General features: G+C 38.6%; 3 protein-coding genes across 4 annotated transcripts; all 3 read right to left on the bottom strand.

Moving 5' to 3' along the window:
- Window positions 1-17,598: 17,598 nt before the first annotated feature.
- Window positions 17,599-23,588, bottom strand: LOC145065740 (DEA(D/H)-box RNA helicase family protein). 2 transcript variants are annotated; one of them, XM_079012798.1, is made up of 17 exons: window positions 23,016-23,588; window positions 22,513-22,664; window positions 22,092-22,425; window positions 21,628-21,723; window positions 21,295-21,483; window positions 21,042-21,201; window positions 20,822-20,952; window positions 20,307-20,747; window positions 20,033-20,227; window positions 19,740-19,943; window positions 19,574-19,643; window positions 19,352-19,500; window positions 18,982-19,287; window positions 18,814-18,873; window positions 18,566-18,718; window positions 18,376-18,486; window positions 17,599-18,302 (listed from the first exon to the last, which is right to left on the bottom strand). In XM_079012798.1, the coding sequence occupies exons 1-17, from the start codon at window positions 23,340-23,342 to the stop codon at window positions 17,820-17,822; spliced, it is 3,561 nt and encodes a 1,186-aa protein (XP_078868924.1). In that variant the 5' UTR covers window positions 23,343-23,588; the 3' UTR covers window positions 17,599-17,819. The 2 variants fall into 2 exon arrangements, with proteins under 2 accessions (XP_078868924.1, XP_078868925.1); XM_079012799.1 differs by lacking the exons at window positions 22,513-22,664; window positions 23,016-23,588 and having other exon boundaries at window positions 21,628-21,713; window positions 22,092-22,231.
- A 22,238-nt stretch (window positions 23,589-45,826) lies between these two features.
- LOC145071304 (fructose-bisphosphate aldolase 3, chloroplastic-like) lies at window positions 45,827-48,446 on the bottom strand. Its single transcript, XM_079018208.1, has 6 exons — window positions 48,159-48,446; window positions 47,228-47,497; window positions 47,035-47,144; window positions 46,855-46,945; window positions 46,459-46,728; window positions 45,827-46,279 (listed from the first exon to the last, which is right to left on the bottom strand). Exons 1-6 carry the CDS (start codon window positions 48,315-48,317, stop codon window positions 46,001-46,003), a joined length of 1,179 nt encoding a protein of 392 aa, XP_078874334.1. The 5' UTR covers window positions 48,318-48,446; the 3' UTR covers window positions 45,827-46,000.
- Window positions 48,447-49,010: 564 nt separating this feature from the next.
- LOC145071305 (DNA replication complex GINS protein PSF3-like) lies at window positions 49,011-50,993 on the bottom strand. Its single transcript, XM_079018209.1, has 7 exons — window positions 50,742-50,993; window positions 50,152-50,288; window positions 49,995-50,063; window positions 49,808-49,908; window positions 49,619-49,711; window positions 49,396-49,535; window positions 49,011-49,307 (listed from the first exon to the last, which is right to left on the bottom strand). Exons 2-7 carry the CDS (start codon window positions 50,194-50,196, stop codon window positions 49,192-49,194), a joined length of 564 nt encoding a protein of 187 aa, XP_078874335.1. The 5' UTR covers window positions 50,197-50,288; window positions 50,742-50,993; the 3' UTR covers window positions 49,011-49,191.
- Window positions 50,994-72,089: the final 21,096 nt, after the last annotated feature.

Below are 72,089 nucleotides of genomic sequence, written 5' to 3'. Positions count from 1 at the left end.
TAGGTACAACAAGACACCTAGAAACAATAAAGAAGTACCCTCTCAGTCTACACTCTGAAACCCTAATTTGACCAAAAGTCAACCATGGTCAAAAGTCACCAGTCAGCTTTCATTCGACCTACGCTCAACATACGTGCTACTCTACGCATAGCGTAGAGCTCTAGATGAAAACCGGCCAAAACTAAACTACGCTCAGCGTAGTGGAATCTATGCTTAACGTAGCCATCTAATGTCCAAAAATCTCATTAAACTCTTAATACAGAAAGTTAGTTCCTAAAACTTAAAGATGAGAACCTAATGAATGCTCTAATGGATAAAGTCATTGACTTTATCCATTTGCATGCCAACAAAGTGGAATAAAATCAATCCCTAAGTCCATGAAGTACTCTAATGCTCAAGAACTCATGCATGGATGGATGAGAGTAACCAAGATCTCATTTTTATGACTCAACAACCCTGAAAACATCTGTAAATTGCCTTTAAATGGTCAGGAGTAAATCATACTCAAAAAGACCAATATTATGGGGAAAAAAGCGTATAAATTGTAACATCCCAAAATTCAAGACCAAAAATTTCATTTTTAATTAAGTAATTATAAAACCATTAGTCTGAAAACATCCATAATGTCATACCATATCAAAACCAATATGTCAATAATCAAATCAAGTCATAATAAAACAACATCAGAGTATAATTCCCAAAGATCTCATATGCGGAAATCATGGTGTGATGTGCCGCGATCATGCCGGCTCCTTTCCTTTTGAAGAAGAAGTACCTGAAACCAAAATTGGAAACCGTAAGCACGAAGCTTGGTGAGTTCCCCCGCCATAACACATGCCATACAATAAACATATTGCCCAACATATACGGTTGTCGGCCTCCATTTTGGTCTCTTTCAACTGGTAACCTCCTAGCATATCAGGGTGTTGGCCAACCCCTTCGGTCTCTTACAACCGGTAATCGTCTAACATATTTGGGTGCTGGCCTACCCCTTTTGTCTCTTTCAAATGGTTACGGGGACTATTTCACCCCTTAGCACTACCACATAACATCCTAGCATATACATATAAATCACATACTACCTAGCATATATGGGTGCTGGCCTACCCCTTCGATCCTTTCAACCGGTTTCAGGGACTATTTCACCCCTTACTACTACCACGTGATAACATAGCATACGAACACATAAATCTCAACCGATAGTGACATACCAAACAATTATCACAAGGACAATTCTCTCTACTGTAACAACTACTAGTGGTCCAGCATTGGTTCCTTCGACCCACTCATACCGGGAAGGTAACTCACCTCGACTATGTGCCGAAATGGTGCTCCTCGGATGGCTCGGGACTCTTTTCCCTAAAGCATGACAAGTCCCCTAATTAGTTATTGGGTCTAAGTATAATTCTCTTATGGCCCAACTTCTAATTCATGTCCCAAGGCAAGGTCCCCTGGTCCTTTCCCTAATGGGCCTTTTCCCCCAAGGCCCAATCCATAATCAATTTAAGGCCCAAGTCCATTAGTTGAAGTTTTAAAGCCCAATAAGGCCCAAAAGGCCCAACACCATAAATCTCAGTCCTAGGCCCAAAGGCCTTACTCTACAGTGGCCCATGAGGCCCAACAAATTCAAGCCTAATCTTCTAAGGCCCAAAAACTCATGTTAACCATTATGTATGCGTACACACGACGTACCTGGTACGTACGCCACGGCGTATGCTGGCCTTGACCAGAAGCAGGAAACTGACCCGGAACACGCAACATACTAGGGGGTACGCCCAGCGTTCCTGCCAGTCACCCTAAAATTCTTCTTTTGACTTAATCCATTAAGTCCCAATGTCCAGAACATAGATCTAGGCTCCTAACAACATCCTAAACCATAAATTTACACACTTTATGCCTTTGCATGCATGGATGGTGAATAAGACACACATTAAGTCCATAAGCTCATTTAGTGGCCATCTAGCACTTGCATGGTTGGGGCTAAACCATCAAGATCTGATTTTTATGGTTCTAAATTCTTCCAAGAGCTCAAAAGGACAGCTCTTATGGACATATTCTTCCAAAACACAAAGGACCTCAAGTATGGGACCAAAATGTGACATAAAACAACCCAAAATCAAATCTAAGCATGCATTAGCCATGTTGAATGCTTTATACCTCCAATGGGTCAGAAATGACGCCAAACTTATGGATCTACAAGCCCTTTCCAATCTCTTGCTCCTTCGTCAAACTCCTTCTTCTTCAAAACCACCAAAATTACACCAAAAACTTAAAGTAAGCTCCAAAATACAAACAAGAGGGTTAGGGTTCGATTTGGGCACTAAGAGGACAAGGGAAGCTGAGAGGATAAGGGTTTTAGAGGTTATAAGTTGTTTAAGTAGGGTGCAAACCCTAAAATTTAGGGTTTGCATCTGGTCACCCTACGCCCAGCATACGCATGAGTATGCCCAGCGTACGTATGGGGCTCCCCCGATTCGCGCCTCATATGCGTATGCCGTGCGTACGCCCTGTAAGCCCAGCGTACACTCCGCCCCAAAAATTCCAAGATTTATAATAATTATAACTTGAATAAAAACAATACAATACCTGATAAATCTCGGATGTTACAAATCTCCCCCACTTGAATTAGACTTCATCCTCGAATTCTAATGTGTTGCCGGGAATAACTCGGGATAATGCTTCTTCATCTCATCCTCTGGTTCCCACGTCCATTCCGAGCCCTTACGGTGCTGCCACTGCACCTTCACCAGTTCTACTTCCTTGTTTCTCAGAGCCTTCGTCCTCCTGTCGAGAATGGCCACAGGCCTCTCGATGTAGTTCAGGCGGTCATCCACCTGTATGTCCTCCAAAGGAACCACTGCGGAATCATCGGCTATGCACTTCCGTAGCTACGATACATGAAAAGTGTTGTGGATCTGTCTAAGCTCCTCCGGAAGGTCCAACCGATATGCTACCTTGCCCATCCGAGCTACCACCCTGAAAGGTCCAATATACATGGGGCCCAACTTACCCTGCTTTTTGAAGTGGATGACACCTTTCCAAGGTGAAACCTTCAGAAGGACCATATCCCCGACCTGGAACTCCAGGTTCGATTGGCGTCTGTCGGCATACCTCTTCTGCCAACTCTGAGCTGTCTGGAGTCTACTCTAGACCTGCTAGATCTTCATCGTCGTCTTGAGTACCACCTCGGTACTCCCCATGACTCTCTGACAGACCTCACCCCAACATATTGAGGTCCTGCACTTCCTCCCGTAAAGAATCTCAAAGGAAGGTCGATCGATACCGGTGTGGCAGCTATTATTGTAAGAAAACTCGTCTAAGGGAAGGTAGGTATACCAACTACCATCGAAGTCTAGAACACACGCTTGCAGCATATCCTCCAAGGTCTGGATGGTTCGCTCGCTCTTACCATCCGCCTGCAGTTGAAAAGTCGTACTAAAGTGCAGACGAGTACCAAACTCGTCATGAAATTTCTTCCAGAATTTGGAAATGAACCGCACATCCCTGTCAAAAATTACGGAAACTGGCACCCCGCGTCGAGCCACTACCTCCCTGATATAGATTTCTGTCAGCTTCTCAGCTGAAATACTCTCATGAATCGGTATGAAATGGTCGCTCTTGGTCAATAGATCCACGATGACCCATATCGCGCAACTCCGTTCGTTGTCCAAGGTAACTTCGTAATGAAGTCCATGGTAATATCCTCTCATTTCCACACAGTGATATCTAATGGCTACGTCATGCCGTGAGGCCTCTGGTATTCGGCCTTGACCTTCCTGCAGGTAAAGCACCTCTCGACGTACCAGGCTACATCCCACTTCATGCATGGCCACCAATAACTAGGACGGAAATCTCTATATGTCTTTTTCACCCCGGGATGGATGGAAAATATGGATCTATACGCCTCCTCCATCAAGACTTGGCGCACACCACCCATGTACGGAACCCATACTCTGCGATGGAGTGTCAATAGCCCACGGCTATCATAGTCGAAGGAGGAAATTTGTCCCATGATACGCTCACTCTTCCAGTGTTCCTCCTTCATAGCCTCCTGATGAGCCTCCCGAATCTGCTCCAAAAGCGGGGTCACTACTGTCATCCTCAGGCAAATGTATATGATTGGGGCCGCGAATGCCTTGAGGCTAAGTGCATCGGCCATAACATTGGCCTTACCCGAGTGGTAGAGGATCTCGCAATCGTAATTCTTCACCACGTCCAACCACCGTCGATGTCTCATGTTCGGATGGAGACCTCGGAACCTCCCATCTCATCATGGCCTCCACCTTGGCCGGATCAACCAGTATACCGTTCTAGTTGATGAGGTGCTCCAGAAACTACACCTCACGCAACCAAAACTCACACTTGGAGAACTTTGCAAAAATTCTCTCCCTCCTCATTGTCTCTAGCACCTCCCTCAAGTGCTCCTCGTGCTGCTCCTGCGTCTTGGAATAAACCAAGATATCATCAATAAAGACTATCACAGACCGATCCAGCATCAATCTACATACGCGGTTCATGAGATCCATGAACACGACAGGAGCATTGGTGAGCCCAAATGGCATCACCATGAACTCATAATGACCATAGTGAGTCTGAAAAGCAGTCTTTTGTACATCCTCATCTCTGACTCTCATCTGGTGATAGCCTAAGCACAAATCGATCTTGGAAAACCAAGATGCCCCCTGAAGCTGGTCGAAAAGATCTTCAATCCCTGGGAGTGGGTAACAGTTGTTCACCGTTACCTTATTCAGCTCCCAGTAGTCTATACACATCCCGGTGAGACCCGTCCTTCTTCACAAACAGAATCGAGGCTCCCCAAGGTGAACTGTTCGGCCTGATAAATCCCTTGTATAACAGCTCCTGAACCTGTGTAGACAACTCTTGCATCTCGGGAGGAGCCAACCAACGGTGCATTGGCTATCGGAACCGCACCCAGAACTAGGTTAATCCTGAACTCCACTTGTCTCTCCGGAGGTACCCCGGGCAAGTCCTCCGGGAACATGTCCGGATACTCCCGCACAACTGGAACATCATCCACGGTCATACATCCCTGATGAAGGTGGCATCTGGCTCTCGCTGTTGAACACACTACCGGTCCACATTGCGGTCTCTCACCCTGAATCACCAGCTCTCCCCCACTTGGGGTCCTGACCCGAACCAACTGTTGCTCACAGTCAATCACCACCCCGTTATGGCTCAACCAATCCATGCCTATGATGACCTTGTTCCCACGCAAAGGAATAGGAACCAAATCCACGAGGTAACGCTCATCATACATCCTCAGGACACAATCTCATAAACCTCTGATGCCCGAATGGATCGGTCGTCCGCAATCTCGACCTCTAAAGGACAATCTAACATGCCTGAAGACTCAGCAAACCTCTTGGTGAGTGCAAGAGAAACGAAAGACCGGGTACCTCCCGATTCAAATAACACCAACACTGGGATACCGTTCACATGGAACGATCCTAAAATAGAATACATGAAACATAAATATCAAAACTTAAACATAATAAAAGATAGGGAGAAGAAACATACCCGTCACCAAATCTGGTGCAACACGCACCTCCTCGGCGGTCAGCTAGAAGGCTCGGCTCCTCACCACAGGAGCATCTGGCTTGCCATATCGGCCATCTGTGATCCGCAGGGTCGCTGGAACTGGCACCGCCACTGACGCTCCTGATAACAATCTCGGGCAGTTGTCCTTCTTATGGCCTCGTTGGTTGTAGTGAAAATACAGCATGTCTGATGTCTGAATAGTGGGGGTAGGGTCAGTGCAATCCCTGCTAAATTGACCCAACTTGCCTCACTTGTAGCAGCCCGATCCCCCTAACCTGCAAAATCCCTCATGCGTCTTGCCGCATTTCCCACAGCGGCTCCGGCCCTACTGGCCCTTCGACCTAGAGTCGAATCCCTTGGGTTTCTTCACCGAAACCCCAATCGTCTGCCCAGTCTCCACCTTCCTCTTCCTAACGTGCTCTATATCGATCTCCGCTCTCGTTCCCTGGCAATCATATCATCCAAGGTCGGGTACACCGAGTAGCTGACGTATTTCTGAATGTCGGCTCTTAGCATATCGTGTTATCGGGTTTTCTTCATCTCCTCATCACCCGCGTACTGAGGCACCAACAAGGCCCTCTCCCTGAACTTGGCGGTAATCTCCGCCACCGTCTCAGTAGTCTGTCTTATATCCAAGAACTCTCTGGCCAGGTACCGAACCTCCACAGCCATCACAAACTCTGCCCAAAACCTGGACACAAAATCCGACCAAGCCATAGCCTCAATGGCTGGGGCTCCCAAAGTATCGTTGACGGCCTCCTAAAAGTCTTTGGCACACTCCCTCAAACAACCAGCAATGAACCTGACCTTCGACCCCTCAGGGCAGAAGCTCGTCACCTGTACAGACTCATATGATCCATCGCCTAGCTATAATGGGGTGTTTCACCCCCATATAATTTTGGTGCTCTGCATCCCCTGAAATCCATGAAGGAAAGCGTACGAGTCCCCGACTGGCCAGGTGCCATGTCACTCCTGATTTCCCTAAGTCGATCCTTCATCAGCTCAATGATACCTTCCTTGATCGACCCGAAAATCATCAGGGTCGACTCAAGGATGCTTCTCGTAATATTGGATGCAATGAACACGCGCAATCCACCATCAATCTGCTTGGAACTCGTACCCGAACCAGACCCAGACCCTGAACCTCCTGATCCTTGATGTGTCATCACCATTCTGAAAAAACCACACAATATTCAGAGTCATACATAATATCGAGAGACCTCATGCTCACTACAAGTTCCCTGGTTTAATCTCAGTTCTCCTTGACTTGAGTACAGATCATCTACTTTCAGTATTACTGGCCCATACTATCTTCCACATCTATCTGTAGTTTCCTAAAGGATTGCCTTGACCTCACCAAGTCCCTTTCCCTATTTCTGCTCTCCACACTAATCTCATTCTAGGCTTGCCCTAGGGTAATCTCCGACCCACTCTCCACCATCAGCTGCATAATAATTCCCTACTATCTCTCCTTAACTAGCTCGTGAATACCATTACATATTACTAATACCATATAACTCTTCGAATGTGAGGTCCTACCCTACAACGGTTGGACTCAGACAAGAGCTGCGAAATAAGGCTAGACCTAACCTTCTGAAATTATTTAGTCCTTGTAGTATGTAACTTAACGTATTCGTTTACTAGTTAATTAAAGATAACTAGAACTCCTATAAGCACAAATAAACCAGCATTTGAGCATTGAGTAACCAAAACCAAGCATATCCTAAACAGGCCATCATATCACTGACTAATCGGTACTATCATGCAACTCAATAAGCACATGCAGTACGCATACAAGGCATCCTTCCTCAATCCTTAACCCTAATCTAGCAAGCAGTTCACATATTCACACTTCATATCATAATATAACATGTATGGGTATCTAGGGGAAAACTTACTTGAGCTCGGCCGATTGCATGTATCACACTTCTTGTTCTTTATAAAAACCCTTAATATTAATTTTAGAAAATTATTTTCCTTTGAAAAATCTTTCAAACCCTCGATATGAGTCCAGACATCCCTGAAGGTGTGTCTGAATCCCTCAAACCAAGGCTCTGATGCCAACTTGTAACATCCCAAAATTCAAGACCAAAATTTTCATTTTTAATTAAGTAATTATAAAACCAAAAGTCTGAAAACATCCATAATGTCATCCCATATCAAAACCAATATGTCAATAATCAAATCAAGTCATAATAAAACAAAATCAGAGTATAATTCCCAAAGATCTCATGTGCGGAAATCATGGTGTGATGCGTTGCGATCATGCCGGCTCCTTTCCTTTCGAAGAAGAAGTACCTGAAACCAAAACTGAAAACCATAAGAACGAATCTTAGTGAGTTCCCCCACCATACCACATACCATACAATAAACATACTATCCAGCATATCCGGGTGCTGGCCTCCCCTTTGGACCCTTTCAACCGGTAACCGCCTAGCATATTAAGGTGCTGGCCTACCCCTTCGGTCTCTTTCAACCGGTAACTGCCTAGCATATATGGGTGATGGCCTACCCCTTCAGTATCTTTCAACCATTTATGGGGACTATTTCACCCCTACCACTACCACATAACATCAAATCACATACTACCTAGCATATATGGGTGATGGCCTACCCCTTCGATCCTCTCGACCGGTTTCAGGGACTATTTCACCCCCTACTACTACCATGTGATAACATAGCATACAGAACATAAATCTCAACCGATAGTGACATACCAGAAAATTATCACAAGGACAATTCTCTCTACTATAACAATTACTAGTGGGTCGGCATTGGTGCCTTCGATCCACTCATATCGGGAAGGTAACTCACCTCAATTGTGTGCTGAAATCGTGCTCCTCGGATGACAAGTCCCTTAATTAGTTATTGGGTCCAAGTATAACTCTCTTATGGCCCAATTTCTAATTCATGTCCCAAGGCAAGGTCCCCAAGTCCATGCCCTAATGGGCCTTTTCCCCCAGGGCCCAATCCATAATTAATTTAAGGCCCAAGTCCATTACTTTAAGTTTTAAAGCCCAATAAGGCCCAAAAGGCCCAACACCATAAATCTCAGTCCTAGGCCCAGAGGTCTTACTCCACGGTTGTGACATCCCCAAAATCTCGGCCAGAAAAAACCGGTTTCATTTATGTTTTTTAAACATTTTCAGAGTAAATTCTTTTGATTTAAAAGAGTTGCGGAATTTGTTCCCAAAAACAAAACATGATAAAATAGATTTTTATCAAAACATTTCATAAAGAAATATAATTTCATTTCATAATCAAAAATCGGGATGTCATGTTCTGATACAGACCATAAAGCATAAACGATAACATTACAAGTCATTCAACAAATATATACATATACATACTTGTAAACAAAACAACTTGATGATTCATCCATCTTATGCCCTTGCGCCACTTCCTGTAATACAAATAAACTGAGTGGGTCAGGCTTGGGAGCTTGGTGAGCATATAGGGTTTTCAAACCACAATAAATAATTATATTTACTTTTACCAACCAACAATAACCCGATTACCCATTCCCGTTATTCTCACTTTACGTCCCTAAAACAACATCTATCTCAAAGGACCTAATCTAGGATTTTCATCGGGACGGACATTACTGCAGAGGGGCTTCCTCAACAATAAGTGTCCTAAAGGCAACCATGTGGGGGATAGAGTACACCAGTGAACACATTGTTCACAACACCTACAGGTTATGAGCCTGCTAGCGTTCCACAGGACTGTCTAGAAAGAGTTTGTGGTAGTTATCCATACTCTGTTGAATAACTAGATCAACAACAACAACAAGGCCTCTCATCTGTTTATCACACATCAATTATCTACCCATGTTCTACCCAACATATTAGTAGATAAAAATATATATTTTTATGCATAGTTTAAAACCTGTATAGCATTCTCATTCAATACATATTCCAAACAACAGATGAGACACATACACATAACACGTATTTCATAGAGAATAAATCATATCTATGAGATAGAAGAAAATGAATATACATTCACACATATAACAACAAAATATACACACAACACATATTTCATATAAAATACTTCATAATTATGCATTAGAAGAAAGTGACTACACACTCACCTGATCAGAAGATGATCGGACAGCACTACGACTTGTGGAAGTAGTATTCTTCGGTAGATCTGGAAGATCTTTACAAAAACCGCTCCTCGCGGGCAGAGCTTCGGCTCGGGAATCTCACTTCTCGGGATCTTCGGGACTTCGTAACTTGCTTCGGGACTCGGGAATGATATCGGGGCTTCGGGATATAATTGGCACGCAAACCAAGGAAAAAACTAGAGAGAAAGAAAAAAATGGTTGATCTCGGTTTCTATTTAAAGGGTGCTGGGTCTGGGATTACGTTGGGCGTACTCAGTACACCGGGCGTAATCTTGGTTACATTGGGCGTACTTTGACGTCACTGCATGCGTCACTTAGTGGCACTCGAGTATTAGTCAAGCAACTTGCACTCATCCGAGTACAGGGCGTACTCAAATTACGCTCGGTGTAATTTGACTCGTCAAACTTCTAAATTGCGTAACTTTCGCATACGAGCTCTGTTTTCAACGTTCTTTATATCCACGAGTAGATCAGACCATACTCTATAACTTTCATTTAGACTCCGTCGGCTAATTTTGACTTTATTTTTATTATTTATTTTTAGTAGGCCGGGACAGAAAAACTTCGTTAGAAATTCATAACTTCTTTGTCTGACGTTTGTTTTCGTCTGTCTTTCTATCGTTGCACTACTATCGACGAGATCTTCGATTCTCATTTAGAAAGTTTTGGCTAAAACTCGCTCGATCTTAATTCGAACTTTTGGATTGTCTACTGCTAAGCTGAAACTTCAAAAAATCATAACTTCCTCATACGAAGTCAGATTAAGGCGTTCTTTTTATGCACGCTCTCGGTTCAACATTATCTACGTCTTTCGTGTTGATCACTAAGCCTAAATATCACTCCTTCATAAATTCACTATTTACGTCACGCTGTGCCACACCGATTTTGTCGCGAAACTTCGACAGATCATAATTTCTTCGTTATAACTCGAATTTCAGCATTCTTTATATTTTCGGAAACCTCGTCTCAACCACTACATCTTCGTGCATTGATATCGGGTTTATATAACATTTCATTTTTATGCTTATTTTTATTCTTGATTAAATCAAATCACATAATTAAGCATATAAGTATAAAGCACATAATTCGCAAATAATACATTCTTATTATTTCAAATGGGTTACAAAGGTTAACCTAGACTATTACATTGCTAAAAATGGCAAGCCCAGAAACACGGGCGTTACAACGGTGGACCATAAGGCCCAACATATTCAAGCCTAATCTTCTAAGGCCCAAAAACCCATGTTAACCATTTTGTATGCGTACATGCGACGTACCTGGCACATACGCCCGTCGTATGTTGGCCTTGACCAGAAGTAGGAAACTGACCTGGAACGCGCAGCATACTAGGGGGTACGCCCAGCGTTCATGCCAGTCACCCTAAAATTCTTCTTTTGACTTAATCCATTAAGTCCCAATGTCCAGAACATAGATCTAGGCTCCTAACAACATCCTAAACCATAAAGTTACAAACTTTATGCCTTTGCATGCATGGATCGGGATTAAGACACACATTAAGTCCATAAGCTCACTTAATGGCCATCTAGCACTTGCATGGTTGGAGCTAAACCATCAAGATTTGATTTTTATGGTTCTAAATGCTTCCAAGAGCTCAAAAGGATAGCTTTTATGGACATATTCTTCCAAAACTCAAAGGACCTCAAGTATAGGACCAAAATGTGACATAAAACAACCTAAAACCAAATCTAAGCATGCATTAGCCAAGTTGAAAGCTTTATACCTCCAATGGGACGAAAATGATGCCAAACTTATGGATCTACAAGCCCTTTCTAAGCTCTTGCTCCTTCTTCAAACTCCTTTTTCTTCAAAACCACCAAAATTACACCAAAAACTCAAAGTAAGCTCCAACATACAAACAAGAGGGTTAGGGTTCGATTTGGGCACTGAGAGGACAAGAGAGGCTGAGAGGATAAGGGTTTTGGAGGTTATGATTTGTTTAAATAGGGTGCAAACCCTAAAGTTTAGGTTTTGCATTTGGTCACTCTACGCCCAGCGTACGCATGGGGCTCCCCCGATTCACGCCTCATATGTGTACGCCCTGTACGCCCAGTGTACGCTCCGCCCCAAAATTCCAAGAGTCTAATAATTACAACTTGAATAAAAACAATACAATACCTTATAAAACCCAAACGTTACATAAATCCATGACCAAACTAGATCTAGCATGAAAGAACACCGAGATGGGAACTTTATACCTTCTGGAGGTGGACTATGAGGTGCAAAATTTGGATCTAAAAAGCTTGGAACTCCTAAATGCTTCTCCAATTATCTCCTCCTTCAAAGATACACACAAGAACACTCTAAGGCCTCAAAACTCTCACAAGGTGGCTTCGAGATGACTGAATAAGAGGATGGAGGTTGAGCATGGAGAGGCCCTCGAGGAATTAAAGCCTTTAAATACGGCTCACAACCCCAAGAATTAGGTTTTTGGTGTTGTGCACCTACGCTCAGTGTAAATCAACCTACGCTCAGCGTAGGTCATTATGGTTGTGTTTGGCGCGCTACAACTAGCTAATAACCTAGCTTATTTTTTGAGCTTTTTTAAGTTGTCATGTTTGGCAAGTCAAAAAGTAGCTTATAAGCTAGCTTTTTAAGAGCTTTTAAAAAAAATCAAATATACTCCTTAATTAATTATAGAAACACATTTTTTAAATGTTCTTTTATGTCATTTTATATGTTTCAGCTAGCTTTTCAGCTAGTTTTACGAAACACCATTTTTTATCATCTAGCTTTTTATTTAACAGCTAGGTTTTTAGCTAGTACGCCAAACATAACCTAATCCCCTGCATGAAATCTTCCACCTATGCTCAGTGTAGGGGACTATCCTATGCTCAACATAGGACAAAAAATGCAACAAAAGAAAACTTTAACCTTAGAGAATCATACCAGTGAATACAGATGTTACATCTATCCCTCTAGATCTCCATGCATGGTATCTGCTTTGTTGCACCTAGATCGTTTATCTCGAACTCACTTTTCAAGAAAGCTTTCAAGTCATTAATTTTTATCAATGTTTTTAGTTGGAAGTAGCATGTCATCCACATATAGAAACAAAGTAAGTTCATCAATAGTAACACATGACTTTCCTTGGAATCAAGGATCCTTCCGGTTAAGATATATAAATCTCCACTTATAAACTACCATGTAAGAATGCAATTTTTACATCAACCTACTCAAGCTCCAAATTAAATGCACTCACTATGGCCAATAGAACCCAAATCATTTTTTATTTCACAATAGGAGAGAAAACTTTATGATGGTAAATCTCTTTTCACCTTTGCCACCATCCTTGCATTGGCCCATGCTAATTCAACTCCAAAAATCCTTTTTTTTTTCTTTTTAAAGACCTATTTGCATCCCACTTGTTTTGATCCCTTTGGTATTGGTAATAGATCTCATGTTTCATTCTTCTTTAGTGATTTCATTTCCTCATACATTGTCACTAACCATTATGATGCTAAAAAACCTGTGAAAAACCCTACGCGTCCGACGATTTCGGAAGCTTCCCGGCAGGATCAAACGTCGGTCGACAGATCGTGAAATCTTTCTGGTTTGGCTCATTCTTTTTTGTTTCATTTTCCTGGTAGGGTTTCTCTATAGTCTTTTTCGATTCTTCATTCTGGATTGTTCGGATGAGTCATAAGGAAACGTGGGATTGGAAAATTGTCAATAAAAATAAGGGTGGGTGGAATGTCGATAAGGTTTCTACACCTTTCATTCTCACCAATTTTCCTCCTGGTTTGGATAATAAGCAACTTTGGTCCATTTGTGAAAAGTATGGGAGGGTTTTGGATGTTTATATTTCCCGAAAGTTGTCCTAGTTTGGGAAACAGTTTATGTTTGTTAGATTTCTTAAAGTGCAAGACGAGAAACGGCTTGAATTGACGCTTCATGATCTGTGGATTGACAGTCATCATGTTTTTGTTTCTTTGGCCAAGTTTGGAAAGGAGAACACTCGTGTGCATGGGGAGTCACAGTTACATGTACATACTGTTGGTGGGGGTAATAATAATTCTCAAAAGGTGACTTATGCTAATGCTATGAAGGGTTTATATGGAGTTTGAATCAGATATGGTGTGTACTGAGTTTGAGAAGTCTTCTTTTTTGTTCGTGTTGTGTTCTCTAATTGCGGGCCTATGGTTAATGGGTTTAAAGTCTTAGAGAGGGTTGTTTGGATTGAAATTCTTGTCTAACCATGTTGTGCATGGAACGATGGTGAAATGAATAAGGTGGCAGTAATTTGGGGTGAAGTCTGTTTCTTGGATGATGATAATCAAGCTCCATTGGCGATTAAAAGAGTTTGTATTAAAACAACTAAACCTTCATTAATTCATGATAAATTGTCTCTGGTGGTACAAGGAATTCTGTATGATGTGGTGTTTAGAGAATTGTCAAATTGGGAACCTGATATTTCATGTAATGAAGAAGCACTAGATTGTGATCTACCTTCTCTCTCGGGTGATTCGGAAAAAAGGTGTTAATGGTTTTGATGATGTTGTAGCTGAAGAAGAAGGGGAAATGACACATAAAGGTAAAGTTAAGTCTATTGATATGGAGAATGATAATTCATTTGGCATTGAGCAGGATTCTATTAGTAACAGGGGGGCAAGTTTTGTGGACCGCAAAGGCCGATTTTTTCAAACAGATTCGTTAAAATTTGATGCCAACAGGAGGGTGTTCAATTCGGTGCCAGTAGATGTTCCTATGGCTGGTCCAGTATATGTTGATGTTGAGGTTCTGGAATATTTCTGGCTGTTTCGATTGCTACAGTGGCAGGTCCTACGATGGAGGTTGTTCAAGGGTTGGGTGATGATAATGTCTTGGCTGAGTCTCTTTCACAGCCACCTGGTTTCAGACGTGATGCTGAGTTGGATCTTGGGACTAGTAAAATGAAGTCTAATTCTGCTAGTTCTCATGGTTCTTCGAGATTGTTGAAAAAATGAGTCTCGTCTAATATTGAAGATATTTTGGATATCATGAAATAGTATGTTGAAATGGGAAGGTTGCTTGGTTATGATATGGAGGGTAACAAAGATAAGGTGAAACAAATTTTGGCTAGTATTGGTGTGATTCAGGTTGTTTAATGAATTGCATGTCTTTGAATATATGTAGCACCCGTTCTTGTCATAAAAGGAATTGGGTGAAGTCTTTGTGTGTTCAAAATGGTGTGTCGTTTTTGGGGTTACAAGAAACTAGAATAACTCAGTTGGATCTCTTCAAAGTTAGAAGTATGTGGGGGAATTGTAATTTTGATTTTGCTTTTAGTAGTGCTCGTGGGAGATCGGTGGTATTTTATCGATTTGGGATCCTAAGGTGTTTAAAAAATAGCATTGTTTGTACCAACAATGTTGTTATTGTTCGAGGTATCTGGGTGCCATTTAATATGGAATGTTGTATGGTGAATGTTTATGCTCCTCAAGATGTTATAGAGAAACGATTGTTGTGGAATTATATTTCTTCTTTTATTAGCAGATATGGGGGTAATTATGTTATTTTTGGTGATTTTAATATGGTTAGAAGTGCTGAGGAGAGGTTTGGATCCATTTTATGTTCATCTTCTGCTGGTGATTTTTAATGGTTTTATAGATGTTGTGGGGGTTGTGGTGTGCTTATGATTGGGAAGAAATTTACTATGGTTGACTTTTCTAATGTCAAGCTTAGTAAATTAGATCGGGTTTTGGTGTCTGAGGGTATTTATGATCGGTTTCGGGGTTTACAGGTGGCAGTGTTAGATCGGTTGTGGTCTCGTCATTGTCCTATTTTGCTACATGAAGCTAAGGTTGCTTATGGTCCTCCTCCTTTTAGATTCTTTAATTCGTGGATGTTGTTGGATGGTTTTGATGAGGTGATTCGAGCAAGTGCTTCAGAGTTTGTGGTGAATCAAAGCTGGAGTAAATTTGTTGTGTTCAAAAATAAGCTTAAGTTTATTAAGAGTTGGATTCGAGAGTTGCATGTCCAGGCTAAGGAGATCCGTGAGCATCACAATGCTGATTTGAAGTCTCGGTTACATGATATTGGTAATTGTATTGATAGTGGCGATATCTCTGTTGATTTATGTAATGAAAGAAAACAGGTTCTTAGGTCTTTGGCTTCTATTGAAACACAGGACGTGTCGGATGTGGTCCAGAAAGCTAAGGTGAAATGGTTTATTGAAGATGATGAGAATACTAGCTTTTTACATGGTATGTTGAAAAAAAAATGTCAGATGTTAGTTCATGGGCTCTCGGTTAATGGGGAGTGGGTTACGGATCCGATGGCAGTAAAAAAAGAATTTTTTTTTATTTTTACTCTTCTAAGTTTCAAGCGTTTAAAGGTATTTGGATGGCGGAGAAAAGTAATCGATTTTCTACTATTATATCGAAGAATGCTTTGGGATTAGAGAGGCCTTTTACTGTATAAGAGATTATGGAGGCGATTTGGGATTCTGATGGGGATAGAGCCCCAAGTCCGGATGGCTTTTCCTTTCAGTTTCTTAAACACTATTGGGATATCTTGGGTGATGATGTGATTGCGTTTGTGCAGGAATTTTTTTATAAACCTATTATTCTGGTGGGTTGTAATTCCTCATTCATTACTCTTATCCCCAAGGTTGAGAACTCGTTACTTGTGAAGGATTTCCGACCTATTAGACTTATTGGGATGCAATCCAAGATTATTGCTAAACTTTTAGCAAAATGCTTGGCGGTGGTGCGTCCTGATGTTATTAGTGTGGAGCAGTCGGCTTTTCTTAAAGGTCGACAAATTTTACATGGGCCCCTTATTGTTAGTGAGATGGTTTCTTAGGGAAAAATAAAAATAAGAAATTTCTTATTTTTAAAGTTGATTTTGAGAAAGCTTATGATTCTGATAGTTGGGACTAATCAATATTTGTCAAACGTTGATAAAAGTTGACTTGTTTTTTTATTACTTCACTAGGTGTGAGACCCATGTCTTACATGGGTTTATTTAAAAAAAAATATATAAAATTTTAACAATTTGAAAGTTTAAATTTATAAGAAAAATAAGAAATTTTTTGAATTATTAAAATTAATGAGGCTTTAATGTATTAGATACATTACATATATAAACTCTTTCTAATAAATACGTTACATATATATTTACCTTACATATTAAATGTGGAATTTTAATTTAATAAAATGACAAGTGGAAAATAGAAAATTTAAAAATGTTAGAAAATGTCATGTGTCCAAATGAAGGAGAAGATGACATATGGCAAAAAAAAAAGGATATCAGAAAATCCCTTTTCAAAACACATATCCAAGCATCTTCAAATAAAAAGCAAAATAGTTAAAAAAGTGAAAAATGAAAAATGAAAGCATATGATAGACATGTGAAATTGATAATAATGAGTTGGGAGTTTCCAAATTCTTACATATAGGACCACAAAGTTCTTGCCATATTTACAATGGTCCCATCCCATTTGACCCCAATACGGCAATACCCATGTGGTCAAAAGGATCTTCAACACTTATTAATTTACTCTTTTTCTCCTCAAATTTTGTCCCCAAGATTAATAAAGACGACCAAAAGTACCACTATACATTTTTGTTTCACTCTATGCTCCTAATGCTACTATGTTAGTATGTGGGGATAAGTTTCAGAAAATGAGAGCTCATAGCTCTCATCTTTCATTAAAAGAGTGGTCCAAATTCACCCCATAATTGACAATTGAGATTTGAGTTTGTGTTTGTTTGTCATTTGGTCTCATAGATAAGAGGCATATTATCTTTCAATCATAAGTTTCAAACTTTATGGTTTTAATTGGTTTCCTATATTGTTTTAGCTATATACATAACTTAATCTGTTTGGTAACCTCTAAAATACAACCTTTCTGAATCAGTTATCGCATCTAAACAAATCAAAAACCTTTCTGAAACAGTTACGACTAATAAAACTAGTACAAGTCATTGATTATTAGGTAACCGGTTTACACATGGTCTCCTCAAAAATTCTTTACATTATATTATATACAACAATACATCATATTCCTAATCAAAAACTAACCAACCGATTCCAATATAATTTCAAGATGATCAAAAATCAATCAAACAAATCACAGCCGTCCAATTCCAAATCATCAATTTCAACAGCTCAAAAGTCAAAAACACTAGTTGTGGTTTGTCTTGCTTTTCTTAAGCATTGACGCGTGGGTCCCACCAATGAGATGATCTATAGCCTCGGCTGCAGCATCTTTTTCAGCTTGTTTCTTGTTGTGACAAGGGTGGCCTGTAATCTGCAAGCCATTGAATTCACAAACTGACCTAAACTGGTTGTTTGGCAGCTGGCTTGTTCGGTAGATTGGGGCAGGGTACCCTGCCCGGGTCAGCAGTGTCTGGAGCTGACTTTTCGAATTGTCGCCACCTGGACCACTTTCCACCCTGGACACTGGCGGCAGGTGTGGCGGTTGTGTTTGTGGTTGTTGTTGTGGTGGTGGTGGTGGAGGTACAGACGCGATGTATGGTTTTGAATTGTTGTATAAAACCTGGCGGTTGAATACGAATCTGCCAATGGATTGATCTTCTGGGAGGAGTAAGCGCACGGCGGATAAAAGCTCGTGGTGTGTGTGTAAATCCAATTTGGGATTCAATAGCTGACATAAAAATTTGTTGACAAAAGTCAATTGTTGGAGGACTAAAAGTGAAAAATAATGATTTATTACTTACTTTATACTGGAATAACTCATCGAGCTCTTTTCTTAAGTTGAGATACATTTCAGCCAATGAAGGTTCCATGAAGAACTCCAAGTATCCTCCCAACATTTTCAAGTGCCCATCCTGTTTCATATCATGGAATGGAATGGAATCGTAAAGGAATGGAATGGACAATGGAATGGAAAGGTAATGGTAAACTTACTATATCGCCTTTTGAGATGCTTCCACCGAACAGTAGCAGGACGGAATCGGAAACAGCAGTTGTATCTCGGAGAAAAACAGAGTTCACTTTGATCTTTTCATTAAAGACCAACCACGGGAATGGAATTCTCAAATCCCGGGAATTAACCGAGTTCTATAGCAATCAAAAAAAAAATATCAGATGAAAAAAAAAACAAAGATTAAAAAAAAAAAAAAAAAAATTATTAGAATTTAGATAAACGAACTTACCGAGTGTAAAAGCACCTGACCATCCTCCATGGTTTTCAGCGAGAACGATTTTTCATTATGCTGATGTCAGCAAAAGTGAAGTCAACATGAGTGTTATTACTTATAAGGAAATTAAATTTGTTGTTTAAAAAAAAAAAAAAAAAAAAAAAAAAAAAAAAAAAAACTTACGACAATGGAGGAAATTCCGGGATACAAGCCGTAGCAGATGATTGCGCGAATGAGATTTTCGTCATAACTCCAAGCATTGAAAATGACCATATTGCCATCGACAAGACCAGTATCTTTAAGCAAAGATAAAAACTCCCTTCTCAAAGAATCAATAGCTTTCATGGACTGAGCAGACAGAAAATTCTTCCAACAATATTCATACCCACCAAGTGCATGTTCAGCCACTTTCCAACCCTCATACGCCCTCACAAGGGCAAAATGGTCACTATGATCTCGCGAAAATTGCGCTTTCGCCGCCTCCGCCAGCTGTACAAAAACACCCGTTATTTTCATAAAATATAATAAATCATTATTATAAAAATTGACTTACTTCTTTTTTATCTAAAGGTGCTAAAAAAGGATCTCTGACACTAAGTCCAGCAACAACTGTGAGTATTGGATCAAGGCAATTAAGAATTGCTCCCAAAATCAACATTTTTCCAAGTTTCGGCTCCACAGGAAGCATTGTCAAATAACGACCTATAAAATGTAGGTTTCCAAAAGTTATTATAAAAGTTTTGGAATATAAAAAATAAAAAAAATAAACATATACCGAGCACAGTTAGATCTTCATTCTCATCTAAAGCACCAATAATCTTGAGATACTCAATGGCATTTTGAACCTATGAATGGAAAATAATAAGTATGGTGTATTTTTTTATAGCATTGTAATTATTATATATAGATAAATCCATTGAAAAATGAGGAAGAGAAATTACTGCTAATAACTCGGGTGATTGTAGAGCTTTAGATAAGAATTCAGAAATACTTCCAAGTTTTAAAGTTTTTATTTGAAGACAAAGTGACTGAAGAGGTGTTCTCAGTATTTCAGGCAACTGATATTCTGCAAAAGCATTGAAGACACATCGAGGGTATAAATGGTAACATTCTCCTGGCTGAACACGCCCTGCTCGACCTCGCCTCTGTTAAATCATATCAAGAACAATATAATAATCAGAAAAATAAAAAAATAAAAAAATTACCAAAATACCCTTTTTCCCAAGAAACTCACTTGTTTAGCAGAAACTTTTGATATCCAAGCAGGAAGGAGACAAGGGGTATTATTCAAAGCATCATATGATGTTTCTTTAGCTTTTCCACAATCAATAACAAAAACAACATCATCTATTGTGATACTTGTTTCAGCCATATTTGTAGCCAAAACTATCTTTCTCACCCCATTTTCTGGCTTTTCAAATATTTGTCTCTACATCAAGAAGATTAAAAATAAATAAATAAAGATTAAAAAAGTTTTTAGTTTTTTTTTTAATGATATTAGTTTCTACCTGTTCTGAGCTGGCCATAGAGCCATGACATGCAAGCAACAAAACTCGATTTGCATCCCCCAAAAGATGATTTGCTTGTAACTTTTCCTTCAAAGAGCTTATGTCATCCCACCCAGTCATAAATACCAAAACTGCCCCTGGCTTTTCACTCCCACATATACTCAATAGCAGAAACTCAATGAGATTGAATCCCATGCAATCAGGGTTCCAACATGACATAGAATCCCGTGTTTGTGGACTATAGCCTCTAAAGTCAGCATATCCAAGTGCCTCCTCAACAGCTGAAGCAATTTGACTTTTCCTTTTTCTTATAAATTGTTTATTTGATTTCCATGTTCTTTCTTGACCATAATCATCGATTTGATTCTCTGCTGTCAATCTGTATCCAGTTGTTTCCAGAACATCTTCAAGAAAATAGGAATGCACAGGGTGCGTAAAACCCTACAACATTTCAAAAAACTAATGAGATAAATAATTAAACATGGATAAAAATTAATAAAAAACAAAAACATTACCGGAATCTGAACCACTGGAACACCACCAAAGTAGGTTGAAAAAAGATTTGCATCCAATGTTGCACTCATCAAAACAAGCCTTAATTCTGGCCTTCTAGGAAGTAATTCTTTCAAAACAATAAGCAGAAAATCTGAAAACAAGAAAGAACTTTAATTATTTTTTACATATATATTTAACCATAATAGTACTATTATGGTTAAATATATAAACATTAATTACCTTCATTCATGCCACGTTCATGAATCTCATCTACAATAACATGAGTAACATCTTTCAAGTTTCTATCAACAAGTAATCTTCTCAACAAGATTCCTGTAGTGCAAAACAGAAGTCGGGTGTCTCTTCCTTTTATACCCTCTAACCGAACTTTATATCCAACCTTTAAGAAGAAAGAAAAAGGTTTAAATTTAATAAAGCTATGAGAAAGTCAATGGAAGTCAAAGATTCTTGGGGTAAATAAAGTATTGCTTACAGTTCCACCCAATTTTTCGCCTCTCTCTGTGGCAATTCTTTCTGAAACAGACATGGTGGAAATACGTCTAGGTTGAGTGCATATGATACTACATGTGGCCCCACGAAAAGAATCAATCTCTGATTCTAGAATAAACTGAGGAATCTGTGTTGTTTTCCCACAACCGGTTTCACCTGAGATGATAACAACCTATAAAGAAAAATGTATATTATTTGAATATGCATAAAAGCTTGACTTTACAATGAAGTTAAAGTTAGAAGCTTCAAGAACAACTTTGATGATAAAAATGGATGTGAAAACATCAAAAACTATGAAAGAAAGTGTATGAAATACCTGATTCTGTGAAATGGCATTTAATATTGTATTTCTCTCTTTGTAAGCAGGGAGATTTTTACGAAGCTGTTGCATCCTCCAACCATCTGAAGATTCCTATAATAAATGAACATTTGTCATAATAGTATTTGTACTATTATTTTACTTACATATTCAATTCTTTAGATTTACAAAATAACAAAGTGCATAAGCATAACATTACCAAATGCTATCAACAAATAACTATGAATGATAATAACTGGAGAAACAATGTAGAAGATAAATAGAACTTTGAATCGTTAATTATTAACATTTAACATTAGTCAACTGACAAAGGATTTACACAGTTAGAGGTTTGCAATATCTTCTTTCCCATTTTATATGTTTCTTATGCTATGAATTCCCACATAATAATAATAATAATAATAATAATATACTACATAACAGGTTTAAAATCAGTTCTTGATTAGTTTTAAGAATTGAACCTGCCAAGCTTGTTGTTCAGCCTGCAGTTGCACACTCCTCCTCCAAAGGAGTTTCTCAATGGCAGCCTTGCCTTGTGATGACAACTCTGGTAGCTCAAAGAAACCTTCATCACTACCAATGTTACCATTGCTATTTGTCTTTGAAATCAAATCATCTTGAGACCCTTTCATACTTTCAGCCTTAAAAGAAAGATATTCTTTCAAATGAGCATCAACTCTCTTTTGCAACCCCTCAGGCAAGGCCACCTCCCTCTGAGGGCGTTTATCATCAAGATCAAATCGGTAGTTTGGCAATGGAACCTTGCTAATGACAAGCACTTTGGCATACAAATGGCTGTCAAGATTTAGAGGAAAAAGGTTATTTTGGTCAATAATATATATAAGTAGGCATGTGTGCTAACTCTTGAAATGATGATAGTACCTGTGCAAACCCATGCTAGTTGCGAGGGCTGATATTTGTTCATAGTCACGCCTGTCTTTTTTTTCCCTTGAAACCAGTTCTTGTTTATCCTTGCTGTTTATTAGTGTTGTTAGCTTCCACTTCCAAGATTCTATATCAGATGTGTAAGCACCCTGGAAATGTATAAAGAATATTAAAATACAACAGCAAGTTTTATGATTGATTCCTGACAAAAAAAAGAGACCATGTTGATATTTTCTATGATTTCTTGCAAGTTTTATCATTGATTCTTCCTATGATTACTTAAAAATGCACGCAGTGGTGCTTGTCCTGACAATTTTACGAACCATAGCGCTGAGTATCACTTATAAGAAAACAATGATCGAAGTGAACTGAGGAGGAAGCATGTTACTAAACACTTACGTTATTCTTGTCATGAACTTGGTTAAATAACTTCAATTATATTCTTTACTACAAAAACTAAAATTCCTAATTTACAAGGAATGTAGTTAAATAAAACTCACAGGATGGAAAGAGAAATCGAATTCGCGACGGGGGCCTTCTTGAGAGACGGCAACGGCCTGAGATTTTATAATTTGGTGAGGAGGCAAGTAAGGATAAGGGACTGTAAACCTATTGTTAATATTGCTCTGAGATGAACTAACAAAAGAGGTTTTGTTGTCAAGAACAGCATGGGGAGTAGATGAGATATCGGGTAGAGGGGCAGGGACAGGGACAGGGACAGGGGCAGGGGCAGGGGCAGGGGCAGAGGTAGTGACGACGGAGCGAAGGCGATGGTGCGGAGGCACGTACACGGAGCCGGACGAAGACGGACGCGGTATGTCCTTCATCGCCGTAAACGGTGGTGGTGTGAGGTTTTATCAAGGGCTTTAGGGCACGAAAGATAGTGGTGAAAAGCGATTTACATACACAAGAAGGCTAATTAGCCACCGCACCAGGATGGTGGTATGTTGTCAGTAAAACGGCGGCGGTGGCGACGGGGACGGTGAAAATGGTGGTGGATTGCTAGAAAGGGTTTGGTTTGTACCAAATAAATTTCAGATGCAGTCCTGAGCATATACCAATAATAACATATTATTATTTGAGAACTGAAAGAAAGAGTTGTTCTTTTTTTTATCATTAAAAGGACATGATTATTGTTAAAGTATTTTATAGAATAAAATCATAAAATGCTTTCGAATGTAATAATATATTGTTGTTAGGGTTATCTGAAGGAAAAAAAAAATAATACAATAAAAGTCCTAAATTTGGTCGAAAATATCAATTTTACCCTATCATAGATTTTTGATTTGATTATGTTGCAAACTTATTATTTTTTTGTCGGTTTTGTTATTTTTACTTGTAATATTAGATTTCAGGTTACCATAAAATATTATTTATAAAAAAAACACTTAAGATTATAAACATATAAAATATAAATAAATATTCAAATTTTAATAAAACTAAATAGTTTTTTATAATTTAAATATCAAAAATTTGTATCAAATGTGGATTGACATCTATTGTATGGACGTGTGGATAATGTTATTCTGTGAGAATTACAAAGAAAATATGTTATTTAATAATATGAAAACGTTCAATCTTATATAATTATTTTAATATCTAAGCATTTTCACTTATTAAAACGTCTATAAGGTTATTATACACTTTTTTTAATTATTCTCATTTTGTCATAATGTTATCAGGATGTTTATTGAGTAGTATTCTGTAAGAATTAAAATAAATAAAAAACAATGAATAAGAACAAAAATGAATTAGAATTGATGAGAATCCATTAAAATAACAATAGTTATGTGAGATTAAATGTATTCACATTACTAAACAACATATTATCTTAGTAATTTTCATAAAATAGCATTATCTACACGTTCACACAATAGTTGTCCACCCACATTATAACCTAGCCCTATATATATATATATATATATATATATATATATATATATATATATATATAGAGAGAGAGAGACAGAGACAAAGATAGAGAGTTAGGTTCAAGTATTCTAACTAATTATTGTGCGGATGTGTGGACAATGTTATTCTATGAGAATTACTAAGAGAATAAGTTGTTTAGCAATGCGAATACGTTCAACATTATAAAAATATGGTCATTTTCATGCATTCTCGCTAATTATTATTTATTTTTGTTCTCACACATCGTTTTTCACTCATTTTCATTGTTACAGAATACGACTCAATAAACATTCTGACAGAAATGAGAATAATAATAATAAGTGTATAATAACCTTATAGACAATTTAATTAGTGAGAATGTTTGTTAATGACAATATTTATGTAAGATTGAACGTATTTATATCATCAAACAACATATTTTATTTATCACTCTCAAAGAGTAGCATTGTTGATACGTCCGCACAATAATTAGTTAGAACAAAATAACCTAAACTTTTATATATATATATATATATATATATATATATATATATATATATATATATATATATATATTAAAGAAATCAAACCTTATGAATAGCGAACGTAATGCCTTTTTAACGTATTTGGTCTACATCTTTAACTATTTTCATATGTTGTCCTTTCTTTTTAGAGTTTTCACAATTGGCCCATTTCTTTTTTCCAAATACATTATGTTCCCTCTAATATCATAAGTTGTTCAATTTGACTGGTCAAAGGTTGGATACGTGTCTTGGACACGCGTTTTTTCCTGTGCTCTTGTGGTTTATCCTTTAACCTGTTTTTCTCTCCCTATTCCACCTGTTTCCCACCACCTGTTGGTCGATCGCTTTACGAACACTACGACTCCTAATTGCATGGAAATAATGTCACCACATAGTGACTATGATCACCTCTAAAATTGTTTTATGAGTCATGGATACATACAACGAATCCAAAAAACCACGTATCACGGATAAAAATAAGATTAGACAAACATATATCACACCAACGACTTATATTGAGAAGAATTTGGGACGTCACTTAACACTCGATAAGCACATGTCGAATATCTTTTTATAGAGTTGTTATAAATCGGGCATAAGGTACGAGGAATGTCAATACCACAGCTAGACAAGTTTGTTTTGGTAGGAAAACGGTCCAAGACAGCAGCTCACTATCGAAATATATTAACCTTACTAAGTTTATTTCATTTGGTCTTTATATGAAGTGATGTCACTTTGAGAATCCTTAATAACATATTCCAAACCATTATTAAGATTTATAATCTTAAGGGTTTCTTTGAGAAATATTTGTAAACTTAAGGGTTTTTTTGCAAATAATATTTCATGGTAACCTGAAAACTTATTATAACAGGTAAAAAGGGAAAACCTGACAAAAAATGGCAAGTTTGCGGTATAAACGAAGCAAAAATCCGCTAGACGGTAAATCCAACATCCGCCAAACTTAAGGTTTTTGATGGCATTATCCCAAAAAAATTGACCATATCATATCGGATTTGACTAACTATTTTGTTACTCAAATAAATGAGCAATGAGTCTAGAAACGTAATGTTCCGGACTATACTAAAATCATGTTGGATAATTTAGGTTTTGATATGATATGAATCTTTTTTTTACATGTATTAGACTTAAATTGTCCATTCGTTATTTCAAATATATCAAAAAAAATAATTAGTTTGATGTTGAAATCATAAGTATATATAACAACTAATCATAAATACATGTAAGTTAGAAATTTTTGTGTTGTAAGCAATTAGTTTTTAGTTAGAAAGACTTTTAAGTTGATTCAAGTAACCAAGTTGATTTAAGTGAAGAAGTTGAGATTTGAGGGGATCACGTTCGCTACACCCAAGGCTCAAGTGGAAGAGGCAAGTGGTGAAATAGAAGTTGATTCAAGTAAAGAATTTGAGATAATTGATGAAGATATGAGCTGGGAATTAGAGAAACCAACAATGGTCAAGATGGAGCGAGATGAGAAGAATAGTACAAGGGTGAAAAAGCAATGCAAAGGAGTTACGTGTAAAGATGAAGAAATGCTAATCAAAAGAAGAAAGAAAATTCGAAAAAAGCATACATTCGAAGAGTTCAATCATACAAGCGTAAGTGGAAAGAGCAAAATATGAAAAGGGAGATCTCACTCCCAACCGCAACAACCTTTCTCTGGAGGCAACCTGATGTTTAAGAGTTTGCATTTTATTTTCCTTTTTTACTTCTTTTTAGTTTATATTTTTAGTTTAACCGAATAATCATGTGTTTCTCTAATCTTTTGATTTTCTTTTTGTAGTTTTGAAAGGAAGAAGTGAAGGAGCTTAATTGATAAAGAAGCCGAGAGATTTTTGGAAGAATAAAATTAAAGACCAAGTTTTTAAATAAGTGTGAGTTTCCTCTTGAGGAAAATATTAGTTTTGAAAAAAGTTTTACAGAAAGAAAAAGTCGAGAATGATCCTAAGCCATTAAGATAGAACGATGCATTAGTTTGGCTTTTTAAGGCATTATGAGAAAACACCACGACGTAGCCATCATCTACACGTATTGGCATTTGATATTATCATGACTGCATCTAGCCTGTCACCACGACTTGGCATCACTAGACCACATCGTGGTGATCTTATATTTTGTGACCATTACGACTTCAAACTCGACACCATGACGTAGCGTTTCTTTACCACATCGTGGCTGATGTTCAACACACTTTTTGAAGAATGGTTCTTTAGTTCATTTTGATCCGGCTCATTTATATTCACAAGAAGAGAGCTCAAAAGTACTGTTTCCCGCCATAATTCAAGATATCCAAACATTTCCGCTCACTTTCAAGAATTTGATTTCGCCACTACTATTCCAGGGAGTCTATTCTAATTTCTCCTCTTTAATATTATGTTATTTAATTGTTTAAATATGCAATGTGGACACTACATCATTTAAGTGTGGGGTAGGGGTTGAATATAGTAATGCAAGCATACTCATAAAAAATAGAAAAAATGACTAGGATTTAAAAACTATTAAAAAGATTTGAAAAAAATAATCTAAAAATTGAATCTTGTTAAAAATTGTTATGTTGAGACCTAGTTTGCTAGCGTTATGTGGGACGATTTGATGCGAGTTTCGATTTTTATTTGAGTCAAAATATGTTCTAATGTATTTGTGGTTTCCCTGTACTAGTGAAATCATGGAATGAAAACACAACATTGATTAGTTTGAGGGTCATAATATTTTTAGCATTGTGTACCAGAAATGTATCCAAGAGAGCTTATGTAGTTATTACCCCTTAGATTTAATACCTCTAACCAATAAGGTTGAAGTTAAGTTCCAATGCTTAAGCATATGTTTTTATAGGATTTTTAGTTTTGAGTGAAAAATGTGAGAAAAAAAAAACAAAAAAAGTAAAAAAAAAAAAAGTTGCAAAAGTTTGAGATTCTACAAGGTTACGAAGATCAATAAATATCATGAAGAAAAGTTTAAAAGTTTCAAAAGTTGAAGACTCAAGAATAAGACAATTTTCCAAGTTATTATTGTATTTTTTTTTTATTTTCTAGGTTATTTTTCCATATGTATGCCTGGGAACTTAACCAAAAATTACCTTGAGGTTAAGAAAGATTTATGAGGATATATTCACAAGGATGCATTAAATGAGTGTTGTTCAAAAGAAGTAAGAAACTATTTATGAAGATTGTGAGTATTCAGGATTGGGGAAGTTCTTAGGAAAAAATAGACACAAATACATGCATTGTGGTCTTGATGTAATGGAGAGGCTCAAAATGGATTGTCTTGTGCAATGTTGGTGGCTAGGGTTTTGATATAATAATAATAAAACCAGTTTTGCTTGAGGACAAGCAAAGTCAAGTGTTGGGTATTTTGATATGTGCATATTTAGTCATATAATTCATGTATATTTCTTAATATTTTTAGTTATAATTATGCTTAATTTGTAACAAAAGGTGTTTACTATGTTTGAAATCTATTTTGTAATAGCAAAGATATGCTTAGGACGAAAAGGAAGCAAACAAGGAGTTGGAAGCAGGAATGAAGAAAAAGAAGACTTGAAGATAGAAGACCACGACATGGTGATCGTCCACCACGACGTGGCGAATAGAAGATTCCTGATCATTAATGATGACTTGGAGAATACAAGATTTCGACGAAGACCATGACGTGGTGGCGGTTGACCATGTCGCGGTGACCAATTTTATGGAAACTATAAGTATTCGATTATTAGGTCAAATGTAGAGACTTCCAACCGGTTTTCTGAGGAAAATTGCGACTAAAAACATCTGGAAACCCAAGAAAAGATCGAGAAACAAGTTGAGCTCAAGGATTCAAGAAGATTAAAAGAATTATACATAGATTTAATTGGTTTACTCATGTCTAGTCTTAATTACATAACTTTTTATGTGTTTTTTGCTATCATGAGAGGCTAAAAACCTTTTACTTATGTTTGGTAAATATGAACCTAATCCTTATGTGTTGATTTTGATTATTAGATGTTTTTATATTGATTTTACTTGTGTTTGATATTTAAACCCTAACATGTTTTAGTTCTAGTTAATATTGCTTATTAATCAGGTTCTGTGTGATAGTTGATCATTCCAATTGCATAAATTTGTCACCTAATTATTTATGATCATTAAATAATTAGAGCTAGGATTTTTCACATCTTAGATTAAGTAATTAAAGCCAATAACTTTAACTGTGTTAAAGAGCATAATTAATCTTAATTTGTGATTGGTTGCTTAACTTGATCATAGTAAAGTGATTATTATCACTTATAGTCCAATTTGTGTTCATTGTCGATTTGGTGTTTAACTTGCGCTTGATCATTGCATGGTAATTCATATGTTGATAAGTCTAGATATTTGATCATAATATCTAGTTAAAAAATTGGTAATCAATATGTTTTATCCACTAGAAATCAACCATAGGAGAAGGTGAAAATCGGATCTAAGGATAAGTACTCGTTAATTCTTGAAGTTAATTCGTGTTTCTTTCCTTGTTAGTTGATATTAGTTGAATTAAGTTCTTCTGATCTTTAAAAATCAGTAAAAACCCTCAATCAAAGTTTGTTTCTTAGTTTAATTAGAAGTAATTATTTTATTTAATTAAACTTCATTCCTTGTGTTCAACACCCGACTTACCCAAGCTATTTTATAATCCGACTAGGTACACTGCCTATAAGTGCATAGATAGTTAAGTTTTGTTAGGTTATAAGTTTAAAGCTAGTAGGTACTTTTGTGCACATCATTACTAATCCATCATGGTGGGGATCCTGAATGTCTTCCCTATCTGCTTCATCAAATGTGATTTCCTTATTATTCGTGACCGAAGTATTTTTTTCAGGGTCTTTCTTCTTATTTCTATTTTAGACCCTTTGGTATGCCTTTTTGCTGCAAAATAAGAAGTTTTACAAATGTTGGTGTAACGACCCCAAAATCACGACTAAAAATTTCTTTTTAAAACGTTACTAAAACCATATTCATAAAAACATATCATAACCATAACATAATTAAGAGTATTAATTTCCAAAACGTACGATCATTATCAGAGTAAAACATCCCAGACCGACTAATCAATGGTGTGTGTGTCATGCAATCACCCCGAGCTCTTCCCTCCGCTACCGGAAGTACCTGAAACCAAAACTAAAAACCGTAAGCACGAAGCTTAGTGAGTTCCCCAACCTACCACACACCATACACATACACATACTGCAATTATTGGGCCTCGCCCACTACTTCGGGCCTTGCCCGCTACAACAGGCCCCATCTGCCCCAGGCCTCGCCTGGCTTCGAGCCCCGCTCGGTGTACATATATGTTTCCCTTAGGCCTCGCCTGTCTCTGGGCCCCGCCCGCTAACATATACTAACATACACTAATATCATAACACATAAACTGGACATACGCTACTGGATTCCTGTTCTAAGGCCTCGCTATCTTGGGCCCCGCCCCTGTCCTGTTACTAATGAGTCATGGAATCCCGTCCACACTCCTACTGGTAGTGAGATACGGGCCCAGCCCACACTCACTCCCTTCCTACCTTGGGCCTCGCCCCTGCTCGGCTGCTAATGAGATGTGGAACACCATCCACACTCTGCAATTGGTGAGATACGGGACCTCGCCCACACTCACCTCCCTACCAGGCACATACATGTATCACACAGACAACAAGTATAAACTATTATGCAAAATCATTCCTTGGGCACCCGCCCGACATCGGACCTTAGTCCTGAATATCATACTAGCAAACAGTGCCTAGGGCTAACCCCCGGGTCTTCCTACTCATAACTACATGGGCCAGCATTATGGCCATAGACCCATTCACATAAAGGGAAACTCACATGCACTGCTGAACTTTGCTGATAACCCTCCGATTGCTGACTGGAGTTTCCCGATTGATGCTTCTTCGGCTCCCCGAGCTACCGAGATCACAATATCACTTAGCCCAATATCATAATCACTCTTAGGGTAAAATTACCATTTTACCCTTACCCCATAATGGTCCACAACTAGGGCCCAAAACATACTATAAAACGTCCAACATTAAGTAGGCTTCCCAAGCCCACTATTGACCCATAAATGGCCCAATTTTCCTGGGCCCAATCCCATTATTGGGCCTTACCTTAAGCCCAATACATATACTTGGCCCATAAACACTGACTCTTGATGGCCCACCAAGGCCCAGAGACCTATAGTCCAAAACACAGCTCACACCGAGGCCCAAAAGCTCAATGCCCAAATCTGACAACGTACGCGGGGCGTACTCCTAGGTACGCTGAGCGTACTGGCTGATGGCTTGTACGCCGTGCGTACCTCCTTGTACGCCCAACGTATAGCCTCATTAAGTCAACTTTCTAATAAGTGCTTAATACCCTGATTCATAAGCTACAAACTCAGATCCAAGCCTTATTCCATGTATTAAGCCATAAAGTTACTGACTTGGGGACTTTATATGGCCCAAACCAACCCAAACTCCCAAGACACTCTTCTACTTCCATAAAGGGGACTATATCTCATGCATGGACTTAATAGGACCATAAAGGTTGGAACTTTACTGCTTCTGAGACTCATATGACTCTAAGGGAGGCAACCCTGGTCTTAGAAACGTGCTTAGGGCTCAAAGACCAAATCTTGGGACCAAAAAGTCCATAAACTTGAACTAAAGGAGATCTAAGAGATTAATCATCAAGATCAAAAGTTTTTACCTTTAAGAGGTCCGAAATGAAGCACTTATCCCAGATCCACAAGCTCTTGTTTCCAAGGTTTCTCCTTGCCAACCTTCTTCTTTTCTCTTCTAAGCTTTAAACCACAAAAATAGGTTCTCCAAGGTCAAGATCTCACCAAATGAGGGTATGAACGTTCTAGGGTTTCTTCTGAGGTTGGGGAGGCTCATATGGGGGCTAAGGTTGAGACCATTATGTCCTTTATATAGTGCTCAATCCCAAAAATTAGGGTTTCATAACTTTTAGCGTACGCTGGGCGTACGCCTTGATCATCTGCGACCAAGTTGCCCCAGTACGTTGGGCGTACCCACGCGTGTTCCAAGCATGAATGCATGGCCTTCCATGCAAACTTTCTCCATAAGGGCCATTATGACAATATCTTCAAAGATAACAACTCCTTCAATCTAGATCTGTTTCTGATGAACTTTATATCCACGGAAAGGTGGCGAGAAGCCCTACGCTTCTAGCAGCACAAATCAGCCCACAACCTTCTTAAAATAAACTCCCATCCCAAAAATAACCAAAACACCCCTAGCTTTGGTTTCTAAAATCCACGAACGAATACTTTTAGAACAGGGCATTACAGTTGGAACCCCCCAGAGTTAACATTGGTTATCTTGGTGTCTACAGGAGGGGATCCTGGTTTTTCTATGATCTTAGGAGGATCCTGATCTTTCTCTTTGGATTTTTTGTTCCTTCTTCTTAGGATGTCTGTAGTATCATTTTCTTAGGAGGTAGCTGATATCCTTTCTGAGGGATAGACAATTCTCTGTAATGTGGCTGAAGTCTTCGTGGTATGCACACCACTTAGATTTATCCTTCCAGCCGTTAGACTTTTCTCATTTCTTTGGCTACCTTGCTTTGTCGTCGAGATCTTGCATAACATATATTATACCTAAAACATCAACAGAAAAACAATAATCAATGATAATGGGAAATTCATCTTCATCTTCTTCACCCTCAAGGGCATTAGCCTTATGATGATCATGTTTGGAATAAGGCTTCGACTTATAGGATCATTGGACCGAGGAGCCGGACTTCCTGTTGGGGTTATTATATGAGTTTGAAGGGTTGCTCCTCTTCTAGATCTCTTTGTCCTCTTCCAGCCTAATGAACCTTAATTCTCTGCTTCTAACTTCGTCCATTCTTTTTCAAGGAGTCATTACAAGGTCTTCATAAAAAGGAGAGTCCTTCTTCAGACCCATTTTGAAGGCTTCTATGGTAGTTGTCATATCAATGTTAGGGATAGTTAATGTTTCTCTGCTAAATCTATTCACAAAGTCTGTAAGGGATTCCTTAGGATCCTAGGTTACCCGATAAAGATCATTAGTGATCTTTTTAAAAGTTCTGCTACAAGAAATTGATTGTTAAAAAGATTAACTAAATAAGCAAATGAGGTAATAGAGTAAGGAGGAACATTAAGTAGTCACTTTAAGGCTGATCCTATGAGGGTTAAACCAAAACCCTTACATAGGCAAGATTCCTCAAGTGTGAGGGAACGGGGATGATCTCCATTCTTTCCCTATATTGCGCCACATGTTCCTCGGGATTCGTAGTCACATCATAAGTTTTTATTCTAGAAGTTTGGAAGCGCTTTGGGACTTCAATATCAGCTATCACAGGAGAAAATTTTGAGATCATATGACCAGTGGGAGATACTTTGGGAATAAGCTGGACTATCCCTGGTACAGTCGAGATCATTTGCCTTAGTTGTTGAAGTTCTTTGGTTGTGACCAGACTTATTCCTGCATTGAGATCCATGAAGTTATTACTAAAGGTGTTATTATTCATGAAGTTACCATGATCTTGGTTAGTAGGCTTAATGAAGGTTTTGTCGGGATCCTGGATTATAGGAGTTTGGATGTTTGGGATTGTTCTCTATATTGGGGTAGCGACGGATGTTGGAACTATCGATTCTGGGCGTTTCCCCATGGATCCTAGGTTATCGAAATTTAGGATCCTCGGTTGTAAGATTGAAGGTGTCGGCTCCTGAGGTTTACGGATTTCTGCCCTCGCCCTTTCTGCTTCCTTGAGTAGCGTTTTGTTGTCTTCCAGTTGTGTAACGTCCCAAAATTCAAGACTAAAAATTTCTTTTGATAAAATATTACGTCAAGTAAAATCATCATTTCAAAACATAAACAGAGTATTAGTTTTCAAAACACATGTTCATTATTAGAGTAAAACATTCCCAGGCTGACTAATCTATGGTGTGTGCCATGCGATCATCCCGAGCTCCATTATCCGCTACCGGAACTACCTGAAACCAAAACTGAAAACAGTAAGCACGAAGCTTAGTGAGTTCCCCAGATACCACATACCATACAAACCATTCATAGCCAAGAACCATACATAACCGACTTATCCATAATCAAGTAAGGTGCTATGTGCCAAACATAGTCTTGCCATTATTGTTGGATTAGTGTCTAAGTCCATAACTATTTTGGTATGTACTTGACCCGATTATGAGCATGGTCCTTTTGGGTTGCCTTCACCATAGCAATATGTAGGATGATTTAAGGAGAGAAAGGTTTAAATATGATTTATTAATATATTATGAGAATAATATATTAAAGGAGAAATCATATTGTTTAATTAATATTAGTCAAGAATTAATTGTTAATTAATTTTGTGGCTAAAAGAGATTAATTAAACTTAGGGGACTGAAGTTGTAATTATAAGATAATTATAATTGGGCTATGGATCACCTAATAATATATAGGTTGGACGAATTCTATGGGAAGCCCATTAGAAATCCTCCAAGGGATATGTTTAAGGAGTCCATGGGCTGCTTAGGGCCTAAGTAGTCAAATTAGGGTTTCCTAGTTGTAAACCCTAATAGCCTACATGTATATTAAGGGCCCCTATGCCCCAAAAACGTGAAAAAAAAGTCTTCCATTAGGGTTTCCAGCCGTTTTTGGTGCCTCCTTTTCTTCTCCTCTTCATCCAAGTTGCATATGGTGTTTGTGACTCCATTAGAGGTACTACACTTGTGGTACTTGCTTTCAAGAGCTAAGGAAATTCAAGGAACTAGTTGTTATTGCTATATAACAACAAAAGGTATGTATTCTAGTTTTATATATGAATTTTGAAAATTATAGTAGCATGCCAGGTTTCTTTTTGTGTTCATAAAGTTGTATAACTAATAGTGAAAACATAGATCCAATACTAGGGTTGCATGCACACATAGGATTGTTTGTATTAAACCCATCAGTGGTATCAGAGCCATTGGTTTTTGTTTTCAATTAGCTTTTATTCAAATTTATGAACTTGACATATTAGGGTTTATGGCTAATGAACCCTAAAGGCTAGGTATTTTTCGCAATTAGGGTTGCTAAACCCTAGATGGCGATTTTTGCTAGGGTTTCCCAAATCCTTTCCTTAGCCTCCAAGATTTTGAAATCTAGGGTTTTCCAACCCTTGGATTTCGAAATTACCTCCTTCCCCAAGGTTAGATCCTAAATTTTAGGGATTTGGATAATCCCATATCTTGTAATTATCTTTTAATTGTTAAATATGGTAATTAAGGATCTTGAATTATCCCATCCCTTATTTTCGAGATTTAGAGAGGGATTCAAGGGATTTGGATATCTTAGATGTATAATTGGTAATTATCCTCATGATCTAGATAATCCCTTGTGATTTAATAATTTAAATTAATTGTTTAATTTATGGTAATTATTAAATCAACAATTTTAATATTTAAAATTTTAATTTAAATGTCTCAAATTCAAAAATTTTAAGTGAGATTAAAACCTAATTGTTTTGAAGAGTTCCAAAACTTGCCCTCAAGTTTTGGAATTAAAATTGTTGATTAAAAGTTAATTTTGAAAGTCTAAAATCCAAAACCCTGATTTTGAAAAGTTCAAATTAAACCCTTATGGTTTTATTAAATTAATTAAGTGTATAATTAAAAGAGAGTTAATAAATCCATAATGATTTTGGTTAATTAAAAGTATAATATAAACCACCTAGTATTTTAAAAGTGTAAAATACACCCTATACTATATATGACATTAAAAGTCTAATATTATATATGTATGAGTAAACAGTCAGTCTTACCGTTAGTAGGCCTCATTCACGAAGCTGGTTTATAAGGGGTGTTTAAGGAAATTGCCTATAAAATGGCGATTGAATGGGTATCCACTCTTACCCACCGCACTCTTGACTAGTGGAGGGTCGTTAGCCGAACGGGTAGGATAGGACAGAAACCTTCCATTATAAGTATAATGAAGTACAAAGTAACTAAATGCTTTTTTTCGAATTCCCAAATCATAGTTACTTTAGGCAAAATGTGAAATTGTATGCTAACCCATGGAATTACACTTTGTACCCTTGTCAAACGTTAGTGGAGCGTGTGTGGTTAACCGGCACACTAATTTGGGGATGACATTGGTAGCGAAGGGTGACTCGATGTTTGTCATAGATCAATGGAGCGTGTGTGGCTAACCGGCACATTGATTAGGTGATTGTAGCATTGGGTGCACCACGTGATTCGTATGGTTATTCACACCTTGTTTGTGATCCTCGGCATCCCAGTCACGAATAGTAGGGCATAATCGAGATTAAACATGCCATTGAAGAGTTCAATGAGTCTCAAAAGATCTAGGAGTTTCAATTCATTTAAAACTTAATCTTCCTTTTCGTTTTTCATGGTGGAAATTGGTAAATCGTCATTTACCTACCTTCAGATATTCTGCAACTAGATTACGACATCCCTCTTCTAGGTTGTAGAGTATTGTGTTGGATCCTAGCCTGATGTTTCATTTGGGTGTTGCATCAAGAATTCTAATCAACTTAACTTGAATTTTCTCCCGTTTTGTAGATGTCTACGTCTTACAGTGGTCTTCCCAAATCCTTTGGAACGAGCTTTCCAAATGAAGATGACGTTCCGAGATACGATCAAGGAAATGAGAGTCATGCTTCACTTCCTCCACCTCCTCCAATTATTCTCCCTGACCCACAAGTTCAAAGGCTTGAAAAGTTCAAGCTCACTCAAGCCCTTTTGGCAAGTAAACACGAAGATGGGAAACCTGTGTGTGAGCACGTCTTAGAGATGAAGTCATACATTGATAGGTTAAACATGTTGGGTGTCGAGATTTCAAGTGGGTTGGATATTGACTAGGTTCTTCAGTCACTTCCTGAATCATATAGTGAGTTCGTTAGAGAGTACTATATGATGGACCACGACGTGACCCTAATTGATCTCACCTACTTGCTTATAGCTGCTGAATCAACAATGATTTGGCGTACTGGTCAAGCAAATTTGTCTAGTGAATCAAACTCCCAAACTTCAATGGATACTGGCAACATTGGAAGTCCAGAAAGAACTAAATCTATGATTGTCCGATGTGTTGTGCCAAAGGAGTCTATTTGCTTTTATTGCCAAGAGAAGGGGCATTGGAAACGAAGCTGCCCTAATTATCTGAGAGATCTAAGAGATGGGAGAGTCAAGACGTATGACTCTGCTTCAGGTAAAATCCATTAACTAACTCTTTTAAGTTCCTATTCTAGATTCTTAATACATGATGTGATAAGATTACATTTTGATGTTTTGTAGGATCGAAGAAAAGAGAGGAAGCTTGAGAAAAGAAGTGAGCTGAATCTGATCATGAAGAAATGGATTTCGATCGCATTACTTGAAGAATGGATTCTTGAGCTACTACTTGGAGTTAGAATAGATTGTTAAGAAATATGTAATAACATAGTTTTTCAATTGAGTTGAATTGTAAGGACAAAATTTTTTCCGCAATAAAATGAATTTTGACTTTATCTTATTTATTTATCCTTGCAATGGCATGTATGAAGGAATTGATGTTTGAATGTTTCTATTATTAGCAATAATGGATTTGATTCTTAATTGTGTTATTTGTGGAAATGTCAAAATTTTACCAAATAGGGAGAGTTTCTCATCACCCAAGTTTCAATTGGACAGAAACTTGGAATCATGCAATGTGCATTGTATGATGAATGAAAAACTTTCACTTTTGGGAACCTTAGACTAATTCTTTGACAAAGTGTCAATTGAAGGACTAGGAGATCGAGTACACTAGGTCGTACGTTGATCAAGTCTACCACAAGAGTGACAAAGATATTCGTCATGATTTACTAAAGTTTAGTAAATATGGTTATACTTATAAGATTAAGTATAATTCTAAGTTGATTGAAAGAGTTTCAATGAATAGTAGAACGAATAAAGAAGAATCAAGTAGGCAGAAAGATAAAAGTTTCTCTATTCTAAGAAGAAGGGAGAGTACCTTTTATTGTGTTTTATGATAAGTCTTTATGATTAAGAACCATGTCTCAATTGATCCTCTAAGTGAGTCTTAGTGCGATTGCATGTCTAAGAAGAGGAATTGAGAATTGTAGAAATGGTTAAATCAAAGAGTCAATCATACTTCGTTCCAATATCAAGTCTTAGAGTCAAGATTGTGACATTGAGTGAAAAGTCTTAAGTAGGTTTATAACACTCATCAAATGTGGAATTTGGAAAAGTTTTCTTATTCTTGCACATTTGAAATTGGTAAGTTGTGCTGTCTTGGATAAGACAAAGACCAACTAGGACCAATTGTGTGAAGTGTTTTGTCTTGATAAATGCTTCACTAACTATTGAATATTTGTTTGTCAAGAAATGTTTCTTGACAAGAGAATCTTATATGTCAAGAAGTCAGTGGGAGTCTTAATGGTCTTGAAAAGGTTTCAAGAACAAATCAAGAATAAACCTTATCGATCATCACTAGCACACGACTTGAGGTTTACAACCTATCGTGCTGACATTGTTTTGTTTCTGTGCCATTCCAATTGAGTTAATTGTGTATATGAGTTCTATGAGTTCTCATTTGAATACACACTAAAGCCTTAGTCGATGGAAAGTAAATTGATATGTAAGGACAAGTTACTAAACTACTTGGAAGGCGTGGTGGGCACTCGTGTTACCATAGGGCAAGAAATCAAGATTAAGAAAGTTCAGTCCATATGAGTTTGGATTTGTCGCAAACCTTGGTTTTGGCAAATTCACATGGATAGGAACTCATACACCATAAAATCTAAGTGTCATAAGATTCCCTCCTTCATGAAAATGACTGTGAGGAAATGCTTTCACTAAGAGAGATTTTAAGAAGATAGCAATTGTGAAAATTGTATTCTCAAATTCGATTATGGTTACGGCATCCCTTTCCATAGTTCAAATTGTGAGATTTGGCAATTAGTTTCAACATTTGGAACTTAGTAACATAAGTTATGAATTGTTTAAACACACATATGAGCTATCTAAGGCAAAGGTGTATAAGGTTAAGAAGCTTAGATAAAGGCTTATCGAAGCATCTGGTATTAGAAATATGGATTTCAAAGATTCAATAGGCATTGTTTTCTGAAAGTTCATTTGTTTTCTAAATACATGTCAAAGCTAGTGGGAGCATAAATGTTATGCTTATATGATAATCATCATGATAGTGGGAGCATAAGTGTTATGCTTGTATGATTGTTATGGCGAGTATTGCAAGTTAGCAATATTAATTATAGAAAAACAAAGATTCCATTTGCAAAGTTGCATGGGTTGAAAAGTTGTTTTGCTATAATTAAGGGAGAGAATATTATACTTCGTTTCAAAATCTAAAGCTTAGATTAAGAAATTTTAATATCTTCAGTCAAAGGATACATTGTGTGTTCTTAAAATTCGATTATGATTACGGCATCCCTCTTCATAGTTCGAATTGTGAGAACATGACACATAAAATATTATGGCAAAAGATTGGTAAAGTATCATATCTTTATGTAAGACATTATGCATCGTGTCCCATACGCTTCGGGTATAGGATCGATTGTAAATGCTATAGTATTTTATCATTCTAAAATTTTCCAAATGTCTAGCGCATTAAGAGGGAAAAAGGAATAGAATTGGTTTTGACTGAAAGAATTTAACAACTATCAAAGGATGATCCAAAGTTCGCTGAGGATTGATCGCTTGTAAGTAGTTGAAAGTATGGTATTGGATGGACCATATCGACATTATTACGAATAGATAAGATTCTATTAAGAATGAGTTGTCATATGGCAAATGTGGAAATGTTTCCATATTGGGAGTTGGATATTGAGAGTCTATGCCTAGATTAGAAACTTTTATGCAAGAAGGATGTTCAAAGGAATGTACTTTGAATGTGAGACTTCACATCTATGGAATTGTCTTGTAACAATTTCTAAGAAAGCACTTTGTAATTTCATTAGCCAAGTCTTGGTGATTTTTGTGCTATGACTTTACGAAAGGATCGTTGCGTAAAATGTTAGAATCTAGCATATTCTAGTAGTGGCAAGAACCTTGTGTTCCTACACTAATAATTAGGATTAAGGAATTGTGAAATGAGCATCATTGGAAAAGTTTTCAGGTGATCTATTTCACAAAGCATGGACCATAGGAAGCAAAGTGTGCATGTTTAGAGCATGGGACAATTGTTGGTATGATTCAAGTAATGAGTTGATTATCCGAAACATTAAATGATAAATAATGAGTAATCAATATGGTGGATAAATAGAAGGGTTTTATTTACTCTCACAAGTTTGGGGCCATATAGGATTAAGTATTGTTGTCATGTTTCAATTTGCATGTTTTGACTTCCAGAATAACTAGGTTATTCAAACATCCACAGTTGGTCATACGTTGGGAGTAGGTATGAATAAAGACTGTCATGAATCTGTCTGTAGATTGTCTGAAGTGTTTAGACATGGCACAAGTTTGCTGCAGAGTTCGTGAATGCTTTGATAAGATTAAAGTATTGGATTAAACCCACGCTCACTTGGATCACTTCACGGTTTTATCACGAGTGATTAGTGAGACGATAATATTGTATATTCTTGAAACCGAGACGTGTGAGTTGTTATTTGTTGGTCAGTTACACATTGATAATAAGTAAACGCACCAGTAACTTGGTGTTATAAAACTTATTGTTGTGTGTGATTCGATCAGTAAATGCAAGCGAGCATTTGAGTCGAAGTTTATCCATTCCTTTTACCCAAAGTGGGATAAAAGCGATATATGTGGGCCTCTCGATGATTTAGTGATGACATCTAAGCGCTTGGCCAAGCCGGGACTAAGTTGATGTGTTCAATTGTAGTCTGTTATCAGTCGTCATGAATCGGAAGTCGGGAAAAAGTATAGAGAGAATGATTGAAATTCATGTCTTTTGTCTATACGATATCTTGAGAATGGAGGAATATATAATCCCTTATCTAGAGGACACGCTATCTGATAAGATCAGAGTTGACAGCGGCTTTTGAAAGCTACGATTGCTGATTAGGTTCTGAAGTCATACGGAAAATAGTTATTAGACTTATCCAAGTGGGAGACTGTTGGATTAGTGTCTAAGTCCATAACTATTTTGGTATGTACTTGACCCGATTATGAGCATGGTCCTTTTGGGTTGCCTTCACCATAGCAATATGTAGGATGATTTAAGGAGAGAAAGGTTTAAATATGATTTATTAATATATTATGAGAATAATATATTAAAGGAGAAATCATATTGTTTAATTAATATTAGTCAAGAATTAATTGTTAATTAATTTTGTGGCTAAAAGAGATTAATTAAACTTAGGGGACTGAAGTTGTAATTATAAGATAATTATAATTGGGCTATGGATCACCTAATAATATATAGGTTGGACGAATTCTATGGGAAGCCCATTAGAAATCGTCCAAGGGATATGTTTAAGGAGTCCATGGGCTGCTTAGGGCCTAAGCAGTCAAATTAGGGTTTCCTAGTTGTAAACCCTAATAGCCTACATGTATATTAAGGGCCCCTATGCCCCAAAAACGTGAAAAAAGTCTTCCATTAGGGTTTCCAGCCGTTTTTGGTGCCTCCTTTTCTTCTCCTCTTCATCCAAGTTGCATATGGTGTTTGTGACTCCATTAGAGGTACTACACTTGTGGTACTTGCTTTCAAGAGCTAAGGAAATTCAAGGAACTAGTTGTTATTGCTATATAACAACAAAAGGTATGTATTCTAGTTTTATATATGAATTTTGAAAATTATAGTAGCATGCCAGGTTTCTTTTTGTGTTCATAAAGTTGTATAACTAATAGTGAAAACATAGATCCAATACTAGGGTTGCATGCACACATAGGATTGTTTGTATTAAACCCATCAATTATGCCACGGGCCGCGCGTGGTCTTCCTGGTCAAGCCTGGGCCGCTCCCTGGGTCTTACAGACAAGTGCCAAGGGCCACCCGCTGGTCTTACAGACATGTGCCAAGGGCCACCCCCTGGTCTTTTATGCAAGTATCACAAAAACAACCGTACATACTACTCTACTTAGCTAAACAGCATACAGTGTGCCAGAAGCCGCCTCCTGGTCTTTCATACATATTGCCTAGGGCTAACCCCCGGGTCTTCCTGTCATCCATAATAACATACTGTGTGCCAGGAGCCGCCCCCTGGTCTTTCATGCATATTGCCTAGGGCTAACCCCTAGGTCTTCCTATCATCCATAATAACATACAGTGTGCCAGGATCCACCCCCTGGTCTTTCATGCATATTCTAAATGGGACGGCATTGGTGCCTTAGACCCATACAAATAGTGAGGAGACTCACCTCGCACTGCTGAACTCTACTGATAATCCCTCTAGCTGCTGACCGACAACTCTCTGAACCCTTGCTCCACTCGCTCCCCGAGCTACCAATGTCAAGGCAACACTGAGTCTAACTGACCCCCGAAAGACAACCAAGTCAACTCAGGTCAAAGTCAAAGTCCTGGTCAAAGTCAACCTTCCAGGTCAACCCTACTCGTCGAGTCACCCTACTGACTCGCCGAGTTCATAAGTCCAGAGTCCTGACTTGTCCAACTCACCGAGTCTCTAATCGACTCACTGATTCGAGTCTAAACTCGAAGGGTTTGGGGTTTCGCGACCTGACTCGTCGAGTCCAAGAACAGACTCGCCGAGTACAAGGCAATCTTCATCCAACTCACCGAGTTGTTCTTCCAACTCGCCGAGTTCATGTCCAACTTCATCCGACTCGACGAGTTGTTCATCCCACTCGTCGAGTTCCTCCTCATCTTCAAGCTACTCGCCGAGTCCACTCAAAGGACTCGCCGAGTCCATCCGGTCCTTCATACATGCAGAGGACTTTTGAGTCATGCAGGGACTCAAATCTGTAGATCTACCCTTCCCAAGCCTATTCCTCACGTAAAGTTGCAAACTTTACGTGTAGAGAAGGAGATCTAAGCAAAATACACCATAAACTAGGGTTTAAGGCAAGGAGGCTCCATAATCAACTCAAGGGCTGCTACTTTATGCTTCTCAAGACCATAATATGCTTAGATCTGAAGTAGCAACTTCAGATCTGGCTTCTAACTCAAAATAATAACATTATGGCTAAAAGCCCCAACAACCACACATAGATCTAGGTGCAAAAAGGGTCCAGGAACTAGTTTATTACCTCCAAATGCTCAGAATGAACTCACAATCCCAGATCTATAGTCCCTTCTTGCTCCTCCAAGTTCCTTCTTCCTTCTCCAAGCTTTAATGCACCTTCCAAGGCAACAAATGGCTCAATCAAAGGATATGACGGCTAGGGTTTGGTATCCAGGGCTAAAGAGGCAGTAAGGAACCCTAGGAAGAAGATTAAGACGTTTATATAGGCTCCAAGTCCCGAATTTAGGGTTTTCCACGCACAGACCAGACTCACCGAGTCACCTTGGCCGACTCGCCGAGTCAGTCACTTACTCCTCAACCCGGATCCCGCTCGGACTCGCCGAGTTCCTCCTTGGACTCGCCAAGTCACCCCTAACAATTAGGATTTTATTTCCTTTCTTGGCCTCCAAAACTTTGGGTGTTACATGTTGCTAAGTCACCTGTTGTGTCAATGTTTTCATCATGGTGAAGAGTTTGTTATTGGAGACTGTGGCAGGAGGATCTTGGGATCCCGGAGCAGCCGGAGGAGTATTCTTCCTCTGTATATCGAAAGTTTTCCTCTGACCAGGTAGCCCGCTCGGAGGAGGTGGAAGATTTTTTAGAGGAATCGAGGGAGCAAAGGAAGAAGAAAGAGTTGGTTGTGTAGACATGATTTTTGAGGATTACAAACACCACGGCCCCACGGTGGCGCCAAATTGTTTTGGTCAAAAAATTAATCAAATATAAATTAACCAATTTGTATAAGAGGTTGTGATGTTGTAATCGAAACAATTGGACAAATCAGGAGTAAGTGACACAATTGGCTTACAAGGAAAGCCCTTAATCCTTGATAGGATCTCCGGCATAAAACCTTGGGAGGTGATAATAATCACATGCCTTGTTATTTTTATTGAAAATAAACTATTGAGTACAAAGGAGTAGTATAATGCAAATACAAATGTTGTAGATGAGCTAGTTGTGTTTGTAGTGTGCATATTACAGGTGTATTCACATGTTGTTTGACTTGGTATTCTCGGGTCTTAAGCCTGGTTGAAGTGATTCTTTGTTGAGAATATGTCTTATTTGACTAATTCTGCACATGTGAGAAATAGACTAGAAATATATCTGTTATAAATGTTAAGAAATAAATATAATAATGGTCAGCATCTTGAGATATGTCTGGGATCCTGAAAGTATGTTATATTTGTTTTATATATATATATATATATATATATATATATATATATATATATATATATATATCAAGTACCATCTTATATCTTCAAATTGGTATGGGTCGGTATCGATTTCAATACAATGTCGGTACATGATCGAGATTTGGTACTAACTGTTCGTCCTTACAAGACAAGATCTATTAAGAGAATGATTTATTCTCGAAAATATCTAAATAATTATCGAGAATTCCCTGGTCATTTTCTCTTTGTTATTCCTACATTTTTTAGTGCTTTGGTATTTCGGTTGCCTTTTAGTTGAGTGGAATAGTCTATTTTGGGCGCATATTACTATTGTAACTTATTATTTAATCTCAATGCAATATAACAAAAAAGAAACAAAATATGATATTCTTACATTGTATTTTTAAAATACAAGTTATTTCAAATATAGATTGGGGAATCATACTCACATAATGTAAAATAACACTGCTAAGATACAAAAATTTACCAATGGTGAATTACATAAATATAAGAGTATAACACGTTGTTTCAGGTAAACCCGATGAATTTAAACATTTTCAAGATAGGACGTTGAGTGATTTTTCTTTAGTAGAGACAGTTGGAAAGAAAACATACTTTTTATAGTGCCCGGGACCTGAAATGGTCCGTTTGGACTCAGAATAGTTGTTCATTTCGATAAACGGCAAAGGGTTGGTCAAATCCTCTTATTTTATGCTATGGCGTGGTCAATTTTATAAAAAATTTATGACTATTCCTATTGACGGTCTTGGCCAGCATATGTCGCTGGTGGAGTATCTTGCCATCCTCAAGTATCGTGTTATGATCCTTTTATTTCCGGTTGACGATACTTGCCCTGTTTGTCGTAAGGCGTGTTTGGACTCGTTTGGGGAGCATGCAGTTCATTGTAAAGAGCTCCCGGGTTTCAAGTACCGATACGATCTGGTTAAGGATGTTATTTTTGACATATTTAGAGGCGATGGGGTTTCTGCCAAGAAAGAGGCACATGTGAACTTTCTGACTGACCCATTGGAAGGAAGATCAACACTTAGACCAGCTGGTCTTTTAGTATTTGGATGGGCTGGAGGAAAACATGCATGCGTGGATCTAACAGGGGTTTCCCCTCTTGTGGGCTTGGGGAGTGGAGTTTTCACGGTGGGGCAAACTGCTTTAAAAGTTGTATCAAGCAAAGTGGCAAAACATGAGAAAGCGTGTATGGGAAATCAACACACGTTTATACCCTTTGCATTTGATACTTTCGGTTTCCTTGCGCCAGAAGCTATGGAGCTACTCAATAGAGTCCAACAAGTTATGCATTGTAATGTTATGACTCCAAGATCTATAGATGTTTTTAAAAGAATTAGTTTTGTCATCCAAAAAGGGGTTGCGACACAGTTTGTTGCTCGTTTAGCCGCTACGTCTATGTAAATATTTCTTAATCAATTAAAATTGAATTACTATGAGTTACTCATTAAGCGTATCGCCACAAATCACATTTTTGTTTATTTAAAATAAAATAACAATTAGAAATACGAAAATATGTCAGCAACCACTACAAGAAAAATAGTCATACGTGCCTAAAATGTTAAAAGAGTGATTAACCGGTCATTTCAAGGGCCATTTCATAAACTTTCATCTTCATGAGTGATCGATTATTCAAGCAAATCTATGGGTTACATGTGAAGAAACAACAAAGGTTTTGGATCATTAAATTCTCAAAATCGATCAAGTCTTTCTCAATTTCAATAACTAAAAATCACATACAAAAACCTTAATAGGTATACCCTTTAACAAACATTCCCTTCTTGGCGTCATCACTTTCACCCTCTGCAGAGTACTTTCCAAGTTGGGCCAAGGAATTTGCTTTTGCACGGGCCAAAAGGGCTTTTTGGCCCGCTTCTATGTTCTCAGGCTGCCCTTTCCATGCCTTGAGCACAGAGTTTTGTAGGGCACGTGCATATGAGAAGGACACGTGCCATGGGTTTGGGCTTTGGTTCATTGCATGAAGATTCAAAGTAGCTTCCATTTCAGATTGCCCTCCAGATAAAAACTAAAAAAAATAATAATAATTCTTTTAGTGTCATCTAGCAAAATGGAAGGTAAGTGGGACCCACAAAACCAAAGACAGTGAAATGACCAAAATGACCTTTTTCAAAGTCAACATATGAAGGGATTTTTTTATATTAAACTTAATGCATAAACTAAAGAAAGAAAATAATGAATGTGTACCATGATCCCTGGAACAGCAGGTGGGACCCGCCTATTGAGCATGGTGAGGGTATATTTGGCAATTGTCTCTGGGGAGGCTTTTTCTTTATGGTCAGCCCCTGGGGTAACCATACTAGGTTTAAGCAAGATTCCTTCAAACATAACATTGTTTTCTGCTAAATAATGGAACACTTCAGCCCAAACTTGTTCAGCAACTTCAAGTGTCCTTTCAATTGGGTGGTCCCCATCAAGAAGAATTTCCGGCTCCACTATAGGCACCAAACCATTATCCTACACCACCAAATACCAATCTACTTTCATATATTTGTTTTATTACATTATTTCCCCATATTAAAACATTATTATTTTATTTCTTGCATTTAGCCTTGTAATAATTAAGAACACACACAAACAAACCTGAGAAATAGCAGCATAACGTGCAAGTCCCCAAGCAGCTTCTTTCACAGCCAAAGCAGAAGGGCCACAAGGAATGCTCACAACAGTTCTCCTACAAACAAGATAAGTTACAAATTACAAATTTATCCCTCAACTGGAAAGTAAACAAAGGATGCAAAAACAACAATATGTCTCTCTCACCATTTAGCAAAGCGAGCTCCTTGACTGTAATACTCAGCAGATCTAGATGCCAATCCATCTAACCCTTGACACCAAGATTCATTGTTGGATCCTGGTAAGGGTACTAAACCCTTTTAAGAATCAGAAATCAAACAGTTAAAAGAAGTTACAGATATGTTTTTATACAAAAAAGAATGGATTTTTTTTGTCATACCTTATCGACTTTGATGCCAGGGACAATGTTTTGTTCACGTAAGCAGTCAACCATCTTCTTGCCATCTGTTGTTGACTGATATAGAGTTTCCTCAAATAGGATTGCACCAGAGATGTATTGACCTAATCCAGGAGTTGTAAGTAATAGCTGTCTGTAAGCTTGTCTGTTGACTTCGGTGTTGTCTAATCCAATGGAATCCAATCTCTTCCCACAAGTTGCATTTGATTCATCAATGGCAAGGATACCACGCCCAGGTGATGCGATTGTTTTCTACTCAAGAACTAATTCGATTATAATCTTTTACTAAGCTTATAGCTTTAATTGATTCTTTGAGTAAGCTTATAGTGCATACTTTAATGTGGTTATCATCGATTTTCTTCAATTTTGGTACAATTCATCTAAACCTAAACATGATCTACCTAATGATGAGCCAAAAAGATGATGCGTTTGAACATAAATGCCAAAGTGAGCTAATTTTGTAGCTGATGGAGCCACACACTATGTCGATTCAGTTATCACCAGAGTTTAATTCGTTATCATGATAGCATATCAGCATTACGCATCAACTCACCTTCCCATGCAAAAATCCAAGAGTAAACTAAAAAGCCAACCATGTCAGGTGCGGTTATAGAAGTTAACTTATGTTGTGCTTACGATTTACGAAATGAGAACAAAAATTTGCGCACGCGAATGTGTAAGTAGCAGGTATATGTGAGATGGCTGTTCATGATACTAAGAGGTCAACAGAACAATGATTAAACGAATTTAATTCGGTTGCGATGAAATGAAACCCTAAATCAACTAATACCAACAGCAACATTCTATGATCAGATCCTCCGATAATAACGTAAACAAAGCATCGAAATTCAAAATTCTCGAAAAAAAAATACGGAAACCAATCGAAAATAAAATCTGAAGTAGAAAAACTCACGGCGGTCTTGACAAGTTCCTCGGAGTACGATCCAGCACGAACGACTGAAACACGACGGACGGGCAATCGTGAAGAAGATGCGGGACGTTGATTGAAGGATTGCTGACCGATCCACTGTGAAGAAGATGCATTTAACTTGGTGAAACTAGCACACGCCATCGAGATCGATTCGAGAGTTTTCTCCTTTGATCTCTGTGTGTGAAAATGGAGGATTGCTCTTTACACCAGAGAGATTTCGGGGGTTGCAAGAAGAAGGCGTTGCTTATAACAAGGAAAACGAGGAAATAAGCGATGCTAATATGAGTTTTCTTGGGGGGTCCGATGGTAACAACAATATGACAAGTGCACCAAACAGCCAAATTGACTATTTTGCCCTCGTTTTAAATGCATTGCGAAATAGATTAATAGAGGCTTCTTCTTTTTTTAATATTTTGATCATTTTCTTATTAAAAAACAAAAAGGAAAAATCAATTTTACTAAACATCATACAATTTGGCCATTTTTTTTTTCAAAAAGAAACAAAGGGGCTTTTTGGTAAATTGAGATTGAGGGGTTGGTGATAGTTGGGGACTTGACCTAACAATTGACAACTTTCCCTTTGTGTTCTCCTCCCTTTTTATCAAAGATAGTTATGTACATTAACCACCCTCAAGGTTTAAGTATAATTACAAAAACTACACAAAAGTCTGATTTATTGCATAGGTTATCTCTATAAGTTTGCATTTTTTAAACATCAGAACTTACAACCATCCATTTTTCATTTTCTTTTCAAAATAATTTTGAGTTTTAGCACATTTGGAGTTATTATAAATAACCTATTTTATCTCCCTTAAATCTCTTTCTCAATAATCATATAACAACTATGTATAATACTAAATTATGAAGAACAAGTTGTATGTATCACATGTAAAAGGTGTTCAATAATTAAATAAACAAAAAAGAATACATAGAAATTACACAAACAAAGCTACAACAATTAATTTGGTAGAAAACACTCAAGAACACATCTTAAAACAATTAAAAGGAGAAAATATTACTCCCCACCAATTGGTTTCCTTTTCCTACCAAGAACAGCAGCCTTTTGAAACCTTGGTCCACCCATTCTCCATGTTTTAAATGCAGCAGTTGATGATTTAGCAGCATCATACACTTCAAAATCACAAAACAAAGTCAAAATGATAATAATAATAATAATAATAAAGTATATATGATTATGATGATTTTTTGGAAATCTTACATTTAGTTTCTTCTTTTGTTAATGAAGATAGAAATTTTGGGGTGAGTGATGATGCTGCAGTATGTGCCTTGATCAAGACTTCTTTGTACCTTGTCTGGAAAGCAACCAATAGTAAAGATCCAATGCTTTTGTCACCCATTCTGTCATCCATTCACACCATAAACATAAATCTTGTTTTTTTTTTAAACACAAATATAAAAAGAAATAAAAAAAAATTACTCACAATTGAACTATCTTGCATCCTAACTCATAGAAATATGAGCTTCGAGATCTTAAGTCCACATGTGCACCATCAGCCCCTATTTCTTCCCTAGTCCTAACATATATATAGCAACATACTTTTATTCATTTCTTTATAGTATTTGTTATAACTTATAAATGTATAAACTTTTTATAAAAATCAGAAGCTTACTTTTTATTGAAACAGGGAGGAATGGTGACAGATACTGCTTGTCTTAGGTGCAGTTCTCTTGCAAGCCAGAATGGTAATTCTACCTTTGACCTTGGTTCTACCTGATTTTACAAAATATTGACTTTTTTTATTTATTGAAAAAAATAGTTATCAACATGTTGAGGTGAAGATTATATAAAATTATTACCCTGTTTGCTTCATTTGATTCAAACAAACCAACTCCATTCACTGCCTCCAGGAATACTGCTGGAACAAGCTATAAAGAAGAATAGACAATGTATTAGATTTGCATACTTTCTAAAAGTGACATGAATGAAGAATTGTGAAAAGAAATGAGTTTAAACCTCTTCATCTGCTAGAATGTCATCAATATCATAGTAGTTTGCCATGATTGTAGGAAGAAGCTGCTGTTCTTTAACCTTTTGTCACAACTCAACACTTGAACACACTTAAAGTATCAAGATTCAAGAACCAGATCAAACTGCACAACAAGTCAACAACAGCTAAAGTACTCAAGAACATCAACCATCTATGGTGAAAATGAAAAACTTGTTGAAAGGTAACAGTGAAACCAGTCTACTATACAAGACCAAATTAGTTGAGTCAATGTTCATCCTCTATTTAATATCTTCTTAAGATAAAAACGTTAACAAAAACAGACAATAAGAAATCACGAATGATATGTAGCAGAGACAAAAGGATCAAATTTTTATTTCCAAATTAAATTGAATAAAAAAATAATCGCTATCCACGTACTCTTTAAGCACTGATCTATACATCAATTTCCTAATTTCAACAAAAATCAAAAACTGAAATGATTTCCTTCCTCCTCGGCAGTCAGCATCATACCATACTGAGGAGTGAAGAACGACAAAATGAAACCCTAACCCTAAAAAATGGTCCAATTTGAGCAAAAAAATCAGGGAAATCATACCTTCACACTTTTTTCAAGTTCGAAGACGCTGCGAAGAGCGCTGAGACGGTTGCTGGAGCCGGAATTTCCGCCGATTCTTTTTTCCACCGGAGATCAGGATTTGGGTTTGCGGATTGTGTGTTTTGGAACTCGCGGGTTATTTTGTTCTGAAAATGAAATTTGGTTAAGCGGGAATTTAAATTTGGGTGCTGTCGATATCAGGCAACCACGTCAGATTGCTTCTGCTTTATTGTCATGTTAGTTTTGGTATACATCGGTTAGGCTCAAGAAAGTGATAACATTCGTAATATCTTTGTGGCCTTTTTTTTTAATTAAATAAATTCATTCTAAACTAAAAATAACTACTATATTTATAGATCATTATAAATAAATGATAACCAAACCATCAAAAAAAAAAAAAAGGATTTTTTTAGCAATCATAGAGAGTGGTAAGGTGTGGCATCCTTAATTTTATGGTTAAAAAATACCGATTTATTTATGCTTTATTTAAAAATCAAAAATCCTTTTGAAAATAATATTGCAAAATTTGTTCTAAAAAATATGATAAAGATATTATCAAAGCATTTCCGAATAAATATATTTTAATTATATTAAAAACGTTAAGATGTCATCGTCAATACAATACACAAGCATAAACGGAAATAACATAGGTCTTACAACATCTATTATTCTATCGGCCTATAATCCATAATTTTCACATCTGATCATCACACCGGTGCTCTTGTGTCATTACCTGTAATACAAGAAACTGAGTGGGTCAGGTTTGGGAGACTGATGAGCACATATGTTTTCAACCTACAATAATTAAATTTTTTATCTTCATCAAATCATTCAACTCGGTTACCCGTTCATGTTATCCTCATTTTTTGTCCCTAAAGCATCTAATTTAAGAGACCTATAATAAGGATTATCATCATGATATACAATAATGCTTAGGGGATTCCTCAACAATATATGTCAGTAAGGCAACCATGAGGGGGATGGAGTACACCTGCTGAACACATCGTTCACAAACACCTACAGGTTGCGAGCATACTAGCGTTCAACTAGACTGTCTAGAATAGTTTGTGGTCGTCATCTATACTCCGCTAGATGACTGGGTCAACTTTCAACATCGAGGTTTTTCATCATTTTATTTCGTCTTTCATCTTCTATTTCATCTACCCATCTTTCCCCAACATATTGATAGGTATAAAATAAATATACGGTTTAAATCAAGTAAAACATGTATATATCGTTCATCCAGCATAGATATCAAGAATACAAATTATATGCACATATAGCATGTAATTTATATTAAATACTTCATATATATGTGTAAGATGAAAGTAACTATGCACTCACTTGTTAAAGAGATGACTCGAAATTCGGGCACCGCTTTGCTTCTAACAATTGTCTTTTCCTTCGACGAAACATAGTATCATTATTACTAGATTTTAGTCTAATATTTGTTGCAACTAGTTATTAGTCTATATGCAATATCAACTCAAAGTCAACTTTCATGATCTATCAAGTAAGGAACAACCAAGTAGAATCATATCGAAGGTAGAGTATGTTTGGTATACGAAGTATACTGTTTGGAAATCTCACTTTAAACACCTCACTAAATCACAGCATAGACATCATCCCCGTAAGTAGATCAACCAGTATAACAACTTTGAATCACTGATAAATCCTGTTATAGGTTCATAATAACGATGATGAACTTAAACATAAGTTATACTTAAAGTAGGGTAAGCATAACTCACTTACAATGGGGTTTAGCGAGGAACCGGGTTCTGTGCGGACATAACTTCTGAACCGAACGCTCTTCTTCTTGGGGACTTCTGGCGCTCCAGGACTCGCTTCTAAAACCTATGATGTGTTAGGGAAAAACTTATAGGGTTTGGGGTGTTTGGGAAATAAGTGTTGAGAAAGGTGTGAGAAAAATGAGTGATCTGCGCCTCTGTTTATAGGATGGGAATCAGGCGTACGCAGGGCGTATTGAATCTGTACGTTGGGCGTACGCTACCACGTGTCAATATCGCATGCGCAGCCGTGGGGAGGAAGGTACGACTGAGATTGTGCCACATGTCACCTTCGGAACTTAGTAGAAAAACTAACCATCTTCTAAAATCCGTAACTTTCACATACGAGCTTCGTTTTTGACATTCTGTATATCCACACGTAGGTAGCGACATGATCTACAACTTTCGTTTAGACTCCGTTAACTAATTTTGACTTTATATTTTATAAGTTATATTTTAACAGACTTAGACAGTTAAAGTGTAACGACCAAAATTTCAAAACAATTAAAACTTTTCAAAAACCACTTATTTTAATAACGTTGTTACAAAAAGGTTTTCAATACATTATTTAACAGAGTATTTTTCCCAGGTTCAAATCATAAAACACCAACGCAGGGAACGGTACGATCACGCCTTTGCCTTGCCACAGACTCCTGAGAACCTGAAACATAAAACCACAACTGTAAGCCCGAAAGCTTAGTGAGATACCCCCAAAAATACCAACCATAATACGCCCTTCCAGACCACGACCTTCCGGTCCCAAAACACATCGCCTTCCGGCCCATAACATAACAGCATACATAACATAACAGAACATAGAACAACCTTACATATCGGGTCAAACCCCAGACCAAGCAACTGTACACATAACATATAATCATTCAACAGATCACAGTCAACAATTGATCAGCAGATCACATAACATATCATTACCCTAACCAAGATACCGGCCTAACCGGTCACTAGCATAACATCACCCTAAGAATCAGTCAACATACTAATTAAACACATATGCCTTTCCAGGCCATGACCTTCCGGTCCACATCGCAATGCCTTTCGGCTCACAACATATAATGCCTTCCGGCTCACAACATATAATGCCTTCCGGCCCATAACGTAATATCATAACAACAAACGCTACTCGGATTTCCATCCGATAAAGGGTCGGCCTTGGTGCCGTAAACCCCGTTGATATAGTGAGGATAACTCACCTCGAAACTGCCGACGGAATAGATAACCCGAGCTGCTCCAATCACTGATACTATCTCCACCTCTGGACAGCCACCAATGCACTGAACTCAAATAATAATCAACAATTACCAAAATACCCCTGGAAACCACTGGTCAACCCTTGGTCAAAGACAAGGTCAAAGTCAACCCCTAACTGACCCTACTCGCCGAGTCAACCCGATGACTCGCCGAGTTCCCATACTCAGAACTTCACTCAATCCGCGACCTAACTCGCCGAGTCACCCCGAGATTCGCTGAGTCCCACAACTTCCGAGTCCTCTCGCACACAACTCACCGAGTCATCCCTTGACTCACCGATTCCCGACTCGACCAGAAAATATTGGAACTCTTCGACAAGACTCGCCGAGTCTATGGCTATCTTCAACCTACTCGCCGAGTTGTTCATACAACTCGCCGAGTTCCAGGCCATCTTCATCCAACTCGCCGAGTTGTTCTTCCAACTCGCCGAGTCCCAACTCGTCTTCAAGCAACTCGTCGAGTACACCCATGTGACTCGCCGAGTACCACCGGTCTGAATATATACAGAAGCACTCGAGGCCATGCAATTGCTCCAAAACATAGATCTAGCCTCCTACAACTTATCCATCACGTAAAGTGGCAAACTTTACGTGAATCCATAGAGATCTAGGCCATTTGCACATTGGGCTAGGGTTTGGGACATGAAAACTTCACTAAACACTCCAACACAGGGACTTTCATGCTCTCTGATTCTTCTCCATTCCAGATCTGAGGTAGCAACCTCAGATCTAACCTCTAGACTTCCAATTACATCCATAGGCAAGTTCCCACAAACCCCAAAATGAAGAAACAACATAACAATAGCCCAAGAACGAGATATTACCTCCAATGGACGCCCCAACTGCAACGTAACTCGAATCCAAGCAAAGCCCCTTGCTCCAAGCCTTCAACCTCTCAAAATTCCTTAAATAATCATCTCCTTCAAGCTCCCAATTGAGATATGATCACTCACACACGAAGGCTAAGGGTTTTCTGGACTTGGAGATGAATGAGGAGGCTGAGAGTGGGATGTTATGTTCTTTATATAGGGCTCAGCCCCGGGAATTAGGTTTTCTCCACTCAGCGCCTACTTGTCGAGTCCTCCTTACCGACTCGCCGAGTCGGCTACTTAACACACGTCCCAGCCGCGACTCTACTCGTCGAGTCCATCCATGGACTCGCCGAGTCACTCTTCCACAACTTACTCTTTTAGCCCTTCAACTCTACTCTTGATATTTTGGGATGTTACAATTCTCCCCCACTTATATTAGGCTTCGCCCTCGAAGCCTACAGCAACTCAATTCTAAGGATACTCCCACAACGCTCCACCTGGCCTTAACCGGACCAGGTCCCTCAAGGCATACCTATCGAAACTCGAACACTCTTTCCCCTCCTTCACGGTGTCCTGACCACCGTCTCGAACCGAGCACCGACTGCACCCCTGATTATCATTCTCAATAACTGAGAATTACCCAAGATGCAACTCTGCTCTAAATCTCAACAATCATTCGACCCATAAGGGTTAGAAAACCAAGGACCATCGAATCCCCGATCCGAATCCCACTCTATCCATTCCGTGACGACGGAAAGACCCAATCTCAATCTTAGAGCAACTCCTACAAGTTCTCCTCTTGCATTCACATACACATGCTGGACTTCTCCAGCACCCTCAGGTTGGGAAAAACCTGATACACTGATGATACCCTCCAACATCCCCCAAGATGAACCACTAATATACAACACATACCCTGATCAGAATCACACTAAGAGTTCAAGACTCTCTCTCTCCCTGCATCCCTTTCGAGCCTCTTGGTCCTACACTTGCGGATTTCCCTCCACAACCTCAGCAGACATTCCAAACCGGATGAGCTTCTAATCCACTGCCGCAAACACGTTGCTCAATAACCATACTCGAATTGCTCTAATCATAACTCTGCTCTGCCGCTTTCACTTCCGTGAACTTGCACTCCCTCTCAGAGTTACACACCTCTTACTTCTCCCTCTTCCGTTACCAAGGAATCCACCCGGCCACGATGTCACTCCGACAAATGCCACGTCGCTCGCCCGACGCTACACCACCCTTAGCGTGTCCGCTATCCATCCAACACACTTACTCTGACTCTCCTCACAGGGACTCTCAAGCCCATGCACTACCTCAACTAAACAAGATCACTACCCGGGGCCAGACCTTCCAATGCAATCACACTACAACAAACACAATACGAAATCTCAAACTGATCCAACAAAACCAACAGAGTCTCCAGCATGACTGGACCGACTCACATAACACATATTAGCCACTTGAGGCTATATCTCTGTGGGTCCGTACACCCAAACTCTGTGAACCCTCAGGTTCTAACTCTGGGAACCTTCCGGTTCCAACTCTATAAACATGCACAACATAAATCCCATAGAATTAATGCAGTACAACACATCACGTACATAAAGCATACAAATACTCTGATCACATAACCCCAGTTACCTACTCAAACTTGATCCCGGCCTGCTTCCAGGCCTCCACAATCAAATGCCCTAGGTCTGTATCCCGCCCCGCATGCCCGACACTCGCTCCTATCAGCCTATACTCTGGGCTGACAGAACACTGTTGAATCCCAACAGCTAAGCACCCTCAATTACTCATCGATCTCCCGGAGAATTCTCCAATTCTCCCCCACTTAAAGCACTGACTAACAACCACCGGTCGCCATTAACGACCTTCCAGAACAACCCCGCACAAAGAGAACACTTACACACTGACTGCTTCCCACGAGCATAAGCAACCCTCAGCAAAACACATCTCGTCACTGATCAATCCGCTCAAAAGGAATCCGATCTCCAATTATCCATTCCACGACTGCAGATGCTACCCGACATTCAACCCAATGCCGCATCTCCACTAATAACCCTCATGAAAGATAACCAACGAAATCCCCAAAACAATAACCCATAACCAAAACCACAACCCGCAAAATAACGAATACCGCATCGAAAACCACACAAAGATACCAGCACAAAACACCAAACTATAACCATACCAAACCTTCAGGGAACATCGGATACCAAAACAAAAACCCAAAACACAAACCCATAATTATGCCAAACCCTCAAGAAACAACGGATACCAAAACGAAAACCCGAAACACAAACCCATAATCATGCCAAACCCTCAAGAAACAACGGATACCAAAAAGAAAACTCTCCAGCGGGACTAGCAGATAAATGATACTCCATAATAATCATAATTCCACAAGGCAAAAAGAAAGAAACATACCCGCAGCTGCACCCGACACTGCTCTGACCTCCTCCGCTGCAAGTTGAAAAAAACACGACTTTAAGCCCTTGGGGCTCTGCTCCACTCGGACCTCCACCCGATCCTCAACATGGCCAGTGCTGGAGCCCGCACCGATCCTGCAACAAGCTGCGGACAGTTGACCCTCAAATGTCCAACCTGACGATAATGATAACAAATCCTCAAATCCCGAATCGGCACTGACTGCCGACAATCCCGCGCATAGTGCCCCTCCTTTCCGCACTTGCGGCATGCACCACCGGACCAACAAACTCCGGTGTGACCCCTCCCACACTTCCCACAAGTGTGGCCGCTCCGATCCCCCACTCTAACATCAACGGTCCTGGACCGTTTCGGCGCCGGTTGCGACTGCATCGGAGCCTGCCTCAGCTCACGCAACTGCAACTCAACCTCTAACTCACGCCGCATGGCGTCCTCCTGCAACTCCAACAAGGTCTTGCACCTCTGCGCAGACACGAACTGTCTGATATCCCCCTTGAGCATACTCAGATATCGGGACATCTGAGCCTGCTCCGAAGCGAACTCAGGGCAAAACATCGCCCTCTCAGTGAACATCCTGGTGATCTCAGTCACCGACTCCGAATCCTACTTCAGCTCGAGAAACTCCTGAGCCAATCTCTCCCTCTCATCATGTGGAACATAACGAGTGATGAACATATCTCGGAACTGATCCCATGATACCGCAGCCCTCTGCGTATCTGAATATGACCCCGTGGTCAATCTCCACCAATCCTTCGCCCCGAGCCTCAACAGGTTCAGAGCACACCTCACCCTCTAATCAGCAGGGCATAAACACGTGAAGAAACACTCCTCCACGTCTGATAACCATCTCATAGCAACAATCGGGTCCTGAACTCCATCGAATGTGGGAGGCTTCGTATAATAGAAGTCCCGATACTGAAAACCCCGACTAGCTCCTCCCCCTGCCGCTGCTACAGCCGTTGTAGCCGCCGCGACAGCCGTCTCCGCGAGAGCCGCATAGCGCTCATCAAAATACTCAACCATGGCGGTCTTGATCGACCCAAACAACTCCGGCAACTCAGCCCAGAACAACTCAGCAATCTCATCACGTAGGATCTCACGAATCCTCGCATCCAACTCGCTCGTGCTCATCTGACCGGTGACCTCGGACGACACCGATCCGCCAGGAACTCCCTCTCTTGCTCCCGATCCTGATCCGGATCCACTCTCATCATGCCTCGGAATCTCCATACTGGAAAACACCATATCAAACCTCAGACTCATCCCACAAACCTGGGATCCAACTCTCTCAACCCAACCCTAGAGATCATGGTTTCCCTGATACGCGTATGGGTCCTGTGCTTTCAGTAGTACGGGCCCATACTACCTTCCACACCTACTCATATTTGTATGAAGTACTACCACAATACCCTAGAGAACATGCATAACGACTATCAACCCTCACCACTAGAGAAACACTGAGAATCTCCCATAAGGGACCCTAGGCTACAGGCATCACAATCAGGCAACATTATCATGAAATCCTGAAGATCCCTAGCCTAACTCTAGCATGTTGTTCTATCAAAGCTCAATAAAACAAGTGTCATGAATGGTAAATTTGGGGTCACTTACTGGCTCCGGCTGATCGTACCTCCGCCTCCCCCTTTTACTTAATTTGAAAACCATTTAATTTCTCTTTTAAAACCTTCCTCGATTTGAGACTGGAGTTACACGAGTGTTCCTCCAATTCACTCAAACCAAGGCTCTGATACCAACTTGTAACGACCAAAATTTCAAAACAATTAAAACTTTTCAAAAACCATTTATTTTAATAACGTTGTTACAAAAAGGTTTTCAATACATTATTTAACAGAGTATTTTTCCCAGGTTCAAATCATAAAACACCAACGCGGGGAGCGGTACGATCACGCCTTTGCCTTGCCACAGACTCCTGAGAACCTGAAACATAAAACCACAACTGTAAGCCCGAAAGCTTAGTGAGATACCCCCAAAAATACCAACCACAATACGCCCTTCCAGGCCACGACCTTCCGGTCCCAAAACACATCGCCTTCCGGCCCATAACATAACAGCATACATAACAGAACAGAACATAGAACAACCTTACATATCGGGTCAAACCCCAGACCAAGCAACTGTACACATAACATATAATCATTCAACAGATCACAGTCAACAATTGATCAGCAGATCACATAACATATCATTACCCTAACCAAGATACCGGCCTAACCGGTCACTAGCATAAAATCACCCTAAGAATCAATCAACATACTAATTAAACACATATGCCTTTCCAGGCCATGACCTTCCGGTCCACATCGCAATGCCTTTCGGCTCACAACATATAATGCCTTCCGGCTCACAACATATAATGCCTTCCGGCCCATAACGTAATATCATAACAACAAACGCTACTCGGATTTCCATCCGATAAAGGGTCGGCCTTGGTGCCGTAAACCTCGTTGATATAGTGAGGATAACTCACCTCGAAACTGCCGACGGAATAGATAACCTGAGCTGCTCCGATCACTGATACTATCTCCACCTCTGGACAGCCACCAATGCACTGAACTCAAACAATAATCAACAATTACCAAAATACCCCTGGAAACCACTAGTCAACCCTTGGTCAAAGTCAACCCCTAACTGACCCTACTCGCCGAGTCAACCCGATGACTCGCCAAGTTCCCATACTCAGAACTTCACTCAATCCGCGACCTAACTCGCCGAGTCACCCCGAGACTCGCCGAGTCCCACAACTTCCGAGTCCTCTCGCACACAACTCACCGAGTCATCCCTTGACTCACCGATTCTCGACTCGACCAGAAAATATTGGAACTCTTCGACAAGACTCGCCGAGTCCAAGAACAGACTCGCCGAGTCTATGGCTATCTTCAACCTACTCGCCGAGTTGTTCATACAACTCGCCGAGTTCCAGGCCATCTTAATCCAACTCGCCGAGTTGTTCTTCCAACTCGCCGAGTCCCAACTCGTCTTCAAGCAACTCGTCGAGTACACCCATGTGACTCGCCGAGTACCACCGGTCTGAATATATACAGAAGCACTCCAGGCCATGCAATTGCTCCAAAACATAGATCTAGCCTCCTACAACTTATCCATCACGTAAAGTGGCAAACTTTACGTGAATCCATAGAGATCTAGGCCATTTGCACATTGGGCTAGGGTTTGGTACATGAAAACTTCACTAAACACTCCAACACAGGGACTTTCATGCTCTCTGATTCTTCTCCATTCCAGATCTGAGGTAGCAACCTCAGATCTAACCTCTAGACTTCCAATTACATCCATAGGCAAGTTCCCACAAACCCCAAAATGAAGAAACAACATAACAATAGCCCAAGAACGAGATATTACCTCCAATGGACGCCCCAACTGCAATGTAACTCGAATCCAAGCAAAGCCCCTTGCTCCAAGCCTTCAATCTCTCAAAATTCCTTCAATAATCATCTCCTTCAAGCTCCCAATTGAGATATGATCACTCACACACGAAGGCTAAGGGTTTTCTAGACTTGGAGATGAATGAGGAGGCTGAGAGTGGGCTGTTATGTTCTTTATATAGGGCTCAGCCCCGGGAATTAGGGTTTTCTCCACTCAACGCCTACTTGTCGAGTCCTCCTTACCGACTCGCCGAGTCGGCTACTTAACACGCGTCCCAGCCGCGACTCTACTCGCCGAGTCCATCCATGGACTCGCCGAGTCACTCTTCCACAACTTACTCTTTTAGCCCTTCAACTATACTCTTGATATTTCGGGATGTTACATAAAGTCTGTTAAAAATTCAGAATTTATTCATCCAACGTTCGTTTTCAACTGTCTTTATATCGTTGAGCTCCTATTAATGAGATCTTCAATTCTCATTTAGGTTGTGTCGGCTAAAAATCGACCGATCTAAAATTCAATTTACCTACTGTGCACTGTTATGCTAAATCTTAGAAAAATCATAACTTTTTCTAACGAAGTCATACCTAGACATTCTTCGAAGGGTCATAATTTCTTCGTGTTATAAGTCGGATTTCAGCGTCCATATATCTTCAGAATCCTTGTTACGACTACTTCAACTTTATTCAAGGATATCGGGTCAATTTTTCATTCTATTTTTGACGCGTATTTTTATTATTATTTTATTATATTGTTATAAGCAAAGATATTGCACATAAAACACATAATACTCAAATAATTCTTCTTCGTTACTACAAAATATGTTATAATTGTTGACCATAACTATTACATCATTATAATAATGCTCAGTCAGAAACGCGGACGTTACAGGTAACACCCCTAACAGATTCTTTTCTTTATCAAAATTAAATAAAATACATTTTTAATACACAAATATTTCATATTAAATAAATTATATTTTTATAAAAACAAAAATTTAATATCAAATAAAAAGTTTTTTGTTTTTGGACAAAAAATACAAAGTTGCTGAAACTTTGGGGACAAATGTATAACTTCTTTATCTTATTAAATTCCATGGTTAAAACAAATGCAACAAATTAACAACAAACTGGTTAAATGTGAAGTGGGATCTAGTCAAAACAAAAAGCACCAATCAATCACAACCCTTGAATACTACCTTCTTTTTCTCTCTCCTTTAGATACACCTGTGGTGAGTTGCTTAGCGACTTCAATATGAGTGGTTAAGACGATGCTAGCAAGCTAGAGGCGAGCTTGGCTAACGAGCCACTCCTTCCGGTCTAAATTAGCCTGAGCTAAAAGTTGAAACCATCATTCATCTTGTAACACTCCGTTTTAAATAGAATAATTAAATGGTTAGTGGGGTGTTGGTTTTAGGAAGCCAAATGACAAGAATTGAATCTCCAGGGGTTAAAGTGTAATTTTGGGACTTAATTTGTAAAGACTTTCATAAGTCAAGGAGTGCTTGATATTATTTGGGCTAAATATGTAAAGATTCATGGAAGCAGGGACTAAAGAGTAAGTTCTGGACTTGGATGATAAGATTTTCAGGAAGCAGGGTCTGATTGGTAAATTTTGGATTCGTTTTGAAAAGAATATTACAAGAAGGGACCAAATGCGTTATTATGGAAACTTGTTCAAGGGTGCGGGTATTTGAACTCTTCATCCGTCACTTTCTAAAGCCTAACCCTAATCTTTATAACAACCGCCACCCTTATACCTCCCTCTCACCTTCAACCGACCGTCACCATCCTTTTCCCCCTGACTAGCTTGCTGCTCCGACCAACTAAGACCCCAACGACGTCTGCCATGACCAGAGATATCGAAGGTCGATGGGCGAACCGGGATCGAAGCTGCTGTGGTTGTTTCTGGTAGAGGTGCGACCACCACATTCGAAGACCGAGACCGCCGATTTTGCTGCTGCTCTGTTGATCGGCGAAACCAACGATCACATTCCTTTTCCGACTCGTGGCCGATGCCACCATCTCTTTCCTCTCTTATTTCGTTTTGTCGTTGCTGTTATCGCCTTTAGCCGCCTCAGTTGCTGCTAGTGTTGTTGCATCCCGACGCCATCCGCCGCCAATGGCCGCTGTTGTTGCCCGTTTCTTGTGCGGCTGTCATCGTAACCCACCTCAGTGGGTGTTGGGTTCATTTTCCGGGCATAAGGATCGGTGTGTGTGTTTTCTATGTGCTTTAGGTGTGTTGTGGTATTGGGTTAAGTGCAAGTGTGTGGGTTGTGCAATCTGAAATCGCATGAGAACTACCACTACCACCGTGAGATGGTGGCTTGCACTCCGACCACCGTCTACTGCCTCATGGTAGTTTTTTGTGTAATTATTAGGTGATTATTTTGGGCTGGTGTGTGTGTATCATTGTAATATGTAATCGGAATAATAATAGAAAAGCTTGAACCACCACCATGAGGTGGTGGTTGCCGCCTCCTGCTGCCACTGACCGCCGTGCCGGGTGGCGGTGTGCCCAATGAAATCTTAATGGGCCAATAAGGCCCAATGTGACCTAAAAGCCCAACCAATGGACTAATGGGCTAGTATTGGGTTGGAAAACCCTAATTAGGGTTTGGAAAACTCTAAGGGCATAAAACCCTAATTGTGGGAATCGTTTGGGACACACACGAGAATTAATTATTAAACCTAAATAATAACTAATAATCATTGGCAAACTAACTTAAGGCAATAATGGACTTAATGGATTAAGTCCTTAATGGGTTAAGTAAGAAACACTTAACCTTAATCATCATTTCATGTGAAAGCCCTAATCTCACTCGGGCCTTAAATTGGGCCTTCCTATTGGGCCTTGGCAATTGGATTATTGTTGGGCTATCCAAGAACAAGTTAATGGAACAAAAGAAGTGGATGGGCTTTAGGATAAGACCCATGTGAGGACTTGGGCCCAATTTGGAAAATTGGGCCATAGATGGGCCATAATTGGACCTTTATGATTTTGTGATATTGGGCCATGGGAATTGGATTGTAATAATTGGATGGGCCTTAAGAAAATACCATGTAGAGGTTTGGGCCCAATTTGGAAAATTGGGCCATATGTTGGGCTTTGGCCTATTATTTGACTTTTGGGTTTTTTTAGTGTGAGTTGGACCTTGGGCTTGGAACCCAATTATTAATTGGGTATTGTTTGATGTTGACAGTTCGGGGATCTGTCAACCAGTAGCTAGAGTTTTATCTGCGGGACTTCAGCAATGTCAGGTGAGTTATCCTCACTATACTAAGGGGTCTAAGGCACCAAGGTTGACCCATTGGATTTGATATCCTAGTGGTTATTGATTTGTTGAGTTTGAGTTAGTGATGTATGCCAGTTGATATGCTAGTCGGGTAGACATGTAGGACTACTTGTGATATTGTATGATTATCTGTATGTGCATTAGTTATAATACATGTTGACATGTTATGTGGGATGGGTTGAGGTTGTACTGCTCCGTGCGGTAGCCAACAAACCCTAGAGTATTCCAGATACGAGCTGAGGGCCGGGCAAAGCATGTCAGACTCATACTAAGGACTCGGGAGCATTCCAGATACGAGCTGAGGGTCGGGTAGGGCATGCCAGACTTGTACTGTGGGCTCGGTGACAATCCATATGTGAGCTGTGGGCCCGGAAGGCAATCCAGACTCACATTGTGGGCCCTGGGGTAATCCAGTACGTAAAGTTGTGGACCCAGTACATGTTGTTCTGTTTTGTTATGTTATGATATGATATGATATTGTTGTTATTTATGCGAATTGTATTTGTATCGGTATTTTGGAGGAACTCACTAAGCTTTCGGGCTTACAGTTTCAGTTTATTGTTTCAGGTACATCAGGGGATCGTGGCAAGGAAAGGCATGATCATACAACTCCTCCCTTTTTATGACTATGTTTCTGGGATACTCTGATATAGAACTGTTTTGAAAACAAATTGGTAATAACTGTTGGTTTCTAAATGTTTTAAAAAGTTTAAATTTGGTTTGAATTTTATGGGTGTTACAGGTTGGTATCAAAGCCTTGGTTTGAGTGAATTGGAGGAACATTCGTGTGAATACTGTCTCAAATCAAGGAAAGGTTTCCAAAATGATTTCTAATATGGTTTTCAAAATAAGTAAAGGAGGATGCAGGTTGTACGATCAACCGGAGCTAGTAAGTAGACCCCAAAATACCATACAAGTTACCTGATTATGTGATATGTTAGAACAACATGCTAATACTAGGCTAGGGAACTTCAGGAATTGCATGATAGAATTGCCTGATCACATGATGCCTGCTAGCCTAGGGTTTCCTTATATGAGATTTACATCATTACTGTAGTTGCTTAGTGTATGCATCACGATTATGCATAATTAAGATCTTATAGCCTGAGAATGTTTGATTTGGCCTTATGTTCTGTTCTTGTTTGATTGGGAGCTTAGGTTAGGATTGGATATTCGAAAGTCTATGGGTTCTAGCATTATGTATGACTAGTATACACTAGTGCTGCAGGGTTGGTGGAAGTTTCATGGATGGGTGGATTGTGTGAGACCGGTAGGTTAGTTGTGAGACAATTAGCCTTCCTCTAGGAGTGAGGATTGAGTGCTTGCCATGTTATGTATACAGTCAGGGTGTTGTGGTGATACTTCGAACAAATATGGGTAGGTGTGGAAGGTAGTATGAGCCGTACTACTGAAAGCACAGGACCCATACGCGTATCAAGGAAGTCACAACCCCTAGGGTTGGGTTGGGAGTTGGTCCCCTGTCATTATATGGATTATCAGAGATCTTTCTGGTGAATTACCAGAATGGTGGTTACGATATGTCTTGAGACTGATCCGGGTCAGGATCGAGAGTTGGCAGCCAAGATAGGTTAGTGTTCTCAGAGGATTATGTCAGTGAGATCATCCGGGAGGAGGTGATCGAGATTGTTTGGGGACAGTTGTCGGAGATGTTTGGGTCTATCAAGACCGTTATGGTTGAGTATTTCGTCGAGTGCTATACAACTAGTGTAGAGACGATTGTCGTGGTAGCTATAGCAGCTGTAACAACGACAAAGGAGAGGAGCCAGTTGGGCTTTCCAATATCGGGACTTCGATGATGCGAAGCCCCAAATTTTGATAGGGTTCAGGATCCGGTTATAGCCATGAGGTGGCCATATGACGTGGAGGGATGTTGCTTCATATGTTCATGTTTTACTGACTAGAAGGTCAGGTGCGCTCTAAACCTGCTAAGGTCCAGGGTGAAGGATTGATGGGGACTTATTATTGGGACGTATTCTTAGGAGCAGAGAGCTGCAGTTACTTGGGATCAAGGAAATGTTTCGTACTCATGGCACTCCGCGGGTTGAGCGGGAGCAGTTGGTATATGAGTTTCCTGATTTGAGGCTTCGGGGGTCTTGTTCGAGGCCGGGATTCGAGTCGCAAGGACTCCGAAAGGAGTAATGATTATATGCAATTGGAATTAAATGGTTAATTGATAAGATTAGAATGTGGTTTTCCAGGGAAAGGATTGTGCCCTTCCAGTTTTCAAGCTCTGAGGAGTGAGCATACTTGTGACCCCAGGATCAGGTAGTATCCAGCTCGGGGTCAGTTTAGTTGCAGGGGTTGGCGATAGTATCTCAGTGCTGGTGAGCGCAGGTGGGGAGAGGTAGCATAAGTAGTTATGAGGTCCGGATTTGCCTTGGATATCTTGTATCAAGTGGTAAGGATTGATTGTGCGATCTATTGCAATTTTGGGATTATAGACTATGTCTTGGAAGTAGTTGTAGCCCGATTTAGGGTAGAGGTTGTTTCAACTATTGCAGTTCAGTTGTGGATGATCGATTTGGTAAGTAAGTCAGGGTGCGTGACCCTGAATGATATGATTTATAGAGCCGAAAGTGGGAGATTGGTTGGAGTACTTTGGGAAGAAGAGTATTATGTGGGAGGTCTGTGGACAGGGTCCCACTGAATGGTTATTCAGCATTGTCAGGATTTGGTGGTTCTAGCAACCGTTATTGATTGGAGGAGGAAAGCACTAAGGGAAGTAGCTCGTGTTGAGACACTTGTTGGAGCATCTATCTTTGGACTTCAAGATTTGGGTGTGGGATCATTCACGCATAAGGGTTTGTTGGTTTCCCTGGGATTCAGAAAGGGTTAATCTAGTTATTAGAAGCGTGTGATCATTTAGGGTTGGCTAGTAAAGGAGTACTAGTTGGAAAGAGTTGGCTGTCATCGGATCGATTGTCGAAAGGCGAGGACGATTGGGAATTCTCCAACTTTCATGTATTGTGAAGGCTTAGTCGAATCTAAGTGGGGGAGAATTTATTGGATTAATGTCTAAGTCCATAACTATATTTGGTATGTACTTGACCCGACTCGGCATGGTCCATTTGGGTTGCACTTCATCGGCACAATTTATATGGATAGTTTTTTGAGAATAGTATATTTATGATTTATATTAATATATTATAAGTTCTAATATATTAATATATAATCATATTATTTAATTAGTATTGATCAAAAATTAATTTAAAAATAATTAAGTGATCAAAAGGAACTAATTAAATATGGACTCTTAGATATATATATATATATATATATATATATATATATATATATATATATATATATATATATATATGTAGTGAGCCAAGTTCATTTAGGTTGGGCTAAGTCTTCATGGATAGTCCATGGAGCTTTAACCCATGGATCCTAGGAAATGAAAGGTCATGGGTATTAGGGTTTAACCATAATCCTCCACACTATATAAAGGGTCTTATGGTTCATGAAATTAGGCTAGTGGCTAGTGTGGATACACTAAAGAGGGAAATAACTGATTTCATAAGTGTGAGCCAAGTATCCATATTCTCTAAAGTCTTCCAAGGTGTTTTGGTGATTTGTGATTCCACTTGAGGCTTCCATACTATTGGGGCTAAGTTCTTAAAGTTTGAAGACATCAAGCTACATCAAAAGGTATGTCATCTATCTAGAACTTTGTAGTATAGGTGCTTCATAATAAGCTAGTTAGGATGAAACCTTGGAATATTTAATATTTGCATGTATAATAGAGAAAACATAAATCCAAGGTTTATAAGGTTGCATGTACACCATAGGAGTGTTAGAATGCTTAAAACCCAACAGTGGTATCAGAGCCATGAGTTGTTTTCTGTTATATTCTTGCAAATGTTTGATTTTCAAAGTTGAAAAAAAAAAGAAATAAACATGAAGTTTGTCAAATTTTAAGATAATTACTTGTTTTGTGAAAAACTAATTATTTGTAAAATTTGAATCATTTGCTATATGAGTTGAATTAGGTCAAATTTAGTAAAAGATAAAATGATATGATTATTTTATTAGTTTTAAAAGGTTGATCTAAATGTTTTAAGGAGTTACAAATTTTGTCATAAAATTTTGGAGCTCAAAAGTTTTTTTTAAAGTTGTGATCTTAAGTGTTTTGAAACCTCCATAAGTTATGAATATGAAAAGGTTTAAAAAAAATTGATTCAAAGTTTTTATGGAGTTACAAAATTTGGCGTTAATGTTTTAAAGAATTTCATAACTTATTCTTAAGTTATGGAACATGGAAAGTTTCATCATAAAACAAGCATTTAACTTCATAAGTTATGGATTACCAAAAGTTTAATGTTTCCTTGATTTATGTGTGTGTGGTTAACCGACACATCGATTGGGGGGTAAATATTAAGGGTACCAAGTATATTTGCATGGTTACTCACACCTTGTTTTGTGATCCTCGACATCCCAATCACAAAACCTGAAGGGCACACTCGAGATTGAAACATGCCTTTGAAAAGTTTAATCAATCTCAAAAGAATCTAGGAGTTTCAAAGCAAATTAAAACCTAATAATACATTTCGGTTGTCTTGGTGGAAATTGGTGAATCGTCATTCACCTACCTTCAAATATTTTATAGCTTGGGTTACGACATCCCTCTTCAAAGTTATAAAATAGTTTGCTGGGTCCTAGCCTTAATATTTCATATTGGGTGTTATGTTAAGGACTTTAGATCAACTATCTTTAATATCTCCCAAAAATATGATTGGTTTAGACATCTATGATCCTCCTAAATCTCTTGGAACTTCACTTCCTCCACCTTCTCCAATTATTCTCCCTAACCCACAAGTTCAAGGTCACTCAAGCCCTATTGGCAAGCAAGGTCTATGTGTGATCGCATCTTGGAGATGAAGTCACATATTGACAAGCCGGGAGAGTTGGATGTCAAACTCTTGAGAAAGTTGGTGGTTCAATCACTTTCTAAGTCACATAGTGAATTCCTTTGGGACTACTATGAAGCAGACTATGACATGACCCTTAATGCTCTTATCTATTTGCTTGGTGCTGTTGAATCAGCAATAAATTGGAGCACTGGGAGAGCAAATTTGATTAGTAGATCAACTTCCCAAACTACCATGGATATTGATAATGATAACATTGAATATCTAGAAAAGCCTTTTCTTCCCAAGGAAAGGGATTGACCGTAGTCAACTAGGTTGACCAAATGGTAAAGAGAAAGGCTAAGTCTGCGACAGTCCCATGTACCATTCCCAAAGAGTCCCTATGTTGCTCTTGCCAAAGGATGGGACATTAATTGCGAAGCAGCCTATTTACCTGAAAGATCATAAGGTTGATCAAGTCAAGAAGATTAACTCTACTTCAGTTAAAGTCCACTATCTAACTCTGTTAAGTTTCTATTATGAGATTCTTGTTACATGATGTGACTGGGTCACATGTTGATGTTTTAAGAATCAAAGAAAAGTGAAGAAACTTAAAAGAAATATATGTTGATTCTGATCGCGAAGATGGATCTCGATCGCATGGTTCTGTGATCAGAATTTTGAGTTGTTGCTTAGGAGTTATGATATATTTCTTAGGAATAGATAACAACAAAGTTTTTCATGTGCTTTTGCACTGTAAGGATAGTTTTTCCGCAAAGTTTTAAAAATTAAAGGAAAAAAATTGATTTTATTTATTTTAAAATATCCTTACAATGACATTTGTGAAAAGGAAAAAAATTGTTGCTTATATGATTCCATTAATAGCAAGAGTGGAAGTATGAATTTGATTCTTTCATTTGTGGTAGTGTCTAAATTTTCCAAATAAGGAAAGATTCTCATCACCCAAGTTTCAGTTGGATAGAAACTTGGAATCATGCAAGTTGTATAGTATGATGAATGAGAACTTTCAAGCATTGGAAAATTAAGACTAATTACTTGTTCACATGGATGTGTGAGTCAAGTAAAGGACTAAGGGATCGAGTACACATTCTTGTGCACTGATCAAGCCCACCACAAATGTAACTTGAGTGACATATCTTAAAGAAGGTTTATTAACACTAGTGAAATGTAAAAGTAAAAGGTTTTCTACTCTTGTACATTTGAATTTGGTAAGTTGTGATGTTTTGGATAAAACAGAGACCAACTTAGGCCAATTGTGTTAAGTGTTTGTCTTGATTAGAATCCACACTATCTCTTGAATATTTGGCAAGAAATTCTTATAGGCCAAGGAGACAGTGGGAGTCTAAAAGATCCTGAAAGGGTTTCAAGAAGTAATCAAGAATAAAACTTGTATTTCATCACTAGCACAGAACTAGAGGTTTATAACCTATCGTGTTGACATTTCTATGCCCATTCCAGTTAAGTTGGCTATACATTTGAGGTCTACATGTTCTCAATTGTTTGCATAGCTACTTGGAAGCAATGGCAGGCCCTTGAGCTGCCAGGTGGCAAGAAGTTAAGATTGCACAAGTTCAATCCATATGAGTTAGGATTTGTCACTAACCTAGTCTTGTGATTATGGTTTGGCAAATTCACATTGATAAGAACACATACACCATACAATCTAAGTGTCATAAGATTTCTCTCCGATTCATAAAAATGATGGTGAGGAAATTCTTTCACTAAGTAGATTTTAAGTAGATAGCAATTGTGATATTTGGAGTTCTCAAAGTCGTTAGTGAAGCGTGCGTGGTTAACCGACACACTAACATTGACTTATGAGAAATGGCAAAAGGTCTAAACAATTGAGACTATGATTATGGCATACCTTTTCATAGTTCTGAAATTGTTTAGACACACCTGTGATCTCTCTAAGATAAGGTGTATGATTTTGATAAAGTCTTATCAAAGCAATCTAGTATTAGATATCTGAACTTTGGTAAGAATGTCAATAAAGTATTGACTTCTAGAGGTCCAGCTGTTTTCTGGATACATGTCAAAACTAGTGGGAGCATAAGTGTTATGCTAATAAGTAATAACAATCATGTTAGTGGGAGCATGATAATTATGATAAGTATTGCAAGTTAGCAATGTTAATTATAAAAAACAAATTTTCAATTCGTGAGATTGCAGGGGTTGAAAAAGATGTTTTGCTATAATTAAGGGAGAGGAAATTATACTTCATTTCAATTCTAAAAAGCCTAGTTTGAGTTTATAATCATTCTAAAGAGTATATATTGAGATTTTAATCACCTTTAGTCAAGAATATATATATATATATATATATATATATATATATATATATATATATATATATATACATATATATATATATATATGAATTTCATGTTGGATTGGTTCAACTTAAGAAAATTCTATATATTGCGTTCTCAAAATTCGCTATGATTACGGTATCCCTTTTCACAGTCAAATTTTGAGAATATGGCAAAAGACTGGTCTAGAACCATGTCTTTATGTGAAACATCATGAATCGTGTCCCATTTACTTTGGGTACAAGATCGATTACATGTGTTATAATATTTATCCTTTCTGAATTTTCCAAATGTCTTGGGGCATTAAAGGGAACAATGTATAGAATTGGATATGACTAAAGTGATTAAGCAATTGTCGAGGACAATCTAAGGTTTACCAAAGATTGGTTGCTCAAGGACAGTTTGAAGTATACTGTTAATATTGGAAGGACCATATTGACATAGTCTGAAAAGAGGCAACTCTTGTTCAGAAGTGGTATTCAAAATGGGAATATAGAGTTGTCTTCATACGTAGAAGCAATATGTGTAAGGTTAAAGAGACTTAATGCAAGAAGCATGTTCAAAGCTATGCGCTTTGAATTTGAGACATCGTTTCCATGGAATTGCTATCCATTGGAATACTCTGTAATGATTATTGCCAAGTCTTTGTGGCTTTGTGCATAATCATTACAAGAGGAACAATGCATATAAGTTTAAAATCTAAACATATTTCGATAAATGTTAAGAATTCTTACATTTACGACAAGGATTTGGAAGTGTGAAAAGAGAATCATTGAAATTATGTTCAATCGATCTAGTTCACAAAGTAAGGATCATAGATAAACATAGAGTGCGTACTTGGTGTATGGCAAAGCTATTGTTTAGAAAAACATAGTGTACATGCTTGGAGCATGGGACAACTAGTGTTTTTAATTCAGGTATAAAGTTGATAAAACCGAAACAATGAATAATGACTAATCAGTATGGTGATAAATAAAAGTGGTCTATTTATATTCATAGTTTTTGATACCATATTTGATTCATTTATTCGTGTGTTTCACTTTGCATGTTTTGACTTCCATAATAACTAGGTTATTCTTCTAGAATGACTAAGTTATTCAAACCATCCAAAGTCGGTCAT

This window comes from Lactuca serriola, chromosome 8, assembly GCF_051521515.1.
Source record: "Lactuca serriola cultivar US96UC23 chromosome 8, Lser_US96UC23_V15, whole genome shotgun sequence".
NCBI classification, from domain to species: Eukaryota; Viridiplantae; Streptophyta; class Magnoliopsida; order Asterales; family Asteraceae; genus Lactuca; species Lactuca serriola.
The sequence above is the reverse complement of the archived record's forward strand: the minus strand, read 5'-3'. Positions and strand labels throughout refer to the sequence as shown.

Bases quoted from the DNA above. Each gene is read 5' to 3' on its own strand.
- LOC145065740 (XM_079012798.1), bottom strand. From the start codon at position 23,342: ATGAAGGACATACCGCGTCCGTCTTCGTCCGGCTCCGTGTACGTGCCT. The intron at 21,202-21,294 runs GTAAGCAATACT...TTCTTCTTAAAG, and splicing joins GCGAAAAATTGGGTGGAACT to GTTGGATATAAAGTTCGGTT. The intron at 18,874-18,981 runs GTAAGTTTTTTT...TGCTGACATCAG, and splicing joins CCGGAATTTCCTCCATTGTC to CATAATGAAAAATCGTTCTC.
- LOC145071304 (XM_079018208.1), bottom strand. From the start codon at position 48,317: ATGGCGTGTGCTAGTTTCACCAAGTTAAATGCATCTTCTTCACAGTGG. The intron at 46,946-47,034 runs GTGAGAGAGACA...TCTTGTTTGTAG, and splicing joins GGAGCTCGCTTTGCTAAATG to GAGAACTGTTGTGAGCATTC. The intron at 46,280-46,458 runs GTACACATTCAT...TATTTTTTTTAG, and splicing joins CTGCTGTTCCAGGGATCATG to TTTTTATCTGGAGGGCAATC.
- LOC145071305 (XM_079018209.1), bottom strand. From the start codon at position 50,196: ATGGCAAACTACTATGATATTGATGACATTCTAGCAGATGAAGAG. The intron at 50,064-50,151 runs GTTTAAACTCAT...TCTTCTTTATAG, and splicing joins ACATTCTAGCAGATGAAGAG to CTTGTTCCAGCAGTATTCCT. The intron at 49,308-49,395 runs GTAAGATTTCCA...GTGATTTTGAAG, and splicing joins AACAAAAGAAGAAACTAAAT to TGTATGATGCTGCTAAATCA.